The sequence below is a fragment of the Phragmites australis genome, chromosome 5 (assembly GCF_958298935.1).
Source record: "Phragmites australis chromosome 5, lpPhrAust1.1, whole genome shotgun sequence".
NCBI lineage: Eukaryota > Viridiplantae > Streptophyta > Magnoliopsida > Poales > Poaceae > Phragmites > Phragmites australis.
In genome coordinates this window covers 29,473,192-29,538,572 of record NC_084925.1, presented here as the reverse complement: position 1 = coordinate 29,538,572, position 65,381 = coordinate 29,473,192, and the positions used below count along the sequence as shown (strand labels likewise).

The 65,381-nt window shown below is 43.3% G+C and overlaps 5 protein-coding genes, 1 non-coding gene and 1 pseudogene across 8 annotated transcripts in view; 5 read left to right on the top strand and 2 right to left on the bottom strand.

Annotated features, from left to right (window-relative positions):
* Positions 1-7,959: 7,959 nt before the first annotated feature.
* On the bottom strand, positions 7,960-10,091 carry LOC133917561 (7-deoxyloganetin glucosyltransferase-like; annotated as a pseudogene).
* A 4,708-nt stretch (positions 10,092-14,799) lies between these two features.
* On the top strand, positions 14,800-16,657 carry LOC133917935 (transcription termination factor MTEF1, chloroplastic-like). The gene has a single exon (XM_062361747.1). The coding sequence runs from the start codon at positions 14,800-14,802 to the stop codon at positions 15,715-15,717; it is 918 nt and encodes a 305-aa protein (XP_062217731.1). The 3' UTR covers positions 15,718-16,657.
* On the bottom strand, positions 16,547-20,768 carry LOC133919150 (beta-1,3-galactosyltransferase GALT1-like). Of its 3 annotated transcripts, XM_062363436.1 has the most exons (8): positions 20,133-20,768; positions 18,954-19,828; positions 18,666-18,880; positions 18,311-18,589; positions 18,083-18,211; positions 17,819-17,998; positions 17,444-17,551; positions 16,547-17,138 (listed from the first exon to the last, which is right to left on the bottom strand). In XM_062363436.1, exons 2-8 carry the CDS (start codon positions 19,693-19,695, stop codon positions 16,926-16,928), a joined length of 1,866 nt encoding a protein of 621 aa, XP_062219420.1. In that variant the 5' UTR covers positions 19,696-19,828; positions 20,133-20,768; the 3' UTR covers positions 16,547-16,925. The 3 variants fall into 3 exon arrangements, with proteins under 3 accessions (XP_062219420.1, XP_062219419.1, XP_062219421.1); XM_062363435.1 differs by having other exon boundaries at positions 18,954-20,768; XM_062363437.1 differs by having other exon boundaries at positions 16,913-17,138; positions 17,431-17,551; positions 18,954-20,768.
* An 8,587-nt stretch (positions 20,769-29,355) lies between these two features.
* On the top strand, positions 29,356-32,823 carry LOC133919149 (uncharacterized). The gene is made up of 8 exons (XM_062363434.1): positions 29,356-29,495; positions 29,754-29,971; positions 30,617-30,688; positions 31,036-31,100; positions 31,256-31,415; positions 31,731-31,811; positions 31,897-31,986; positions 32,425-32,823. The coding sequence occupies exons 2-8, from the start codon at positions 29,786-29,788 to the stop codon at positions 32,545-32,547; spliced, it is 777 nt and encodes a 258-aa protein (XP_062219418.1). The 5' UTR covers positions 29,356-29,495; positions 29,754-29,785; the 3' UTR covers positions 32,548-32,823.
* A 375-nt stretch (positions 32,824-33,198) lies between these two features.
* TRNAL-CAG (transfer RNA leucine (anticodon CAG)) lies at positions 33,199-33,279 on the top strand. The gene has a single exon. It is a non-coding gene; the product is annotated as a tRNA-Leu (tRNA).
* A 6,281-nt stretch (positions 33,280-39,560) lies between these two features.
* LOC133917934 (uncharacterized) lies at positions 39,561-41,183 on the top strand. Its single transcript, XM_062361746.1, has 4 exons — positions 39,561-39,600; positions 39,683-39,765; positions 40,563-40,626; positions 40,678-41,183. Exons 1-4 carry the CDS (start codon positions 39,561-39,563, stop codon positions 41,181-41,183), a joined length of 693 nt encoding a protein of 230 aa, XP_062217730.1.
* Positions 41,184-63,275: 22,092 nt separating this feature from the next.
* LOC133919148 (NAP1-related protein 2-like) overlaps positions 63,276-65,381 on the top strand; it is a 4,274-nt gene continuing 2,168 nt past the window's right edge. The window contains exons 1-5 of the mRNA XM_062363432.1: positions 63,276-63,554; positions 64,606-64,728; positions 64,830-64,880; positions 65,045-65,113; positions 65,193-65,306. Coding sequence (XP_062219416.1) covers positions 63,423-63,554; positions 64,606-64,728; positions 64,830-64,880; positions 65,045-65,113; positions 65,193-65,306 — 489 coding nt within the window. The 5' untranslated portion in view covers positions 63,276-63,422. The remainder of the gene's footprint in view (positions 63,555-64,605; positions 64,729-64,829; positions 64,881-65,044; positions 65,114-65,192; positions 65,307-65,381) is intronic.

Below are 65,381 nucleotides of genomic sequence, written 5' to 3'. Positions count from 1 at the left end.
CTGCTCAGTGAGTGAAGATGTTTTGAAGACTATCAAGACGAGGTTGTGACGTTCTAGGCGCATGACTCCTGGTCAGTTGCCTGCGGTGTTGTTGGGCACCAGTGCTTCTGTTCCGCTGCAGATATTTTCATATAAGACAATATATATCAATTGTTGTAAGAGTTTAACGTTTATTCTATAAAAGTATTACTTTTGTTACTTCACCTGTGAAGGGAAGCAGGTGAATTAGATTAAATTCGTAGCATGGTAGGATGCCATGTACACTTACCACACATCGGTACCAAGAAACCGTGGCAAGCGGGAATGGTTTCTGGCATGCTATTTTACCGCAGTCGCACCGTGGCATGTGTGCCTCATGCACTTCTATCTGTAGCTCCATCTCCCTCTTCTTCTGCTATGGATCTTCATTTCTTTTTCCTTCTTCGTCCTCATGCTTAAGTCTATCAAGGATGTCACATCATAGCTCGGAAGGGCCCATCTTACCCTTACCCTTGTTGGATCCGGACCCAAACCTGGAAGCATGAATGGGATTGTGGTGGAGATGAAGTAATCGGTCTGTATGCACTGAAACTTATTTGTCCTTGGGGTTACCCTTATATAGAGTAGGTGATGGTATGTGTTAGAGATCTCAGGGAATCCAGCCATGTGTTCGAATTGAGTCACGCACGCGCTTATGATAAGTCATGGGCATGCCGTTTCCGAGTGGTAGTGCACGGACTGAGTGATTGGTCATTACGCATGCCATTAAAGCCATGATTCACGTATACGCCATCGTTCTATTTTTACCCTTTATTTCTATATTCAAACACGCTCTGAGAGTGAAGAAGACAACTCAGTGTGGATCTTCTTTTCCTTCACCTTATCAGTGTGGATCACTTATCAATGTGTGTGGTGCTTTTGTGTTATCAAAAATGTCCTCGATGACCTTTGTGTAGAACACATGACATATGGAAATGTATGAATGAAATACGCAAAATTTGGTTTATGATAGTTCAAAGTATGCTATGAGTCCCTTCATGATGTTTTTGTAAACAATACATTTTCCAGTTCCCTATTGCGACAGTCAAAGCACACACTTTGAATTTTTGGATACAATATTCAAGTAGCTTTCTAAAGATGTTTGCGGTGTTCCTTGACTGTGGATCAATTTCGAGTAAAACAACACATCTGATCAGATGCAGGTGAGGCTATAAAGACTCCTATATGAAACCATATATGCTTTGTTAAATATTATATGAACACAAAAAAATGTTCAGTGCTACCCATAATAGGCCGATGCAGTCTAGCGAATAGTCTTTTCAGTGCTCCCTTAATAGGCCGATGCAACCCAGCGAATAGACTTTTCAGTGCTATCCCTAATAGGCTGCTGCAGTCTAGCCAATAGGCTTTTCAGTGCTCCCCTAATAGACCATGTAGTCTAGCGAATAGACTTTTCAGTGCTACCTCTAATAGGCTGATGCAGTCTGATCAATAGGCTTTTCAGGGTTGCCACATCTATCCACTACCACCGGGACTTCTTGTATATAAACAAAACCCAATCAATTCTCTACTTACACATCTCTTGACCTTGAATTGAATCGAGACAATGACGTATCCTCATCCTCTCGATAGTCCAAATGATCCACCGCCTCCACATCCCCATTTAGACGGCTATGGTAGAGATTTCTACAGAAATCACAATGATCTTCCTTCCTCATTTTGGCCACCATATCGATATAGAGATGATGTTGTAGTCCAAGTTTATGAGTATTTCGGTGATGCAGGCCATTGATTCTTCCGCTGTCCATATTTTAGAGTAGGAACAGAAAATACTCACTTTCTTTCCAATTTTGTCAACACCATTTACTTATCTCATTTATCACTTTTTCCATATGGATGATTGTGGTTTCCAGTACTGGATTGACACGCAGATAGAACCACACATTTAAGAATACATTCGTCACATCCACATCGTTATCGAGGAACTACAGGAACAACTGCGCTGAGAGAGCCACCAGCATCAGAAGATGCTATATCCCGTCTTGCATAGCAGGTCAGAGGAATAACTAGGAGTAATATGGATGTCTTCTAGCGGTTGGTCAAGGATTTGGTTTCGTATTTGACTTGTACTTTGTTTTCATTCCCTAAATGTGTGAATCCCAATATGTAACACTTCCCATATGTACCAAAGGAAAACCAATATAACACGTTAATATAAGATAATAACCATCACATTAATTACACACGAAGTTCACAATAGTTCATAACACCAATAATAACATAAGATCATGAAACTAAACATAACCTAGTATCCTATAGGTTAGGTCCCCTCTTGGGGATGACCCCCCTAGTCGCATCGTCCCTCGGGACCCTGTGCCTCTGCGCTCTAACCTGGTCAGTTGAGTATTTCAGCGGGTTCGGTGGCACGATCGTCCACATAGGTCATGCAATGGGTGGTGGAGTGCCATAACTATCTCAGGAGGGTTGTGTCCCCATCAATGGTGCGCTAGGTAGCTACGATGCATCGAGCTCATCACTCTCTGAAGATGAAATCGTACCCAAGGACCTGAGAACCCTCCTTGCTGAGTAACTCTAGGTAGCTACCCTACACCTCTAAATCCAGTAGATCGTCAATCTCTGCACATGGAACAATGAAGATAACAGGTTATCACTAATAAAGTGTTACTTACATAACAATTGATTATGCATGAAGGTAGTATCATAACAATTCATTAGTTATTTTTTGTAGCAACAAGTGTACTAAATGCAAGTGTAGTAAATGAGAAGTTATGTATTATTGTACGTACCTCAAGCGAACACGCCTGGTCCCTGTGTGTCAGATACGTGTCGTGAACATTGGGGGTGTGCCACAAAAGCTCGGTCAGTGTGTACGTGATTCGGGTGCGCGTCCTAGCCATGAACCAAGACAAGTACTCTAGGTACCCCTTCTCAGAGTGTGACTGATCCTCATCGACGATGTTCTCGACAGTATGGTCCTATTTGTCAACCCACGTTTGCACACGAGTCGCAAACATGCTTGTGCTATGAGCCCTCCTGCGCGTCAACCTAAAAAAACATAAACAAATGAGTTAACGTGTTGCACTGTGTACAATAAAAAGATGAGTATATTGTTACACACTTGTGTATGTTGGTAGGCACCGTACGTGTCAACGAGAGAGGAAACAATTGGAACTTCCCGAACTACCGCATCACATGATGCGGTGAGAACTCCTCGACATAGATATCGTAAACAAGGGCGCACCACGTGAGCTAGTACTCCCGGTCCCGTAAGCATAGCACCGAATGTCCAAGAGGCACGCGACGTCCTCCTCTGTGTACGACCTCCAACGGATGTTGTTCACCGTCAGCTCATCGAACTAGTGAAAGAAGTCCGAGTACGCGTGGTGTGTCTGCACATTGGACCAAGATGGTTGTGCAACCAAACTAAGTTAGAAAAACAAAGTAATAAAGTAATTAACAAATACGTGCAAAGTTTAGAGGTCTTACCCTTCGTCTGCACCACAACGATCCCATCATAGAGCTGTCGACGCCGTCTGCAGGTAACTCATACGCACTATGATCCACAACGGGCCTACCGATGGTGATGCGTTCGTAGGACCACATTTGAAGCAACATGTGACACTCAGTGAGAATGGTGTTGTCGTCTATCTTTGTGCATGTGTGACACATGTCACGGTACGTCATAGCTAGCATAGCAGAAGCCCGGCTCTTTAGCATAGAGGATCATGCTCCTTGAGACCGTGTTGACGTGGGTCTCGGTGAACATGACCCACTCGAACAACCACAGGAGGTACACCTCCAAGTGGCAAGACACGTCCTCATCACCTGCCAGTGGGTGGATGTTGTCCGCATGTCAAAAAAGGAACAATTATAAATATCTTCATCCATTAGTAACGTACAAGAGATGACAAAATAGTACAAGGTTTACGTACCACAAACTGAATGAGAAAGGCCTTCATCGGTTCGTGCTTCACGGTCCCAGAAAAAGCCCTGAATGAGGCTAGATCGTCCCTCCATTGAACGACAGAGAAGCATCTGAGCAACTCATCATGCCACGCAACGTCCACGTCCCTAGCCTGAAAAGTAGCACCCACGCAAGGCAGACCCATTAGGAGTGAGACGTCCTTGAGTGTGGGCATCATCTCGCTGCACGGGAGGTGAAATGTGTGCGTCTCGGGATGCCGTCTGTCGACAAGGGTCGTGAGCAGGGCCCTGTCGTAGCTGAACCACGTGGTCGCCACCGAGCCCCCAACCAACGTGTTCAACTCGACCAACCAACACAGTGGAAGTAGCCTAGCAGCAACATCATGCAAACATAATAAAGTTAGTGACAAATATGGAAAACAAGCTGTATACAACACTACATTGAAAATGGACCGAGATCCAGCACTCGTTAATCCTCATGAGCTCATCCGACACACGGGGCGTAGTACAGATAGCTCCTCAGCCTGCATCGTGATGCGGTACGAATGGTGCATAACATCGAGCTGAGGGTCAAGCAGCTGCAGTTGCGCTATACATACATGTTCAGAAGTTATTATACTTTTATAAGCAAAACAAACATAGAGTAAGAAGTAAGTGTCCAATATATAACATAACATAATTGATTGTTCAAAGCGTACACAAATATGTTAACGAAAACCAACATAACATGTCACAACCTTAAATATACTGGAAATCTCAGTACTACAATAGTAAACTACAATGTTGTGCACATGAATATCCATCACAACATGAATTACAACATATAACTCGATGAAGCAGACAATCGATGACAAGAAGGGTGTCTCCCATCTACACCTGAGTCGGAAGGACATGCTTCCATGGGGTTAACTTTTGGGACACCAACGGTGCATTTCTTGTAAGTGTGCCCGGTTCTGTTGCACTTGTTGCACCATTTTATGCAATGCCAGACTTCTGGTTCGTCCATGTCATTGCAGAGCATCGTAGCTCGGTGTCTTCCCTTCTTTTGTTTCATCTTATCGGGATCATACATGAAAACACAGTCGAGCCTAGGTTCCTTCATGAAAGATCCATAAATCCCGAAACCATATACCTCATAGTTCCAGGTGTTGAATAGAGCTTCCTTCTTGAAGTAGTCAGAGACATATCTCTGAGTCCGCATCCTCATCACAATACACGCGGCAATCACATGAGAGCATGGCTTGTGCAATAGCATCGGCTTGCAACAGGTGCAAATGCACATGTCATCGAAGATCTTGCACTCTTGGATAACTCTTTCACACTTGCCCCCTTTCCTTTGTCCGTGTATAGAATTTCGTATCTGTGCTATGCAGTTCCCATGATCTTCATTCGGTGTATCTTTGCCTTCGCTATCTTGTCTTCCATGTAGTTAATCATCTCCGTCCTATAAATCAGATGAGCATCATTCAGCACTGGGTGTGTTATTGCATAGTGTTCCCTAAAATACTTCCGTGTCCCTTGAAGTATGAACTCTATAATTCTCACCAGCGGTAAACCCCTCACACATTTCATCACTCAGTTATAAACCTCTACCAAATTTGTAGTCATAATGCCATACCTAGCCTCGTTTGTGTCATAGACCAGAGCCCACTTCTTTTTCGGCCCCTTCTTAATCCACTCACTAAACGACCTAGTAGATGACTTGGTCCTCCGCGTTATGCCAGCTTCATTATCTATTTGCAGGGACTCAAGAGGAATTGGTTCGTCCTTCGGTCCCATCACGAGCCTCCCTGCACGCTTATGTGTTTGTGTAAGGATCGGTGATGTTCTAAGGGGGGGGGGGCTGAATTATAACACTTAAAACTATTTGACTCCAAAGACTTCACAAGATAAACCTATATCAATTTCTATCTAAATATACTTTAAATTTATCTAGTGTGTCTACTCTACTGTTCAGAAGGTTTGCAACCTACTCTAGGAAGGAAAATTGCAATGATGTAAATGCAGAAATGTAAATAAGGTAGAGATAGCAAACTCAGCACAAAGGGGGGTTGTCCGAACCAAAGCTGAGTTGTTCTGCCACTTCAACGTTGTCGCTCCGCTGGCCGCCGTCTATGAGCGCTGTGAGCACCCAGAATCCCTAGCACCCCCTCCTAGTAGCATGTAGGCATCCCCGTAGTTCTTCCTCACGTGTAGTCGTGCGTTTTAACCTTCTGCCACAGTGTTGTGCTCATCGTTGGCGTGTTTGTGCTCTATGTGTGAGGTCGACCATCATGCTGTGATGCTTTGGGGCCTTAGGCCCCATATCCATGCAGGTTGTCACCTCCTACTGCACTGGAGGTGCTGTTCGATTTTGCTCACGCCTTTGCCCCCTCTCAAGCTACCGTCTGGTATTGCTCCCACCGTTGGCCGCCGTCGATGAGCCCCGAGCTAAATTCCCCATCGCGTGTAGATTCCCGTTGTGGACTTCCCGTCATGAAACCTTAGCCGGAGCACATCGCCGATGAGCATTCTGGCACAATTCCGCCATAATTCCTCACCGCCAGCCGATTTTCCCCCTCTCCTCCGCCGCTCGCACCACGCCATCACCCTCGCACGCTCATGTGGACTGGCCATAGACCGTGGCTCGGCCTGGCCGAGTGGGCCATGACTCAGCCCACGCGCCACTGGCCAGGCAGGCCAGCCCAACCGCCCGCTGGCCACACCCCAATGGGCTAGCCTAGCTCTGTAGCCCACTAGCCTCCAGCCCAAATCTGGGTGGGCATGCACTGTACGGCACAATACTGTGTAGCCCAAGCCCATCTTGGCCCATCTAGGACCGGACCTGGCCCAATCTGAGCCTATTTTGACATAGCTAGTACCGTTCATGTGGGTTCCACCAAGTCACTATTCATATGGGCATAGTCTGCTGTTCAGTGGGTCGCACCCATAGGCCCCAATTGTGAATAGTGCAATTTTATAATTTCCTGATTTAATTTTAGATTAAATCTTTCAGGAGTCGTAACTTCTCTGTTCTGGCTCCGATTCTGGCGATTCTTTCACCGCAATTCATCTAAATTCGAGATCTATCTATCTATCTATCATAGTGTGATATCAATTAGGGATCATTTAGCTTTCCATTTGGTGTTACTTAATTCTTCTGTAGTATAGCCCGTTAATGATCGCAGTCATAATTGCAGAACTGCTAGAATTCTGCGAGTGCTGCGCGGGAAGCGTCAAGTGCGAGGAAAATCCTGACTACAACCAAGCCCTTGAAGAAGACCTCAGATCAGGCAAGTCCTATGTCCTTGATCATATTCAATCTTTGTTTTCAAATAATCTACATGAACAACTTAAAACTGGACTTATATCGCATGTGCTATGTATTGTGCTTTTATAAACTGCTTGTAGTAGTTAATCATATCAACACTTGCCATGCCATAAATGTTATCATCCAAAATACATGTCACCCTAGAATTACTTGTTATTATATATATTAATGACTGACAACGCCTTGATATCTGTCATACTTAGGATTGAATACGTCTCCTCGGAGACGTCGCTTTTAAAACACCTCTCATCGAGAACAAGATTTACCGTTATCAATGATAACTCATATACTATGAATCCTTGATGGTTGTGAATTCCGTGATGGATGTAAAATCCTTGATGTCGTGTGGGATATGGTTGGTGATGTGTAAAAATGGGCAAAAACTGTTTGGCGAGGGCAGGTGGAGTAGTACTCTGGATGAGGATGCTCCTGGGAGTTTAAGTCACCTCTATGGTGTTCATTGCCAGTAGATACCTACCCTAGTCATTTAAGGACCGAATTATTGCGTCATCGTGCTTAGCCACCCCGTGCAACCATACGTCCTGAATGGGCATAACTTGACTTCACCTTCACCAGACTGAGTTGGGCATCATACTAGGAGGCTGAGAATAGCGAGCAGTCAAGTGGCCATATGTCCCTCTTTTTTAAGATTGCTAGTACCGGCCTAGTATTAAAAAGGATCTTGTCCTTCAGTACATGGACTCTGACGCTTGAGGTTAAATCTCGTAGAAAAGCTTGGCATGAAAAGTGATTATAATGTCTCGGTGTGATTCGCTCCTCTGCTTGCAACAGTTGGAGGCTGAGCAAGAATCGGAAATTCGACAAGGCTAAAGTGAGGTGCTACAAGTGCAAAGATTATTGGCACTACCAGTGGGAATACGAGAAGTCGAAGAAATAGGAGAAGGCGTTGCTCATGGCTGCAAAGAAGGATGACCACCCAGCGCTGCTCTAATGTGAAGAAAACAAGATTAAGGGGGAGTGTTGAAAATTAATCTTATTTTGTTGTCTTTAGGTAAGTTAAGTATTTAGTATAGGCAAATCAGATGCATGCACATAGAAAGTTATGATAGTTTTAGTTGGTCAGTTATCGTATACATACTCGTATGGAAGGTCTACGAGTCCGTGGAATACAAGGCAGCCGATCAAGTTCGAGTTGTATGTTTGCATGTGTCCAAGTCGTAGAGTTCGAGTCGGAGTTTGTATGCTTGTATAGCAAAGTACACGTGTAGGTGTACGGAGTCCAGATATAAGTCGGTTAGCTTGTATGTTTGGTGGGTTGAGTACTCAGGGCCTATATAAGCAAGGGCATGTAATAGGAGTTTAGATGCATCGAGGAGAAAAACTCAAAGTAGTTGGTTAGATACTTGGAGAGCTCGGATCTACTCAGGGCGCCGAATCTTGGAAAACTCAAAGTACTTGGTTAGGTACTCGGAGAGCTCGGATCTACGATCGGGTCGAGAAAAGCTTGAAATACTCGGTTAAATACTTAGCGAGCTCGGATCTCGAATCTAGACTTCGGAAGAAATAGAAGAAAAGAAAAGGCTAAGCTGTTGTGGCCTCGGAAATTTGTGTGTTCTTGTGTTCTCTTGTCGTGTTCCAACGAATCGTTGAGTTTCGGTTGACAGTTCGTCCGTCTTGCTTCTCATCGGGTTGTTCGTGTGGTCGTGGCGTTCACTTGGTCGGACAGCGTAGTTGTGCACGTGCTGATCACTCGCGTAGTCAAGCGTGGACTGGTCGGACGCGTGCTCACTAGTCATACCACTGCTGCTCGTGGGAGCTGGTCTTGAGACTACTGCTCGGAGCAGCTGGTCCTGAATGGTCCTGGTGGTCGGGAAAACCCAACAGACGGTTATGCTCCCGTAGTTCACGCATACCACGGACCTTGGCTCCTTGCCGTCGAGCCATTCGAGGCAGGCGCGGTCTTCTTTCCAGAGGTTGGAGCCCAGCGCGTCGAGCGGGCCACCCGCGGGGACGAGTTGCTCGAGCTCGTCGAAGGTGTTGTTGCCTTGTTGGTGATGGTGGCCGCATCCGCCAAGCCTTCCATCACGTGAAGCGTGTAGTTGAGCATGGGGTCGTCGCGGTCCGTGGTGCGGAGGAGGCTGGGGAAGTCCCTAAGACGCATGTGTTTGCTCATCCCGCGAGCCCAGCCCACCGGCGTGTCCAGGAACCCGTTCGTCGGCTGCTCTGCGTCTGATCATGCCCACACCACAGATTCGTGATGAAATGCTCACACCACATCATGCAACTCTCGTTGAAGAGGCGAACGACCGAGACGACTGACCTTTGAGGGGGATCAGGCCCTTCTCGACAAAGAGGCGGTAGTGGTGGTAGCCTAGGAAGCCGCACGCGCTGGCCGTCCACAGCAGCGCGCACGGCACGCCGAGATCCGCCGCGGCGTCGATGCTGAAGGTGAGGTCGGCGTCCGCCACCACGCACGTCACCGGCGGGACACCGGCGGAGAGGTTGAGGTCCGCGAGGAGGGCCTTGAAGTGGGGGAGGCAGGTCGTCATGATGGAGGTGCAGATGGCCGCCGCGTCCTGCGTGGCGTCAGCGTCGCACGGTGGCAGGCCGTCGGGGATGGTGGCGAAGCGGAAGTCCGTGAGGCCCTTGACGGCGTCGGTGCCGCGGGAGCGGACGAGGCGGCGGTGTTGTACTCGGTGTTGACGAAGGTGACATGGAATCCCTTGCGGTGCAGGACCTTGGCCAGCTTCATCATCGGCGTGACGTGCCCCCCTGACCCGGGAACGGCATGCACACGGCGTGCGGCTTGTTCTCGCCGGCCGGAGTACCTGTGCCAGCCATGCGCGCGCACGTCTTAGCTGGGATTGAATTCCTGTAAGACGTGTGAACTATGGTCCGGCAGAGATTGAAGTGTTTCTTTGAGATAGCAAGCTGACGATGACTTGTAGAGCTACGTGGTACCACCGTACTAGATAGCATTCTTGTCTGATCATCGTTACAGGTAGCAAACTGCGACAGCATTTTTTTCCATGGGAGTATCTGCTTTTCACAGTCACAACCAAAGGCAAACGGAAGAGACTCTTCTCGACAAGCCTTCGAACAAAATGAAATATGCACTTAAAATTAAAATAAGTTCTTCAGATGCCAAGACATAAATCTTGAAGATACCCTGCACTCCTTTTCGGGTCAACGTGTTACTTTCCCACTGACTTACCTGGGGCTGCCGCTTCCTCTGGACGGGTAATCAGGAATTGCGTGGTGGCAAATGTAAAATCAACTGGTCTGGGTTATGTCAGCCGATCAGGCACGCGGGGCTCAGCATTCCGGATTTGGAGTGTTTTTGGCCGTGCCATACGTTTCAGATGGTTGTGGTTCTCCTGGACACAGCCGGACCGAGCTTGGGTGGGTGTGGAGCTGCAATCTAAACTACTAGGTGTGTTAAATCTCACACCAAAATATTTAAACCATACGAATCAAAACTAAAAATACTAATAGAGGAAGCATTACATTCTTCCTCCCTCATTTTAGGACTGACGCCCATAGCAACCTACCATGTATACTGCAGGCGAATACATGATCTCCACTCGGTGCCACAGCTATGTCATATCCTCTACTAACTAACATGCATGCACTCGTACAATAAGGGGTGGCTCTGATACTATTTGTAATATTCTGCTTTTAAAATTTGCTTATAGCATCTCTTATATTTTTATTTCGTGTAAACTGAAGATACTATTTTTAGAGCTGAAGATTTATAAGTTAACCTTAAATTAAAATAGTACTGAATCCACCGTATCGGAACACTTAAATTATATAGAGATTAAAATTAAAAATATTAATAGACCGGAGTATTACATGATCCATCCCTAACAAGCCTTATTCTGCTTCTTTTCAAACACAGCAGAAGAAAGAACCGCTGCGTCGCTGATGCTCTGCGCGCGGACCGATGGTTTCGGGATATTGCTCACAACCTTACGGCCGATCTCCTGGCGGATTTTTTTCAAACTCTGGGAGCTCATCCAGGCGGAAAATTACGACTCGGAACTGCAAGCGGACGACGAGATCACCTGGACCATATCAACTACGGTCTAGGGTGACGAATGCCTACTTCTGCTAGATGTGCGAACGTAACCTGGAGACAAGTCGCCACCTCCATGTTGAATGCCCAGCATCACGATCCATCTAGACGTGGATCGGCACCTGGTCGGGTCGCTCCAGCTTTGGACCGACGAGCATGGGGTGCAAGATTGGTACTACTCGTTGGCCTTCCTCCACACGGACTCTTGCGATGCACCCTGGAGTCTCTGGAAAGAGCGAATAGATAGTTTTCCGTCGTACTTTCAAATCTTTGGAGCAAATTGTGTCGGAAATTTAAGATAGGCACGCAGCTGGATCCTGGCCGTACAAAGAACCTCGCTGTGTTGGTTCCCCTTGGTATTGTTTGTTTCTGCTTATCACCAGTTTCTATTTCTCAGATAACTTGATAAGTTGAAATAAACATTAAATTTATTGTTAGCTTATGATTTTTCTAATATAATAGTTTTTATTAAAATAAACTAAAACCTAATAAGTCGGCTGAGATCAACTTTTCTAAAAAGTTAGTATACTGATAGCCTAAAAATAAGCTCAAAAGCTAACTGTTTTTCTCAAAAGTTATAAATAGCTTTAATAATTTTTTAGAAAAAACTCATAAATTTCAGCTATGCCAAATAGGACCATTGTATCCCATAAGTAGTTGCCTTAGTTTTTTCATTTCGTTTTTCTACTCTTGTCGATCTACTCTTTGTGAGTAATCACGTCAGTCTTTCGGCCCCTCAATGGTCTTTTTTCAGTTAGTGCCCTTTTATCGTTTTTTTGCGCCACTGGTGCATTTTTTGGGGAAAACTAACAGTAGTTCTGCTCCAATTCAATTTGGAGGTATAGTCAAAAGAAACAAATTTACAAGAAGTGCCATCCGAAACGGAGCCAAGAAAAGCAATCAGAGCAAGAAAAATTACAAACTAACGTACGTCCCCATAGCCAATGCTAGACGCCTCTGCTTGATGTCATCGACAATCAAAGTTGCAACTTCTCCCGGATGTTTTACGTTGTTTGAAAGATACGTCGATTTTGCTCTTTTCAGATGTTCCACCAATGTAAATCATAGCACCATTGAGCTCTCTTCTTGCAGCTTTAGGTGTGGCCTTGGCAATCTCCAACCATCAGTCTTGAAGCGAGGGAAAGAGAAGAGGCGTGATGTGAGCCGGCAGGTGAAGTCTGAGATCAGCGAGCACCGAAGTTTGAACATGAACGGCAAAGGGGCACTCAAGGCAAGTGTGAGTGACCGTTTTCGGGAGAGTTGGGCACAAAGGGCACTGCGGCTGTTTTGGGCAACCACGACAGGCGAGATTATCAGCTGTAAGGATATTGTTTTGAATGAGAGTGCATGCAAAGAATTTGTATCTGTGTTTCGGACTGTGCCTTCCAATTAGGTTTGGATTAAAAGGAACAGTGGAGCCCTTGAATTGAGTCAGTTACGCTGATTTAGCAGAATAAGTGATGTTTTCAGTCCATTGCCAGATGATAGAGTCGGGAGTTTCCGGGTTGAGCTGAACATGCTAGAGTTGTGACTAGAGATCAATAAACTCAGCAATGTGTGTGGAGGTCGTGATCTTTTGCCGAAGGATTCGGATCCACCTTCCGTTTGATAGTTCAGAGCAAACAGAATAATTTCTCCTTCTAACAAGATGAAACAACGAGGGTACAATGGATTTAGGTGTTGTAAGCTCTCTTTCTTCTTCTTAATATAAAGCCAATATGACCGAAGTCGATAATTGGTAAAGTAGATTATGTAAAGACTTATTTAAAGTACACATATTTAGTCATCAATTGTGCATATAGAAAGAAGTACATAAGATTCTATATAAATTCAGACAGGATAATTGCCCTATATCATGTTTCGCATGGATTAATCTCAAAAAGAGTTAATTACAATAGAGATACGATCAGATCTAATTCTAAGAATCTCAACAAGTTCTCTTATATTCTAAATTCTAAAACCCCTGTCGAATGAATCTAATAGTAGCATGGCTCAGAATATTGCAACCGGCTATTCAGAACGCCACAACTCTGGTTAATGATTTTACACTAAGCAGGACAAAACCGTAACTGAGTTAATACGTAGGTATGATTTTTCCGTAGTGGGATAAAACTGAGCTACTTTTGGACCTAGACGTTAAAAATGCTATTTGAGGAATAACTCCAATGTAACCTGAAGTTTTGTAAATTTAGCATGAACATCTGAAGTTCACCTTATTTGTGCAGCTTTATCTATGCCTGTTATTTTTATATTTGCCCCTATAATCTATGCTAATTACATAGCTTAATATGGTAATATGTGCACAAAGCTTCGTAACAGCAGGCCCAAATGGGCGATCATAATAGGGTGCGAAGCGAGAATAGAAGCATAAACGAGTATATATAGTGGGGTTTGGGCAGAACTTGTTCGCTATGCCAAGTATTACTCAACATTAAACTATGCAAGCATACGTCAGTACAAGTGTGTATAAAACTATAAATGTGTGCTTGGTTTGCTACCACAGTTTATCAAATTTTGTCACAATTTCTGTAACAACTGTTTAGCTTGTGTTACAATTCTGATGTGCCATTATCATACCTCACTTGTCATAGACTCATGCTTTAGTCAAATCTTATCTAAAGGACGGCTAATAAATTATTGGCTACACCTTAGAAAAAACTTGACAAAATGTGTGGCATAGTATGATAAAAAACAAAACATGTTCTAACACCTATGGGTTACCCTACTCATTTTCTTTGCTTTGCTACCTCGTTTTTCATGCTTGCAACATTTAGTTGAATGTGTTTTCCCCATGTGACCCTTTTTCAGATTGAATTGAACAATTGGCAAAAAAAAAAAACATTTTGTCGGATTTGCTTTGTTTGCAGGGAGAGCTGCTGATCGCGCAAAGAACTAAGAAGGCGAGAACTATGACCAAAGCATTATGCGGAAGACAGTGGACCAGAGACATTGTCGGAGCGGTGTTAGTACAAGCCCTCATGGAGTATGTGCATCTGTTATCGGCGCTGGTCGGCCCATGGTCGATACTCGGCCACATCGGCGTACATCATGCTCCACCATGGCTCTATGCGGTTTCATGGGGCCAAGCTGCTAGATTGGTGGGCACTTCCTGCCGCGGGACAAACGGAAGGGTTTCGACTGGCAAATCTAGGAGCAGCGCAACACAAGTGTCTTCAACAATTGTGCGGCGCAGGTGCATCAAGTCTTAGGAAGCCGACTCTACGGTTGTGTCGTTTCATTGTGGATACAACCTTGAGCTCATTAGCGCGAGTGTCATGACACCATGCGTTATTGTAAAAATCGCAAATTTCTTACGGGCCTCTACGACCTCCAAAACCTCTCAGTGCACGAGATCAGCACCGTCCATCGCACGAACAGACGGCTCTCGATGCATACAGTGTTTGGTAAATTCTATAAGATCTATTTATAAAAGACGCCTATAAAATCCTAATTCAGTTACATGTCTGCTGATTGAATTAAAAATAAAAGAAAAAAACATATCATCACCGAAACTAAGATCTTTCATATGCTCCGATCATTTAGACTTACCTCCCGCAGCACGCAGCACGGCATAACACACCGCAGCCCCCCGTCACCCTTCTTCGCCCAAACCCCCACCTCCGCCACGCCATGCTCGCCCACACGCCCCTCTCCCCCCATCGCCGCCGGCGGCGGCGGCGGCGTGGAGTTCCGCCGCAAGCTCCACTTCCTCTCTGCCGAGCTCCACCTCGACCCGTTCCCACTCCTCGCCATCCACCCCGCGCTCCGCTCGGCGCCGTTGCTGCTCCTCCGCAACTCCCTACGCCTCCTCACCTCCCACGGCCTCTCCGCGCGCGACGACGCCCGCGTCTTCTCCGTCTTCCCTTCCTTGCTCACCTCCCCACCCGGCGAGCCCCTCCGCTTCCTCTCCGCCGATGCGCCACTCCCGCCGCCGCTCCTCTGCGCCGCGGTGGTCCAGTCCCCGCGCCTCCTCGCCGCATCCGTCCCCGATACCCTCAGCCCCGCGCTCCGCTTCCTCCGCCGCCGCGTCTCCCTCCGCCGGGAGCCCCTCCCGCTCGCCGCCGCCCTGCTCCTGGCGTTCTCCGTCGAGCGCACCCTCCTCCCCAAGCTCCTCTTCCTCCGTGGCGCGACGGGCCTTCCCGACCCCGCCGTCTGCGCGGTCCTCAGGCGCGCGCCCGCCATCCTCTCCTACGGGATCGAGACCAACCTCACGCCGAAGCTCCAGTTCCTCTCCGAACGCATGGGGAGGGACCCCGCTGCTGAGCTAGCCGAGTTCCCGCACTACTTCGCATTCAGCTTGGAGGGGAGGATCAGGCCGAGGCACGAGGCGTTGAGGGAGAGGGGCGTCGAGATGTCGCTTAAGGACATGCTCACAAGCAACGATGACGAGTTCAGGGAGCGGCTGCTCGACGCGACACTGTCGCCCACCAAGGCGAGGTTGTGAGCTTGCATCCAGAAGCACTGTATGCATGATAACTGCATCTGGTTATGAAGTGGCAGTGCTTTGAGAGCGGTTTCGACTTAACCAGATTACCCTCCAACATGACCCATGGCATAGGCAACAATTTGCAATATAAATTTAGTTTCACATGTCATTTCAATTTCAGCCTTGATGGTAAGGCTGAGATGTATGAAGTTCACAAGGAGAGAGGCATGGAGATGTTGCCTTACGGAATTGCTCAATGGATTATCCTTCTTATATCGTATCATATAATCAGCAGTGGTGAACGAAAAGTAATGCTTCTGTTAAGGTCATGCTGTCATTGAACTCGGGGGCTATGTTTTCATTCATAGCCGTGGAGAAAGGACGGGCCTGCGGCATGAGTTGCTGGACGACACCGAAGTTTGGCATCAATGGGGACCATGAACCTCCTAAAAATAGGTGTGCAGTAACTTGTAATCAGCTAAAATAGTTTAGTAATAGAATTTTGCTTTGCTCCTTTCTCAGTGCAAATGCTTTAGGGAGAGTCATGGAGTTAACAATGAACATAGAGGAACTTGATATCTTGCTGTTTGTGATAATGATAAAGGATTCCATGGGATATCATGAATGCACTTGTTGTTTGATTTACTTTTAGCATTATATAATTGGAAAATCTGAAATATGGAACACCTGATTATGGTTGTTAAACAAGCTGCTCTTTTCTGAGCTAGCAACATTTGGATGACAGAAATGCTATCCATGCTCAGTCATGGCTAAGATTCTCAGTTGTTAGGGTTGATGTTTACTTTGTCTCTGATTTGTTAGAGGACTGCCACGCTGAAGATTATCATTGTAATTTGGTTGTAACATGTACCCTCAGACTGCCTTTAGTTCATACACCTTGACTGTTGATATCCCAATGAAGTTAGAAGCAACAAAATATAACAATCATTTTCGTCCACTTTGTTAGCAATTCCAAGAAAGCTGCTCTGGAATTGTGGACAAGCTGAGATGAAGTGACCAACTGTATTCTTGTAAATTCATTCATAATTGCAATGGTGTTGGGCACTAGAAAATGAGAAATCTGTTAACCTTCTTTGTCCATAGTGTGTCACAATTCTGGCCGGTATGACCCCCTCTCCCCCCTCTTTTTGCATGCACTTTACAAATTAGTTACTGGCCTGATGAGCAAAAAAGGCCATGCTCGAAGTACCAAAGTTCCTTGTCAATTAGTTAGTATTGCAGCATGCTGCTTGATTTGTCCTTAGGAGCTTCTCCCACATGCATAACATTTGCCTTGGTTCTTGGTAGTGAGCAACAACATACCCATCCTTGCAGCCGTCAGTGTCAATTCTCTCATCTGTTTCATACTTGATTGGCAATCCACCCTTCTTCATAGCATTGACCCATATGCCCATTGCTACGTCTTCTAATTTGAACATCTGCAAAATATCATTTGGGTGTAGGTAGCAGAGCACGTCAGATAACAAGAAGCTAGACATTAAGTAGGGTTGAAATCGTTAAATCATGTGCTATAAGCTTGCTGGACTGCAAGCTTGACCAAATTGGCATTTGCTGCGATTTTTGAGCAGAACATTGAGTGAAACACCAAACTGAAATGTGGACAGCTTGTCTGCACTTATCTAGGCTAGTCTTTTGTTTAGCATGAATGTCATAGCTTGTAAATTTGCTAGTTTTTCATGTCGTATGTATAAAACACAGATTATTTTGCACCTGAATAGAATACCTTCAAATGACTTGTTTTATACCAAGTGTTGATTGCCTTTGCAATGTCTTGTGAGACCACATATCCTGGTCCATGAGCCCATGGTGGGTATTTCTCTTCAGGCCATTCCTGCAGAACACATCAGAATTGTTAGCATTTACATATTTTGCTGCTGATGTAGAATATAATTCGGGTGTGCCCCACTTGTGTTTCTGTTAGAACAGCAATATGTTGCAGATTAACCTGCATAAATGTCCTTGGGCAAATAGATTATTTCACAAACTCTGGAATTCAGATCGAAAAGGATTGAAATAAATTTTTTCTTTTACTTTTTCTGGAGGGAATTTGGATTTTTGGACTTTGATGGTAGTAGACCCTTTTATGTGAAGACATTACCTCTCGGCTTATGTACCATTTGCTTTCATGATTTCTGTGTGGACCTGAGTCAGAATTTATGCGACCATAAAGCAGCCCATGGCTGACATTAAGCTGTTTTACTGAGGATTGGATCTCATCTACACGGACAAAGGCATCATCGTCTGTTTTCATCAGATACTTGGCCGATACAGCACTGGTCTGGTAAAATAAATTACAGTCAAGCACAGTGAAATAGAAGAAACAGAAAATGGAGAAGCATAATTTAGTGGTGGTAGTGTTTACCCCGTAGATGCATATTGCTAGTGTCTTCCATGTTATCAGGCTGTAGTAATCAATAAAAGGCAACACCTGGATGTCACCATATGTGTGGGCCTCATTCCAGAGTTCCTTGTTTACCATGAGGTTTGTATGCTTTTAAACAGAAAAGACACCAAAATTTTGTGTCAAAAAGTCTGGTAGACAACTAGTGTCAGTTGACTATATATAACTTATTCTCTTTAGTTTTTTTACCAGGCCAACGAAAAACCGCACTGCTACTACTCCTTGGCGCACCGCATCATATTGCATCCATGTCCTTCGAATTGCCATCCTACGTTTGAAGTTGTTTGCTGTTGAAAAGATGCCAATCAGAATGTCGACATCTTTGCCGTCTGGAATTGGTGATGACTTCAGCATTTCAATACTAGAGTTCTCCAAGTCTTCTGACGTGGGCAAGCCACTGGCAATCACACTTACTAGCTTGATATCACCGGAAATTCTTACTTCATTAACAAACCAAGGTTCCAAACCCTAATAACAGAAGCAGCACTGGTAAGGATTGTAGCTATATCAGATTTATCCTGTAATCTATATGATAGAAGGTTACCATTCTATATGCAAACGAGGTAATATGTTTTCCATCAACTGTCATATGGATCCCCTCTAATCCTACACGCAGCGTTGCAATAGCAAGGTATCCCTGCTTAAATGGAAAATATGTGCTTGATTCACCACTTCTCTTGGTTGCTGGGTAGAGTTTTGAGTTCATTATGTTCTTTTCTTCTCTACCCACCATTGCATTACATCTCTCCAAATTGTCCACTGTGGTAGATATCATATAAATAGTGTGCGGGGCACAATTGTAACTTATTCAAAAGAGAATAGTTTGAAATACCTTCAGTCACGTTGTTAGAGTTAGTGCAGGGACAACGATCCTCCAATCCCCAGCCATTGCTTGCAGTGAAGGTACCCTGCACTATGACGGGATCTTGAGTAATTTTGTCGCCAGTTAGACGGACATTGTAGTGCAGTACAATGGGCTTTTCAGATTCCCCTGCGAGTGTTGTCCCGACAAGATCAATCCAAAAGTTACCAGAGAGACTTCCAGGAGTGCCTATAAGAGTTATTGAAGAACCTACAACCAGCCCACAAGGTATGTCAATGGTAACAGCATCAATCTCTGACTTGGAAGCGTTCATTCTGCGAATTGAATATGGACAGAGCCTCTCTTTTTCTCTCTGCGGAGAGCTTGCATGCTGAACTGATGTTGTCAAGTTTTCCCATGCTGTTCTTGCATCACTGATCGCCTCGATCGCATGAGGAAGGCCATTGGAGATGTTGGCTAAGTGCTTCAGCTGATTCCATGTATCTAGCCACTGAAATCCTTCAAGAGACGAGTTTCTGGAATCCGAGCTGTTTGAAAATGAAGCATCTGCTGCTGCTGCTGTTGCTACTACCACTTCTGGAGTCTTTTCTTGTGCGTCCATTGGGCTGTGGAACCATTCAAGGGGATTGGCATCTAGGATTTCATACCGAGATATCCCTGAAGCTGGGCTGTTCACTATCAGATGTCGCACAATCAGCAGAGAGAAGAGGGCGATCAGGACCGTGCCGGCGGGCTTCTTTGTCATCCACATCTTTGATCGCCTTTACGCTGGTGCCGTGGACATCACGAATTCACAGTATACCCGGCCTCATTGGAATATTAGCAGCCTTCTAGTCTTTATCGGTTTATCCTCCCTTCTGGTCAAGGCCCAGAATGGATAGCACCTGTCAGTGCAATAGATGTTACTCCCATGTACTCCAATTTAAGCACTTCTGCTAGAAATAGAATAGAATTGAAGTACTACTAGAAGTTGGTGACATTTCGGAGCACACCAAGAACAGCAAATACAAACTCATTGAAGGTTTTTTTATTCAGTTGAAATCTGAGCACATAGACTGGGGACAGTTATTGACTGAATGTGAAAGGAAGTTGCCGGCCCTCTCTGCATGACCATTTCAAATCCAATGGCCTGTGCCCAATATTCTCAAGTGGTAAGTTTGTAGCTATCAAAAGATACGAGAATACAACCAGGGAATGCCAAGGGTGGCGCCGTGCCGGACCAGGCGCCCGCAGTCAAAGTCCTGCAATTATCGCTGGTTCTTGCAGTCTTCGGACGTGTAGGCGGCGATTCTGACTTCTTTTTTTCCAGAAAATAATATACAAGATGATGTGATGATCTTTGTGATTGGTTCTTCGAGAACATGGCTTTCTGCTTTCTTGAGCAAAGTTGTGAACCCGAGCCCTCCAATATTTGTTTCCAGCAAATCTAGCTAAACTGAAAATGGTTACTTAAAAAATACTGAAAAAGGACGAGATAAAACCTCGCCAAATGTCACCACCAAACTTCGATCACTCTAGTAAACATAATTCATTGAGGTAACTGCCATGCATGCTGTATCAAGCAACTGCTTCATTTTCTTATTGGAAAGAAAAAAGCAACTGCTTCTGCTTGATCAAGCCACTAATCAACTTGGGCAAATTCGAGAGAGAGAGAGATGCTATGCATGGGATGCTATCGTAGCTTGTGCCTGGATCTTCAACAATGGAGATGCGATGGTAATCGCAGAAGAAGGGAGGAGAAGGAGAAAACGAGGAGGGCGCATAGCATATGCCTCCGGCCGAGGAGCAACGGACGAGAGAAACGAGAGGACAAGTGGTGCAACCGGCCGGGCACTGGAGGGCTTTTATACGACCGGGCTTGGAAGTTGTAGAAATTTTTTTCTTTGTTCTCTCTTCTCAACAATTAAACAAAAGAAAGCAACACACCCTGGTGACTGGACATCGTGCATGCCCACGACGAATAGGCCTAGACTTGGCCAGATACGGTAGCTAGTAGCACAAGCCTGATCAATTGCTTAATTGTAGATGTTGGATTCTACTCCTATCGTCTAGTCGTTACGGCTCCTCGTCCAACAATTACCGCAACAGGTGAACAGGATCACCACGCATGGAAACTGATTCGCAGAATTGATCAGCCGCAGATCTGATAGATATTTGTTAGCCAAGAAATCCCTATAATCTAGCTCTGAAATATCGCCTAATCGCTGTATATGTAGAGCCGAGAGCATCAATGCATTACTACAAAAGCTATTTTTCGAGATAATTATTGTTTATTTCTACATGCGATTCATAGGACAAACTGCTTGAGTACTTGCTGTGGGCCTCGTGAGTTTGTGGACCATCTGTGAAAATAGCTATGTTTACACAGGCGGTTCACATAAGAAACCGTATGTGAAAATATTCGTTTTCACAAACGGTTACTTATGTGAATCGTTTGTAGAAGTAGAGCTATTTTCACATACGGTTCACATAAGAAATTGTATATGAAAATGAGTTTTCACAGGCAGTTCACATTAGGAACCGCCTGTGAAAATATCCATAAATAGTGCCTGCTCGTGGGGAGTTCGATTCTGTTGTTCGAACAGTGCAGCTCAAGTGGTGGACGCAAATTTTAAAAAATAAAGGGGGAAGGTTTTGTTTTTGAATTTCTTAGAGGAGACATCTAAGGTAAAAGTATCTCATTCTTGGTAGCATCTTTTTAAGTATAGATTTAGATTTGTAGCTTATTTAGGGTTTGAAAATGTTATAGAGTGCTCATGGTTTTAGCTATTTAGATTCTTAAATTAGCTAAAATTTGTGGAAATATTGATTTTATTGTGTAGGTTCACATGATTCTAATATTATATTTCAAAATTGTAGCTTCAATTTGATGTTTTTTAAGCTTCTAGGAGGTTTCATCATGAATGAAGATTTTTTTTATCTAGATCTAGATGTAGAGGGAGAGAAGGTAATGAATCCATATTGTTTTGAGCTATAAATTTACACCAATGTAGTTTCAATTACGTAGACATATTATAATCATAACATGTTCAATTTTTTCTATATTTTTTTAAAAAATCTTTTTTTAAATTGATCTTATTATTAATTAATTAATGTATCTAATTCTATAGTTGAAGTTAAAGATGGACAAAGTATGGATGTACGATGCGCCAAGACATAGAGAAATCTATATCAAAGGACTTTCTGTTTTTATTGAAGCCGCCGAGAAGGACGCTTTCACTAAGAAGACAAAGGAAATATATTGTTCATGTTCTAACTACAAGAACCAAAAATTATGGATCAAATCAAGCATAATCAAATCACACTTGATCTTGAGAGGTTTTGTTGAGCATTACACATGCTAGTACAATCACGACGAACAACGTACAAGCGAACCAAACGACGACATCGCTGCTGATCAAGTGGATGGTGATGATGAGGGAGTCGAAAACGACACTGATGTTATGGTGAATGATGATACCAATTTTGATCTGGAGGAAATATTGCGCCATGCAGAACGCATGTTTTAAGGGACACGAGAGGTTTAGATAAGGCGTTACAGAAAGCATCGAAGGAACTTTTGTATGAGAAATTAAATGGTTGTGATAAGGAGTTTACGGTGTTGCATTCGGTGCTTGAACTTCTAAGGTTGAAAGCCAGCAATGAATGGTCCAACAAGAATTACTCGGATCTGTTGAGCCTCTTGGCAAACATGCTTCCGAAACCTAACTCCTTGCCTACCACCACTTATTAGGTGAAGAAACTTATATGTCTATTGTCATTCAATATGAAAAAATATACATGTATCTGAACCACTATATATTTTATCGTAAAAAGTACGAAGCCTTAGATACAGAGCCAAAGCCCCCTTGTCCAAGTTCGTGATCTTCAGAGAAGTTGCCGGTAGCCTCCACTATTTGAGGGAAATGGAACAGTGTGAACTCTGAATCCGTCTCTTGAATCCTCCAAAGCATTGGTACGTCTTCATCTCTGGCCAAATTAGCCATGGGCTGTTCTTGCAATTTCATCTTACCTAAATCAGGGAAATAGGCTATTCAAAAGTTTAATTATCTAATAATATCTTGCTATAATAATAACTCTGTTTGCCATAACCAATGTGAAGCAGACTTCCTTAATGTTTTCTCAGAACTTACAATTTGTCAGTAGTACGAAACAGGGTTAACCTTACTGACCGGAGCTCGGTTACCGAGCTCCGGCGGTAACCAAAAATTCGAGGTTACCTCGGTAACCGGTCAAAATTCAAAAAAAAAATCGAACAAAATTCATTTGGCAAAATTTGAAATTTGGAAAAAAAATCGCGATTTTAGCCGTTCGGTAACCGGTCGGTTTGGACCGGTTACCGAGCAGTTTTTGCGATTTATCGAACGGTTTACTCTAATTTTTCGCATTATCGGTAACCGCTCGATTTTCTCGGTAACCGCTCGGCTTTCTCGATTTATCGAGCGGTTTTCTCGATTTTCAGTGAAGTTCAAAAAAAAAAAATTATCTCAATCTTGTAAAATCAATAACTAATTCATCTGAGCTTCAAATCAAGTGAAACAAATTTTTTTAGTTTCCTTGTGACATGATCTACATGATAAAAGTATTTATACTCATAAAAAGTTCAAAATTTTCTGTGAGAAATTGTATTTGTTAAACCAAGTTAAATGCATAGTTTACTCTTTGCTAATCCAAAAATCATGAAACTAATTTTGTTAGTATTCTTACATGATCCTATATCTTTTAAAAATACATGAACTCATGAATTAGTTATTGTAACATGCATGATTGTGTAAATGTGTTGCGACTAGATTAATTCATAACTGAACCATCACACCTCAAAAATTAGTGAAACCACTTTCATTAGCTTATTTATACTATGATTTACGTAGGAAAAATAATAGTATATATGAAAAAGTTAATTATAGTGCTGTTTCTTAACATATTCACTTTATGCTTGTGAAGTTTGTAAAAATCATAGAGAAATTAATAAAACTCTAAATAAAGTGAAATCAATTTTAAAGATTCTCTTAAAATAAGTTTTACACAAAAAAATATGTGTTTGCATGTTACACTTTTCCTTAACATGAGTTAATAACTGAGCCGCACGCTTCAATTGTTTCATTTTTTTCAAACTTTCTCCCTATAGAATATGATGCAAACGACATTATTTTTTAAACTTTTTTTTCACAGAAGGTCTTAGAATTGTATCTAGTTTTTTTAAAAAGATTTTTTTGATTTTTTTGATTTTTTGAATTCAAATTCGGTTACCGTTCGTTTTCTGAAATCAGACCAGACCGACCAGACCGAGAAGGTCGGTAACCGTGATTTTTGTACGGTTACCGTCGCATTTGTAAACCGTGGTACCAAACAATGGAAGACTGGAACTGGTATACCATCTGTACCTTGAATGTGAACATTCATCTATCATTAATGGAGAAATAATACATCAACGTACCTTTTCTCAGCCTTCTCACCCATCCAAAGCAAAATACGCATAAGAAAATTGCCACGAGGAACAGCTATGGATAGAATCCACAGCTTCCTCTTTTTTCCTACACATGACAGACACACCAGCTCATACATCAAAATATGTGATAATTTCGTTTAAAAAAATAATATTTGACAACTAATTAGAGGGCAATGAATATTGCACTATTACATATATGTTTATATGTTTAATATGCCACTAAATTTTCCTTGACATGTGGGCCGAGATGCACATGCTCCTCTCACGATGAATGTCATGCAAGAAATGAAGTAGTTATTCAGTGGCATATAAAGATTTCTTCTCTAGAATATTTTGAAACTTCAACATGCCTTGTAGTTTCCTTCCAAATCTATGGCCTTAATTCTAGTTATATAAACAACTTTGTGGGTATATTTTTAAGAACTTCTATAAACTCCCAAACATAGTTTGGATTATTATATTACGAGTAAATTTGTTCTCAAGGTCTGCTACACCACAACATAGTGTTGACGGCAATTGTTCTGCTAGGAGAACCCTGCAAGGCTAACGATCTACCAAAGAAAGACCCTGACGGCAATTTTATGAATATATTAATAATCAAAGATACGCATTAAAGAGCGTGTCTTATAAAAAAATGACATGCACTTGTACGCATTAAATAGTATTGTAAACCGTTTCATTTATCTCAGGCCACTTTTCTTTAATAGAAGCACTGGAGAGCTGTACAAAATCAAAAAAAAAAACAGTTCAAGTAGGATATACTAATATCACTAAGTAAATATGTATAATCAAGGGGGGGCCTTCGATACAATATTTACCAAAAATATCCTCAGCGGTATATTTTCTTATATAAGTCATATTCAGCATGCTTTTCAATTCATCTTAACAAGTTTATAACATATAGCTTTTCTGTGCAGCATAACTAAGACATTAGAAAGGTATCAACATTGCTGCTTCAACGCTCAATTAAGTACCATCGATCCATGTAGTTATCTGCAGAAATGAACCATTACATATTTATTATTTTTTTCTATACAACAATAATCTAGTGGTCGATTAAGTACTAGGGCAGAAGAGAACAATAATCCTTAAGAAATTAGAAGCAAGCAGGATGCGGATAGGAGCCCAAGCCCCTGAAGAAAAGCAGAAGCACAAAGGATACTTACAATAGAGGCATCTCCAGCATAGAGAATGCTCGCAATAGAGACCTCCCTACACAAGATGGGGCGGATGCAAGTAGGAGGTCGAATAGGAGCTCAAGCCCTCGCCAGCCATCCTCCTCCGACAGCAGCGAAAGCTCGGGCTCATATCACAGCCAGCCCTATTCCGTGCTATCGGGAGAGCCGATGTCGGGAAAGTGACAATGAGTACGATCCCGCCGATGAGGTATTTAGTTGAGTCAATGCATTTTATACTTCTTAAATGGAGAAATATTTTTTATTTATGTCAACTCTCCTTTTTTTTCTCTCTAGAGGGTGAGGGTGCAAAGATCGTTTGCGCCTGTGACTCCGGCATCTTCGCCTCCAGCATCTGTGCCTTCGGATCCTTCACCTGAGCATCGGAGAGTCCCTATCATATTTACTCCATATGAAAAGACTCTAACATCTCCGGTGAAGAGGTGGCTTCTGTCCTCCAAAGCAAAGGCATCATCCGCTCCAGAATCTTCAGCAAAGGGCAATCTCGGGAAAGAGACCGGCAAAATATTAAGTACCCGTCAGTTGGATTTCTTGTATACACTGGATGTTCCTGATCAATATGAGAATGGCAAGCCATTTATGCCATTGTTTCAACTTCAAGAAGATCCATGGGAGATGAGGAGATTCTACGAATGATACACGAGGGCAGGTCACGTGGGGTTCTCCATAATCACTGCTTTTGTTCCCGCTAACATTTTTCTAAGCGGAGACTCCTATGTCATGCTGGATTTTAAGGACATGCACGCTTTGTTCCGTCACGAGAAACTATACATCAATCTCATAAGCGTGTGGTGCATGTAAGTGTATACAATCATCCTTATGTTCATATATCTACCAATATATGCTATGGAAGCTAATGACTAGTGACTTATTCTGTAGAATGCAATTTAATGATGCAGAAAAGTTGAATGTACTGGTCGAATTCATTGATTCGCAACGAAGTTTCTAGCCTAACTTGGTCGTGAAGTTGAGAACAGATGACCTCCGGATTAAGGGGAAGAGTAACAAGGAGAAAACAAGGGACATAAGAGAAATGACCAAATCATGCAAGCTTGATATGTCAAGCTACGTAGGAAAGGCTATGCTAAAAATGCAAGATAAGGACTATATTATGGCTTCCTACAACTTTAAGTAAGTGTTATATGTCCATAACCTAACACAAGTATTCAATTTAATTGGTCGATCAAGAACCTAACATAAAGATTCATATAACGATCACTATTCAATTTAATTGGTCGATCAAAAACCTAACATAAAGATTCATATAACGATCACTTTATTTGTATAATGCTGATGCCAAAGTCGAGCAGACTCTTAGTCCTTGACTCAGCCAATCTCCTCCAAAAATCGTACCAAGATCTCATCGATGTTACACAAAGGTAAAGAAAATCACCATATATAAAATTCTTATAAATCATTTATGAATTGATAATTACTTATTGATATTCGAATAGGTCCTACAAGTGGTACGTAACGAAAGGTGGGATACACGATGCGGCCAAACCGGATGTGATGGCACTTCGTACATATTTTTCGGTAATTGCACACCCATAATGCTTGTATCTTACTATTCATGACAAAGAGTTCTATTGAACTAATGAATATGTTGTATTTTTATTTGAAGTGCCACAAGTACGGTTTCGACACCGTTCTTTATGGATATTATGTTTGCCAATTTTTTTAGGTAAACGGCGGGTACACAACGAACCCCGAGGACGTAAGTCATCATTGCGCTTGCACATTCTTATTTGGTTCTGTTTCCGTTGTCAGTAGTGTTTTAGCTCTTTAAGTTGTGTTTTCATTTCAGGCACAGATGATTGAGCTTACCCACACCTCTCTCAAAGACAAAGATATCCAAAACGTCCAACGTGATATATGGCGGTTCATCATGCACGAGTCATCTATAAGAGTGGCAGATTCTTCGATCTCGGAAGCAAATTGGCTAGTCATCCGAGGCTTTGTGAGTGGGAGATGAAAGAATACTTGTGTTAAATATTTAGCTTATTATGTAAAAATATTGTACTTGTGAATAAGTTTGTATTTGTGTTAATATTACTTGTGTTGATTCAAATACTGTTGGAATCTGTGATGTTGGAATCTGTCTTGAAAATGTGTTGAAATCTGGAGAGAATAAAATATATGCTCATATTATTTTTTGAATGAAATACATACCACAAGCGGGTACTTATGTCACTCGCTTGTAGAAATCTACCTATCTATAAGCGGTTGCAAAAGAGACCGCATGTGGAAATCTATTATCACAGCCAGTCACTTTTGCGCATGTGTAAATCATTTATTTCTACAGACATTCGATCGCAAGCGGGTTGGCTAAACGTCTATGCAAATGGGTTATGACCCGCCTCTAAAAATAGTTTTTTATCAGCGATGTAAAGTGTGCAGACATTACACCAAAATATTCCTCCTTTCGGTAGCCTTATTCATGCAGTATGAAAAGGGAAAACTGGGAGAACAAGCCATAGCTAGTTTGGCAAAGTCACCAGTGAGCGACCGAGTTTGCTCACGGGGTTTAACCCCTAATTACTCTTAGGATGGATCCCATACTAAGGTATGCATATGTGTACGTTAAGTAGGATATACATACTCGCACACTAAATTTAACGTGTGTTTAGAATGTGCACACGTGGATGTGAGTGTCGTGTGTGGATCGTGTGCGTCCTCGGTTACATCCAAATAAAAAAAAAAGAAACTTGAATATCTGCCATCTGCGGCCGTTTGCAATTTGGAAAGCGTCCATCCAGTTTGAGCAAACTCGTTCCTTGCCACTGCAAAGAAGGGAACCCGCGCCGGGTTTAACGGGTTTTGGCCGCGTTGGAAATGTCTTGCTCTTGCCGAGCTGTGCCTACGGAATGCGGGTGGCAGGCGTGACGATGGAACGCCAGCCCCCGGGGGCACGGCCGAGTCGTTCGGGCTTCAGCGACGGCGCTGTCTGTCTCGTCTTGTGCCGCCGAGAGCGGGACGCTGCCTCGGGCTCGTATTGGCTGGAGCCCAGCGACGTGGCTAAGGGCCGTTAGTAGCGTGGATTAGGCTGGTGATCAAGGAAGGCCATGCAGAATGAAAAATCCAAGCACCGAACTGGTCTGCCTATCGTATGATTATTGGCCCCTTCAACAAACCTTCAGGCTACTAGGTCGCATACGACGCTTTCGCATCACTTTCTTCTGTAAGATAAATTCTAATGCAGAAAATGAACTAAGAAAAAGTCTATGGACTTATATGGATCTTGATTTTCTTCTGTGAGATAAATTCTAGTGCAGAAAGCAAACTACAAGAAGTTGATCATCTTATAACTATAAGAGTTAATAAAATTTATTTTATCAAAAAAACAAGAGGTTAGCCATGAGGACGCATGCCATTCGGCTCGTGCCATCTTTACCATGACAAATGAATGACCTATCAGCTGCAGAAAAGGCACGATAATCGTTGGATCCACTGTGCGCAAATGCCCACGAATAAATCAACATGCAGACACAGCGCTAACAGCACCTTTTGATCCAAAAAAAAGGTTAACAGCCTTGACATCCCCGGACGGGGGACATTTGCAGGGGACAGGCAGCAATAACCTCCTGGAATCTATAAATGGATTCTGGATAATGTGTGCCCGTTTTAACACATATAGCAACGACTCACACCTGTGCAACTGCTGTGTGGGCCCGACTTTTGTGGGAGCCACGAGTCAGTTATGTACCTGGCCTTCCGTTTGGTACGCTCGGACGATACCGCAAGAGGAGTCGACGTCCAGCGGCGAGCTACCTGCCCCGTCACGGCGAGCCGTCACGCGGCGAACGATAAAAAACACCGCGGGGCCTCCACACGAGACGAACGCGAAGAAAAGCTTTTGGAGATATTTCGAAAGAGGAGTGCCTGCCTGACAGCTTGTTCGTGGAGGTAAAAGCACCTGCCTTTCCTCCCCATTTCCTCTCTAATCGCCGGTAGTCGGTGCGAGCCTTGCATTTCGTGGGATTTCTCGAGGCAAGAGCTTCGATTTGGCATAAGAATCGCCCAAATCCGCTGGGATTTGACCTCGGTTCAGCCCCCGCCCCGTATTTCTAGGGTTTTAGCCCTCGGATTTTTCCCCTTCAAGCCGTTTGATTTGCGGTGACTTCGGCCCTCTTTTGGTGATTCTGAGGGTACGTTGGATCGCAGGGCGCGAGGTCCTTTGGTGGTGATTTGCGCGCATGGGGGATCATGTCGCGGTGGATGTTGGGGAGCTCGTCGCGTCCCTAGCCGACGAGGCGGCGGGGTTGGTGCCCGGCAAGGAGGAAGCGGAGCCGCTGATTGGGATGGTGGAGTGTCGCATTTGCCAGGAGGAGGACCTGGCCAAGAACCTCGAGAGCCCCTGCGCTTGCCGCGGCAGCCTCAAGGTGCGTGCTCCCTTTCTTCTCTCCAAACAGGAAATTCTGGTTCCATTCCATGTTGCTTATGCAGTTTCCATGTTGCTTATGCAAGCGTCGGGAAACCAAAATACCGCATGGGACTTAATCATGAACATTTTTTTGGGACGATTAGCATAGCATTTCGACCCCATGATGATTGGTGCCTCATGTGCTATGAATAAGTTGTTACTTTAGATGATTTGACCTTTTAGATACATCCATGTATTTTAGGTGGCTCTTTATTGTATGTGATATATAATCTTGTTTGGTGCTGCGGCTCTTGATATTTCCATGAAAAACTGAAAAAGTAGTTCCATAAAGTGTGCTAGTATGAGTGGATAAGAGCATGCTTCGTTCAAACATTGTTGTTGCTTAAAGAGTTGGGCATCTTTTTTCCTTGCCGTTAGCTGCTCTCGGCAAGCTTAACAAAGAAGTCATAAGGGCTTGGTATCTTGTGCAGGTTGCCTTCAACTGAAGGCACTTAAAAAATCATTTTCATGTTTGCAAGTGGTCTAACTGCTTACCACCTTAGCACTTTATTTGTCCAAACTAAATCGTGTTTACTCCATATTGCGTTGTTTACATATGTATTTGTGCTTGCTAAATTTTGTTCTATTGCATTTCTTTGCACAGTACACTCACAGAGAATGTGTGCAACGTTGGTGCAATGAGAAAGGAGACATAACCTGTGAAATCTGCCATGAGGTAAGCAGTTGGCCTTTTTGCAGCTCTGTCTCCACATGTAGCATATTGACACTAATGCATGTCCTGTTTTTATGTTTCCAGCTGTTGTTTAGACATATAACTTTATCAGGAAGTACTAGGACCTAAGATAAGTAAAAGTGGATCATATGTCTGTCTGCATGGTAACTCAAGCTAAACTTTTTTTGAATGAAAGTAATTTGGATAATGACAATTCCATGATTTATTAATTCTTTTGGATCAAGTTGTCACCTTTCACCTTTGTGAGAAGTATTTATGTTTCCTTGCTGATTTAACTGTAAACTTTGCTGCTGTAATCAGATTATGATTTTTTATTCTCTGTTGTTCAGTTGTACAAGCCTGGTTACACTGCCCCACCCCAGGTACATCACGACGAAACTACCATAGAGATAAGGTTTGTTATCTTCATTCATGAAGCTAATCTTTTTTGTTTCTATCCTGGTGTGTATGTGAATGATATTTCTGTGTGGTTAGCAAAAAAGTTTTGTTATTTCTACAGCATAAAGTTCTTTTTTATTTCTCATGCATGCAATTCTTCATTTCCTCTAGTGGTGGAGATTGGACCATCTCTGGCAATCATTTGGATTTACATGACCCTAGAATCTTGGCGATGGCTGCTGCTCAACACCGTTTAGTTGAAGATGAGTATGATGAATATACTGCTACAAACAATAACACTGCTGCCTTTTGCCGTTCCATATTTCTGATTGTAAGCCTTGTGGTTACTTTTTTAAAAAAATGCACTCTTTTAACTTCTATAATTTTGAATTCATAAGATCCATAGAAAGATCAAATACCTCTTCTATTCAATTGAGTCCCTGCACCTGAGCCTTTCTGTTCTCCTCAAGCAACTATTAATGCTCATGCTGCTTATTTCTTGCTGAAAGTTATATACATCTTAGCTCTTTTTGTTTCTTTAAATTCTTACTATAAGTCAAGTAGATTTTACTTTCCTTTTGAAATTTTTCCCTTTTTACCATGTAATATTAAGTGATAGCCATGTGTTCTCTCTATGTCTGTTCAGTTAATGGCTCTTCTGCTCCTGAGGCATACACTGACCATTACTAATAGTGACGATGAAGATGACGCATCTGCTATTTTCTCGGTTGGTGAATGTACTGTTATACATCTCCTATATATCTTTGTTTTCTCTGTCACTGTAAATTTAACTGATTGTTGATCTTTGGCAGCTATTTCTTTTGAGGGCAGCTGGGTTTCTGCTGCCGTGCTACATCATGGCCTGGGCTATTAGTATCATGCAGCGTCAAAGACAAAGACAGGTTGTTGACTAATGGAAGTGTTTTTGCATTTTCTTGTATATCTTCTGAGGAAAAAAATTCCACAAAATTGTTCATACCTAGCATGACACCAGACAATATATCTACAGATTTAAGTAACCTAAGATTCAAATTGTGCACGTATTCATATTTGGAAAATCACGTAGCGCAAGTCACTACAGATTTATCTTTTCTGGCCAGACATGAGGTTGCTTTGTCAGAAAATTTAGATAATTCCTTGTCTGATTTGGTTTTCAGTAGTTCAATACCTATCAATTGCGCAGGTTGGACTACACTGAGTTTTTAATCTAATTGTCAAAAAACAATCAAGAACAAACATTTGTTTCATGTTTATGTAACTATGCTTTATCACAGGGTTTATCTTCTCCATTCGATTAATCCTCTTATTAACTGTTTAAATTGTTCACTAAAATATGTCAGGAAGAAGCAATGCTATTACCAACAGAAGTGGCGATCATTCTGCACCGGAATGGAAGAACAACACAATTTGCGGTAGCGCCACCGGAACCTCCTACCTCACCTCATCCCGAACCAAACCAATAGAAAACATCAGCAACAGGCCCCTCCCGTCTGTGCTTACCAGATGCATTGAGCCTTCAGCATCTGTGGTTAAGGTCTCCGAGTACATTGTGCAAGCCTGTTGCCTCGGCCACTTTGAATGGCCATGCTGCAGCAAAAATGCTGTGCCCTTCTTTGAATTGTATAAACTTTGAGTCTGGGATTCAATGTTTCTTTGGCTGGCTCTCAGCATCTTCTGTACATAAAGACATTTCTTTTAATAAACGAATATAAGTTAAATGAACAGAAAGTTTGAGTTGCTCCGATTGTTTCGACTTGGGTTCATACTGTCTTCCAAATAGCTTCCCTCGTAACAAATTACGATGCTACAGTTGCGCTGTGATTTTTGCATGAGGGCCTATTGACTAGTACATCTGTATATGGTTCTACTACGCATGCTTCCATGGAGTTGCTTAAGGTATTCTGGCCTTCTGGGGCCTCACGTGATCCCATGTCCAAGTATATTCTACCATCGAGCAAGCTTAGATGAAGCCTGTAACTCTTCTTTGTTTAAAGTTCAATCACATTTTTTGAAGCGGATATCAGCAAGACTGCAACGGCTGAAAATCCTTGGCATTCATCGATCCCGCTTTATTCTAGAGTAGAATAATATGTATACATGAATTACGTAAGCATGTCAAGATGGCCGAGTTGGTCTAAGGCGCCAGTTTCAGGTACTGGTCCGAAAGGGCATGGGTTCGAATCCCATTCTTGACAACACATTGATTTTTAAACATAATGAGCTCTGGTGGAATAGCATAGACCCAAAGTAATCCAGAAAATTGAATTTAAACATGTGATTTCCAATATATAGGTTGGAGCATATGCTATCTGAGATTCTAGGTAAAAGAGATGCACTGTCGAGGCTTCGTTTTTTAGACTTTTCTATTTGTTCTAAACTCATTCGTTCGATACTCATTTGCTTCTAGTTCGACTTTATGTAGTCAAAGCCGAGCTTTTTCGAGTTGTTCAAGGGTCCCTCTACGTAATTCTTCCGAGTTTCAAATAGTACTTAAGATCCTATATTTTAGATTATCTAATAAATCTTTTAATAAAAGTAGATTATCTTGCTATTAAGTTTACAACTTTTATGATCTCTTCCCGAACCAAATATGAATCTTTCGATTCATTTGGCTCTCATGCTCTTTTTTTTTTCTTTTTTGCTATGTATTATGGCTATTTCTATTTTTTTTTTTATGTAATGAGCCTATCCTCTATCCTCTCCGAGCTTTTTCGAGTTGTTCAAGGGTCCTTCTACATAATTCTTTCAAGTTTCAAATAGTACTTAAGATCCTCTGTTTCGATTATCTAATATATCTTTTAATGAAAATAGATTATCTTGCTATTAAATTTACAACTTTTATGATCTTTTCCCGAACCAAACATGAATCTTTCGATTCATATGGCTCTCACGCTCCTTTTTTTTCTTTTTTGCTATGTATTATGGCTATTTCCATATTTTTTTATGTAATGAGCCTATCCTCTATCCTCTCTTTTCTGTTTGTATTTCAGGCTGCACCGACACTTGGTCGTCCAACGTACTCCAAGACAGCCTCTATCTTCTTCTAGTCTTCAGTGTATTGCTGAGAAATTCCATAAGCTAGTTCTCATGTGCTATGATTTGCTACTGCTGTTGCGAGAAGTAACGTGGTTAAGGAGAACTATTAGACTTCGTCTCTAGACAAACCTCCGCCGCCTAGCTCCTCCTCTCTTCGCTTCCCGCCCGGCCACCATCGTTCGGTGGTGCGGTTCGATGCTTCCTAGCTGGATCCACTTGCCCTGGCCAGATCTAGTCCCCTGCCTAGCGGTCGGGTGGAAGCGGATCCGTGCCTCAAGCTTCTGGGTAGCGAGTCGGCCAGTGCTCCTCCTCCGAATCATGTGCTGGTGCTCGGGTCGCGAGCGACCGTGACGCTAGCGCTCTCTCTCCCTTCCCTTGCCTTGGCTGTCTGCCAGTCGACTGGCATGTTGGCGGCGGTGCTCGGGTCGTGGTGAACTGTGATGCGATAAGGGATGGGAGACCCATCTCCGGTCGGCCGAATCCAGTGTCCAGGGCCGGATCTGCTACCGGCAGCGACAGATCTGCCCTTTGGGGTCCGACGGTGTCGTGGCAGTGCTGCCCGTGCGTACTTCCCGTTGGGCGTCGCATGTGGCGGCGGCTTACCATGTGGGTGTGGTTCTGGCAGCTTTTGGTGCCGTCTTCTTATCGTCGTCTGCTCAAGCGATGACGTCGTGCCTCCTGCGCTCTTTGCGGGGGACAACCATTGTTGAAGACGATGTTGGTGCTACCCTGGCGATCATGTTGTGTGTTGATACGGGCCGGGGCTTCGCCCTTGGTCGTCATTTGCTGGTGGATGCTTTGTGCTCTTCTGCAGGTGTATGGTCTGGTCGATCCGTCAAGCCTTTGGCTTCATGGGGTTGCGCCGTGGTAGGGGGAGCTATGGGCGAAAGCCCGGACAGGCTCCATGCCATTGTTGACGACGGTGGTGCCTGCATGAGTCATTACCTCCCTAAAGGCGCCGTGATAAAGCTTCCCCTAGGATCTCTCCGGATGAAAACCATGTTCGGCTTCCTGGACGAGCGACAGCGGTTCCTTTGCCGTTACCTTCCTGAAGGTGTCATTTTTGAGAATCCCTCTTGTTTCTCAGTGTTACATTTGGCAGCACTCCTGGAGGGCACACCATCCTGCGTTGTTGTTCTTGTTCTCCTGGTCGGTGGGGCTCCCCATCATCTTTCAGCGTTTCGTTGAAGTGACTTTGCTCCGATGTCCCATGACCTATCTTTGAGCTTGCGGTTTGGCACGAGAGCCACCGACCGAGTCGGGTAGTTAGGTGTGGGAGCAGGGCTCTGCATGTGGAGTTGTCGGGCTATCCTGGTCGAGGTGCTAGCAGGGCATAGTTGCTTGCGGTGTAGCGTTGCTTGGTGTAGTTAGTGTCTGTTGTGTGGTTATCATGATGTAGCTGTTTTTTGTACCTTTGTCGTCTGGTTGCCTGGGGGTTTGGGGTTTCTTTCTTACTCCTTTGACTTACGCGTGAGCTGAGCTTCACAGGTTGTAATGTTGTGGTTGTTAAGTTTTTTGGACCTAATTTTTCTTATATATTGGATCACTCTTTCTTCTTAATACAATGACGCGCAGCTCTTCTGCGTATTCAAGAAAAAAAGAAGTATCGTGGTTTTGTTGTATGGATTCTCGTCTGCTTGCTTGGAGGTTGCCGAATCACAGAACTTGGTATTGACGAAATGTCGAGTAGGTGGTGGTGGTGGTAATCGATAGAGATGTGGTGGTGGTGACCCTAGATCTGAAACCAATTGTAACAAATCCGATTAAGATCGGGAGGATAATCGACGGAGAAAGAGAAAGAGAAAGAAAGTTATAGTGAGAAGGAAGAAGATGCCCACGAGAACCTCACGTTCTTGGTTTAGAGCTCACTTCATTGGTAAAAATCTCAGAAATCTTGAGTATGGTTCCCAGCTTATATTTACATCGTCGGAGAAATCTGAGTCTAGTAAGTTGTGTAGTTTCTTGTTGATTTACGAACAAGATTGACAAATTCAGGTTCTAGGCAATGTGTTTTACTCTAAGAACAGTTCAAGAAGAGGTGTATCAGAATTCAGAACGGGTATGAAATTGTGAACGGATCAAATGAAGGGTGTCGATTGTAACTAAAATGCTACTAGAAGGGAGAGACGTTCCTCCCAACAATTTTGAAGGAGTCAAACCCAGGATTGTAGCTATGAACCTCAAACACCATAGAGAACAACTCGTAGTTTGCACCTTTCCTTCTCCGGTGTAAGTAACCATCATCCTGATGACAGCAAAGCCAACTTACCCATTGGAATCTGAGTTGTAGCAGTGGAATGTCAGTAGAATAACAGTTAATAAATATGTTTACCCATTGGAATCTGAGTCGTGATAAACCCCACCCCTGATGAAAATTTACACGGTGAAATCAGGACAAAAAGATAAATCTATGATGAACTAAGGAGCGTCCACTCGGTAGCTGAATGAAATCTGTCGCACATCCTTCGGTAAGAGGAGCATTCTGCTCCAGCTTCTTTTACTCTGCATAATTGCCTCAGTCTGCCACAACCACGCACGCTTTCTCTTGGCATCTCTGCACAAGTATCTCCATTACTGAATCCTTCGAATTCTTGACGTTACACCGAACAGCTGAAGACCCAGAAAAACACTGAACGAAACCAGACACCAAAAGATCATCGGAACTTAACATTTGTTGTGAATTGGATCGGATCCTCTTCTGACCCGGTGCTTGCTCATCCTCTCGGGATTGAACACGGCCGACGGGGAAGAGCCAGCCGCCGCCGTGCGCTTCTTCGCCGGCGTGCCAAAACTCGCGGCCGCATTGCCCTCTTCGAGCCCTCGTGGCTGCTCTGCCGGTGAGACGTCTAGACTGCTCCTTGGCGCCAGAATGCAGGGGCTTCGAATGGCGAGAACCACTTCTGATGCAGAGGCCAGAAGAACAAGGGCAACAATAATGGCCAGTCGATGGCAATGAGAATCCATTATCATTTCTCTCTCTTATAACGCCTAATCTAATAGCATAATGTAGTAGTTTGTGTCTATATGGAGGTGTACCTATCTGACGTGAGACGAAAATGCAGAGTGGAGGCTCAGGAGCATGTTGGCACTATGTCCTGTTGCTTATGTCTGCGGATATAGGGCCTCTTGGGTATGATCTTGGTCCAAAAGCATAAAGCAAAGCGTTTGATACCGAGATATCACTTTATTCCATCATGGCAATATGCAATCTAATCTTGTAGCTGCCATTGTGGTAAATCAACAAGCAATTACGCTACAAATAGAGTTTGGAATGGCTCTCTTCAGATTGAAGGCTGTTCATGAAGATTCAGCTGGAAAAATATATTAATGAAGCCTGCCTTGGGATGCCAAAAATAAAATATATTTTTGTTGGGGTTGGAGAGGAAACCCCCAAGACCAAGTTACTGATATAGGCCTATTTGGCACAGCTATGTTCTAGTTTTTTTAGTTTCACTCTGAAAATCTATGATGGAGCAAGATCTACAGTGGAGCTGGAGCTGTCATTGGTGGTGTTTGGCTAGTAGTTTAGTTCCAGCTATAGGAATGAGGGTTTTTTTGGTTGAATTGTCAGTGCTACCATTGGTCTTGTTATTGTAATGTACACCGTTTGCAAGTGTGTGGTCGTATTCTTGGGATTAATCAAATGACTACAAATATGTTCAATGTAGAATATTATCATTTTCTCTGAGATTACTACAATGATTAATCCCAAGAATTATTTGGGTCCTCTCCGCGTCACCTGGTGACGCATCCGTCTTCGCCCGCCCGTCCGAGCATCGTCTCGATTCGGACTGGTGGCTCACCTCCGCCTCTTGGCCTCATCGCACCGGTCGCCACGCGCCGAGCACGCCCCGATCTGAACCACGACTCCCCTGGCTAGATCCCGCTCCTCCTCCACGTCAGGGTCATTTGTTGGCCCGTCGTGTGCTGCTCCATGCCATGGCGTGGTGTTTCTCCTGCTACTTGTGTTCCTCACGGCGCGGATTCCTTGACAGATTTGGATCATCGTCGGAGCTCTCCCTCGACTCATGGCCAGATCTACTGCTTCGTCCACTTCAGGCCGCCCTCGTCAGCTACTAGCTCGCGCTGCTTCGCCCTGGTAATCGTCGTCGGTGCCGTAACTACTCCACCAAGATTGGCCCTCTTTCGCTGCAAGAGGGGCAAGGTGGACGAGAGGAGACGAGAGATCAAGAGGGACGAGGGGAGCGGAGGGGTATGTGGGTGTGTAACCAGTGGCATTGACGGGTAATAACCTCACAACTCCAAGCACATTGAAACATAGGATCCGCGGAGTACCTTAATCGCTGCTCCACCAATCCATGCCATCATAGTTCATTTTCTTCCTCAGCTCCAGGCTGCTATGCTCTGTTGGTTTGTGGAGTTGGAGACGTTTGACATAGCTCCACACTAATTCTTAGTGAAGTTTAAAGTTGAAGCTGTACCAAACAAATCTATAGTATAATATAATATTTTATGATTCACCTACAGATATCAGCTTCTTGTGATGTGTATGCTTCGGAGGCAGCACGCTTTTCCATGCAAAACCACACAAGAGAACACATCTTGTGCTTTATAAGTACAAGTAGTAGTTTCTCCTTCCGGAGCTGTCGTTGCTTTATGCTCTTTTATTCTTTCAATCATTCTTGGCTTGTTCTTGCCTGTCTATCTTTTGCTGTGGATTTAGTGGTCCCAAGGCAGCCCCGTTCAACGCTCCAAAGAGCAGCCACAACCAAAAAGGCTAATGCTAATGCAAGCAACATTCCTTCATCTTTCAGTCTGTTCAAAACTTGGATCATCTCTTCGTTTATTTAACTCGAAGCATACTCGAAACTCGAAAGTGCCCAATGTAGAAAATAAGAATAATTTTATAAACAGTGTTAAAGAATATGGTAGCGCAATCTTGATGACGGATGAGTAATGTGTACGTAAAGAAATTTCTTTTCCCTGCAAAATAAAGAGATTTGAAAGTTTAAGGCTACTCTCAATACTCCGACTTAGCTTATGTCTTAGATATTACTCCCTCCGTTTTTATTCAGTAGGCGCACACAAGGAGATGGGAAGATTGACAATGTTGCCCTTGCTTAGCATTAACTAGCATGCGCTGCCGTTCCCTCGTTTGTTGTAGTTACGTAGTCACTTAAATGTCGCACGCATGCATGCATGCATCTGCATGGTTGTGCACAAATTGCTCTGCTCGTTCAAAGTGCATGCACGACCAAAGCTGAGAACCACGCATAAAAAATTGGAGTAGCCGCCTAATGCAAACCCAAATGGAGAATTAGAGTGCCGACTAATCCAATGAAAATTTGGTGTGCTGCCTAATCCATGTTCAACTGAAAAATTGAAGTGAACCGCCAAAAATTGCCTACAAGTACTACTGTGAGCCGAGTGAGTGAGTGAGTGAGACCGTAGGCCAGTAGAAGCTCTAAACAAAGAAACGATGGCGTCTCCGGTGCCGGACCTCAACGAACCATTACCAAGTGAGCTTCAACTCTTGCTGGTTTGTTCTTCTTTATTGAGTATGAGTAACTACGTTTCATATTTGTACAATATCGTGTGCAGATCTTCTGGACCTAAATAAGCCCATAAAAGAATTCGATTCCGACGAGCTTAATCAAACTAATGATCTTGCCATGGTTATCCAGGTAAGCTTCAACTTTTATTGTTTTGATATTCTTTGTTTAGTATGGGTAGTTACATTTCATAGCCGTATAATATCGTGCATAGATCTTCTGAACCTAAATGAGCTTACAGCTGAACTCTATTCTGATTATTAGCCTAATCAAACAAATGGTAATCAAACAAGCGCTTGAGTACTTGGACAAGCAATTGAATTTGTTTTCTTTCCCATATTTTCATATAGATGTAGATGGAAATGGTCACGCACAACCAGCACTTGGTCACAGAAGGAGCTGGTTAAGCGATGAGGCACGAAAAGCCATCTACTCCATGCTTATAGAGAGAATTTCTCCTGGTATAATGAAGAATGGAGTGATGAAATCTGTAGCTACAGATACATGTGTTCCATTGAGAGTTGTTCAACGTATTTGGACTTCAGGGAAGCAAGGTGGAGGGATTCACACTGTTTGTAACAAGAAGACAGGAAATTGTGGCTGCAAGAGAATTCAAATTGACCCTCAAGACATACTGATGTGCCTCTCCATGATCGTACAACTCTCCGTGATTTAGCCCGTTCCTTGTATGTCGCCCCGAGCACATTGTGTGCCCGTGTTAAGGAAGGAGAAATAAAGTGTCATACTAATGATATCAAGTTTTTTTTACCGAAGGAAAAAAAAAAGCTCACTTGCGCTTTTGCCTCAACATGCTTGAAAACAACATCATACCTCATGATCCGGTATTTAAAGGGATGTTCGACATCGTTTATATTGATGAGAAGTGGTTCTACATGACAAAGAAATGACATAACTTTTATTTGGCGCAGGGCGAAGAAAGGCCATTGCGAGTAGTAAAATACAAGAGTTACATTGAGAAGGTGATGGTTCTTGGTGCGCAAGCATGACCAAGGTATGGTAACCATGGTAATGTGATATTCTCAGGCAAAATTGGTATATCCCCTTTCACTTATAGAGAACCAGCTCAGAGGAGCAGTGTTAACAGACCTTTGGGTACAATGATCACAAAGGCAATGACGTCAATCAGCAGGAGACTATCAGGTCGTTTCTCATTGACAAGGTTGCCTGTCATCAGAGAAAAATGGCCAAGGGAAGACTCTGGGTGCCCTATTTTCATTCAGCAAGATAATGCAAGAAATCACATTGATCCCAATGATGAAGAATTCTGTCGAGCATCTAAACAAGATGGATTTGACATTCGGTTGTATTGCCAGCCTCCAAACTCTCCAAATCTGAATGTCTTAGACTTTGTCCATGCAGTGGAGGAAGCATATGATGACTTCTCAGTAGCTAGTTCCAACCATGTGTTTCTCTCGCAACAAGCTTGCATGAGAGAAATTATAAAGGCAAAAGGCAGCCAGGACTACGATACTCCTCATATAGGCAAGGCTGCATCGGGGAAGAATGGCGATCTTCTTGAACTAGACTGAAATGTGATGCTTAGATTGTACAAGAAGCTCTCGACTTCTTGAACTAGTGCTTTTTTTGAACTAGTAGTGCTTTTGATGTTTTTATAAGATCTCTAAACTATGTAAGCGTGACTAAGTCATTTCTGAGTAATGTTTCATACATGTCGCTACCTCTAGTCATTTCTAAATAACAGCACGAGTCATGTTCATGCATGTTGCAAGTTCCATTAGCAATATAAGAACGTAGGATTAGAAAAGAAACAACGACTTAGAGGCTAGAGCATAGCAAAAGATATAGGCCATATGCTCATTTAGATCCAGAAGATCTGTGCACGATATTATACGACTATGAAACGTAACTACCCATACTAAACAAAGAAGATCAAAACAACAAAAGTTGAAGCTTAGGTAGATAACCATTGTTGCCATCAAGATCATCAGTTTGATAAGCTCATCGGCATCGAGTTCTTCTATGGGCTCATTTCGGTCTAGAAGATCTGTACACAATATTGTACAAATATGAAACGTAATTACTCATACTCAATAAAGAAGAACAAACCAACAAAAGTTGAAGCTCACCTGGTAATGGTTCGTTGAGGTCTAGCACCGGAGATGCCATTGTTTCTTTGTTTAGAGCTTCTACTGGCCTACGGCCTCACTTACTCACTCGGCTCACAGTAGTACTTGTAGGCAATTTTTAGCGGTTCACTTCAATTTTTCATTTGAACATGGATTAGACGGCACACCAAATTTTCGTGGGATTAGGCGACACTCTAATTCTCCATTTGGGTTTGCATTAGGCGGGCACTCCAATTTTTTTTATGCGCGGTTCTCAGCTTTGGTTGTGCATGCACTTTGAATGAGCAGAGCAATTGGTGCGCAGCCATGCAGATGAATGCATGCATGCACGCGGCATTTAAGTGACTACGTAACTACAGCGAAACGAGGGGACGACAGTGCATGCTAGTTAATGCTAAGCAAGGGCAACATTATCAATCTTCCTATCTCCTTGGTCTTTGAGCTGAAAAAATGTGCGCCTACTAAATAAAAACGGAGGAAGTGGTATTTTTTTAATGATGTGGTAAAGAATTAAAGGAAAGAGAGATCAAGCTAGTGTCTTTCTAAAGACATAAGCTAGATACAATATCCAACACAAGAAACGAACTAAGAAATACATTGTGTGCTCAATGTCTATGTTCATGTGTTCCATGAAACAAGCAAACTAATAGAAAACAATGGAACATCAAATGTAGGCTCATATTTTAAGATGTGAAAGAAACTATACACTGGGGAAAAAATGATTTCTACACTAATGTCCATGTGAGGTGGACAAGATAGACATTGCTCTAAGAGACAAGCCAAGTTGCATTCGCATTGAGAGTGACCTTACAGGTAAACGAAATTGCATTCACATTTATGTCCTTGATCCATCCATGAAACCAATGTAACAATGTTCAATGTGATGAATGACCAATCTCATCCCTCAACATTGCGATTTGGGCCAAATGAGGAACTAAGCTCGCATGGCGAACCAAATGCGAAGAGAACCTTTACAGTACACCATGATACTAGATGGAGAAGAGTATCATTGTTGTAATCCAACCGTCCATTTTAGTATGTATTATTGTAATTATCTTGGTACCCTTAGGGGTAATTACGTCATTGACTGACCAGACTTCGGACCTTCGCCACCCATCATCGACCAGCCGACGGAGAGTGAAAACCCTAATAAATGAAATGAACAGAATAAGTGAAAGCTTATCCGAAGAATAAATTAACATTTTGACCTTCCCTAATTAAACATATAATTTACAAGTTTATCATGGTTTTTTTTTTCCAATCCTACCCTTATAATACCCATGATACTCTTTAATGATACTTATGATACTGGTGGGCGATAGAGTATCATTGGGCTAATCTAAACCACCTAATAAAGAAAATGGACGGCATGCACTCATTTAGGTGTACTGTAAAAGTCTTCAATGCGAATGGTTGGGTTTTGCTCCTCCAACATGTGCATCCCACCGATCAGAAGCACGCGGTTAACGAGACAAGCCTTAGAGATGGTGCAAATGGAATATTTGTGCAAAATAGCTGGCTCAAAGTGATGCTACTTCTTAAACCTAGTTCAAACGGACCAACTGACGTAAAAAAATCTGGTCCAAAGTGAAATTTGCTAAAATTAAGATCACACATATTTTGGAAACATCATGTATGAAAATTCAAATTGAAATTTGAAACATGGTAATTCTGAGTTTGCAGTAAAAAAATTAAATAGAAATTCTAAAGTTGAATTGAATTTTAAAAAATGAATTATGAATTTTTTGTTTTTGTTTTTTTAACATTCTTTTTGAGAGGATTTTTTATATAGTGTACTTTTTTAAATACATAAATATGTATACTACCCACGCACACCACATACACACATAAGCATGCACGTCTACACAAACACTAGAAGTGAATAAAAAGTTCGAAGCCTCATTATGCCTCTGGTGCATGAGAACACACAGTACCACTGAATATATACGCGTATGTACCCAGTGGCGGATCCAGGAATTTCAAGGAGCCTGAGCTGAGCGCAGGCCGTGCCCATACGGGCTAGACTTTACCCAAAATTTGATCAGCCCAAGTTACGAATTTCTTCGTAGCCTATATAGATATACAGAGGTGGGCTGGGACGGAGCCCGGGCGGATGCCCAGGGTCGCCGGGCCCTGGATCCGCCACTGTATGTACCTACCTAGCATAACTCGAGCTCAACCCAGATACGAATGAGCACCTGTGTCGAATGGAGTTCGGTCTCATCACTCACCTGACGAGTTACCAAACGAGCTAAGGCTAGTTCTCTTATACTCATATATTGTACCTGACCAACCGAACCAAACGTTTATACCTCACCCAACCCAACCAGACACACCCAACCGAGCCAAGCCCAAAGCTAGCAAACCCATGTATGACACGTCCTCAATCAAGCATGATTCGGTTGGGCCCAGTTAGGTACGCAGTACGCTGGCAGCCTGCCACCCAACCAAACATGTTCTTCAGTACTTGGAAAGCAAAGGGGCATAGTGCATGGAGCAGCTAGATCGCCTTGCTGGTAGCTGCACATTGTAAGAAAATCGTACACCTTTTCATAATGGCATATAGCAAAGGCAGGCAGTTTTGGGTGATCAAGGATAAAATGCAGTTACAGCAACCATGGAACAACATCTCGACTTAGAAGTAAGGTACCGATTGTGTAGACTATTTTTTGCGTAATATATATTAGGTGTAAAATTTGGCCAAGTAAGGTTAGAATATGGTATATTGAAAAAAGATTAAAATAATACAGTTCTATTGTGCTAAGAAGCAACAAAGGTGTTCCACATTCGTCTTTTCCATTCCCACATAACACGCTCCTTGTTCTTCCACACGCAACACTTTTTAATCATCCATGTGGCCTATTCTACTATGATATCCTACTATTACCATTGATGTCTATCTAGGGTAGTACTTTATGAAGAAACAGTATCACCGTTGCCGGAGCAACATGATAGCTCACATGAGGTGATTTGATCGACACTACTAACTCCCATCGCTGGCAAGGGGAGCTTGCCAAACATTAGTTTCCCCAACTATCTATCTATATATGTATACTCTTATAAAGTAGTTAAGTTGTTGCTGATCCGAACGATCTTCATCATACATTTACACGATCAAATGGTCCACAATCAAAGTTGGCCCTCAATCTCTACCTCTCTCCTATAATATGGAGAGTAACAATCAATTAGCCAATTAATAATCAACCTACTCCCCACGCATTGTCCTTGATCGCCTTCCTTGATTGCAGTGTGCTCTCTTTCTTTTCGTCACTCTATTTCCAAATCTTAAATCAAGATAAATGATCATCACATAATGAAAGGCCAAGGCTAATCAATGGTGTGTCTTTTTCTTTCTCTCTTTGAACACTATGACAAGATCTCCAATGATTGTGCTCATTTTCCTTCTCTTAGTCAATTTTCAAAATTCGACTACAATCTCCAGTCCATACTGCCACATACACGGATCGACATGCAACAACCTCAAGTCCAGTCATGCATCGATCATCTCCACGAATGGGCATCGGCTACCTCAGTTCATCGGCTCTCACCCATCTCATCAATGCTGGCCACCTCTGTTGATCGATGACGGCCTTCTCCTCAACACCATCCATCTCCACGTTACACAGCCACCTAGATTCAATCATCGTGTATGCAAATCCCTCTTTTGCTATACTATATTTTTTTTTACTTATTCGAATTGCTATATCCTCGATTGATTCTATGTGTGTAAAATATGTGTGCAGTAGTAGAGAGAAAATAGTAGCCATGTGAAAGCCTCACAAACTCTAGTGGAAAGTTTAAAAAAATCCTGATTTCCCCAACATTAGTTTTCTTTTTTTTTTTCTTCTAGACCTAGTTGATAGTTCCAGACTGAAGGTTTCCCAACCCAAATCAAAAGTCAGTTTTTCTCGCTACTGATTACTTAGGGAAGCAAGTGTTTGTCACTACATCACATATAAGCCATGTTTTGATGGATAGTTATTATGAAATGAACTGGTAGAAGAGTTGCATATTATATTAATAAGAAGAAAAGCTTGATAGACTTGCTCGATTAATTAAGGAAAAATTGAGCAAAAACTAAAAACGCAACGGACAAATTACCTAACTAAACTAGGCATAGAGCACCGCAAAAACAACTTAGATACCTGACCAACTACCTAACTAAACTAGGCCTAAGCTGGTCCACAACGCCATAGAATAGATGGAAGCCGAATCAAAGCCAACAACTACTCGAAAACTCGGGGAAGGTTACTCCCATACGATGCCTCCAAGGAGGGCATGACGCTAAAGACGTCCTCGTCACCCATTCCAAAACACTAGAAATGGGTTTTCATCCAGAGAACCTCCCGGAGTAGGCCGGTAACATCACAACACCGCCTCCAAAGAGGGAATGTCCCCAAAGGATGTCGCCAGCATTGGTATTGACAGGTCACCAAATAGGCTTTTCGTCTAGTGTTACCGCACCTACCAAGGTTGAATGGTGTCATAACGCAAACATTGCCAGGAAGCCACAAGAGACACACCGCACATGCCACCTGCCCCTCAAGCACTTGTTGTCCAAAGGAGTCGTCACCAAGCCGTAGAGCTCCCCGCATGACATATCTGGAGGAAAGACATGGTGACCACCATGATGGTCACTATTCATGTAGGCACCCTGGAGGTATATAGACATCACTGCTCCATCAGCACCAACGGTCCAACCTTCACTACAACTTGTTAAAAGAGAGCAGACCTCGTGCGTGGTGGAGGGCGCGGCCGACACAACCTCCTCGTAGTCTAGGTGCGACCGAATAAGGTGCCACGACAATGGCCTGAAGGCCGATCGAGGTACGGATCCTCCTTGGCGTGCACCTTGGGGGTCACGCAGGCAGGCCACCATGACGAGCTTGACAACGGACCAAAACGCAGGCGTGAAGTGCATCTAGGCCCCTATGTTGGTTTTGGATAACTGATGACAAACGATTAAGAAACTAATGAATTTATTGAGGTTATGAACAAGTTTTAGTCCTATTGAAAAAGTTAAATGACGTTGGCGTCCCTCAAAAAGAAAAGGGAAGCAATATGTAGTCACTCAATAGATTTAATTTAATTTTATTTTTGAATTTGAGTATAGGTGTGCCGTTCTATCAAGAGGGATACGTTTATATTGACTTGAAAATGTTTCGGTGCTCAAATGACTTTTTTAGACAAAAAATGGGAGTCACAAATCACCCCACGAACACTAGGTAGTTCTTAGTCTTTGTCTTAACCTAGAGTCTCTGAGTTGACCCAGATACTCCGGGTTGGCCGGAGTCTCCGAGTTTTAGCTCCAACAGGGGGTGTTCAGTTTGGTGTTGGAGTCCAACCCGGAGTCTCCGGGTTGGCCTAGATACTCCAGATGGCCAGAGTCTCCGGATGTTGCTCCAGTAGAGGTGCTCGACTTGAGTCAAAGTGTTTCACCCGGAGTCTCCGGGTTGACCCGGACACTCCGGGTTCTGTTGTCTATCTAGACCCTCTGAGTTAGGTTTCAGATAGGGTTCTCGGATGAGCATTTTAGTATCAACCTGGAGTCTCTGGGTTGACCCGGATACTTCGGGTCAGTACAAAAAGTACTACTATAGCTAGTTTTTAGGGGATGGGTTTAAATACCCACTCACCTCCTCCTTCATTTACTGTTTAACTAACTCGAGACAAAAGCATTCAAAGCCTCTTTAGAGCCCTCCCACTCCTCTAGTGCATTAAATTTTGCAAGGATTTGAGAGTTGGGTTGGGAAAGTGAGATCGAGTGCTTGTGAGCAAAAATCCATCTTTGAGCATTTGAGTTCATCATTAAACCGTCGATTCGTGTTCTTTACTCTTGGAGCTCTGAGCTCCTAGACAGCTAGGCGTTACCCGGAGAGCAAGCTTGTGGAGTGCCCAGAAAGTTTGTGAAGGTCATCCTTGCCTCCGCAAGGAAAGAGGAAAGTTGAGTAAGGCCCAAGCTTGATCTTCGTGGTTACTCGGTAAGGATAAGGGTTGAGAGAGACCCGACTCGTTGTAATCACTTTAACGGAGACGTAGGATCATTGGATCCGAACTTTGGGAAATAAATTCATGTCTCCTTTGCTTTTATATGTTGTTATTTTAGTTGATATTGGGCGATTTGCCCCTATCGGTGTATCAGGAACCGGGGGTCCCTGAGGTCCGAGGCCAGGCCAGCCGTCTGCCACGTGTCACCATCCCGCGAGGTCCCTCCCGCGGGATGGGGAAAATCTAAGTTCCGGAAGAAGGTGCTCGGGGCCACAGCCTCTGGTCCTCGAGCACCCCAGTTCCCCGATGACCCGCAGAGTCCAAGTACCGGGAAGAAAGTGCTCGGGGAGGTGCCTGATCACCCCCGAGCACCCTAGTCCCCCGACGATCAGAAGAGCTAAGTTCCGGGAGAGAGTGCTCGGGGGGCTGCGCGTGGCAGCCCCCGAGCACTCGGTTCCCCGAAGGTTCGTGCGAGAGTGCTCGGGGAGGTAAACAGTGCCTCCGAGCGCCCGGTACCCCGAGGGCAAGGGTAGGCATTCTCGGGAGAGGGTGCTCGGGGAGGTGAACAGTACCCCTGAGCACTCGGTGCCCCGACGACCCAGAAGGGCCCCCGAGGGGTCCGCCGATGAGGTGTCAACCACTCAGAGGTCTGAGGCCGCATTTAATGGGCGTGCACGGCCTGACATCCCCAACTGCTCCCACCGCAGTGTCAGTCCCTGCCATGCTTTGGCAAAGAGGCGTGGGTTCATTAATTGCACGGGTCCCGTCCCGTATCATCCGGTGTGTCTCGGGATAACATCGCCAGGATCAAGGCGTTCCGCCTGCCGCCTTGCCGTGGCAGAGGAACAAGACAGGGCGGGCACGCCGGGTGCCTCTGTGGCTTCCCGGTGGACCCTCTCAACGGCGCCCGTCGCCAGGGCGTCCACAATGACGAGTGACCGAACGCACGCCATGTTTTTCCACCGCCCCAGTCATTTCACCCAGAGGAAATGATGACGCCTTTTTCAGTCATGGCGTCTTGGAACTTGTACCCCTTCCTTCCCGTTCGGGGTATGTCGTGGCCGGCGAGTGCATAAAAGAGTCGGCACACCGGAGGAACAAAAGACACACCCAGACGAAGAAGACGAACCCCACAACGAACCAAGCCAACAGACGAAGACATTGCAAGCAAGCCTGAGCAAAGCTCCTGCCGAAGAACAAGGAGCCTCAAGCTCTTAGTTAGACATTATATTCTTGTAACCAGATACATCCTCAGGGGACCTCCCTCAGAACAGTTACTGCATCCATACAGGAGTAGGGTATTGCGCCCCCGTGCGGCCCGAACCTGTCTAAACTCCGGTGCATTTATTTCTCTTTGCACTAGGTCAATCATCCCTCCACCACCGGCCGTCGCATTTACGTTCACTTCCATTTATTTCTCCGATGAACTTATTCAGGATCATCCCCCCGGCCGAATCTCTAAAAAGGGGTCTCTCGGGATCCCTGCGATAGGAGTTGATCCTCTGACAGCCCCCATCTACGTGATTGTGTGTTTCTAGCTATAGGTGAATTGTCAAAAGTCTTACATACAATCTTAGGAACCTATGGTAACACTTAGAATCAATTAGAATTGCTTAGGAGTTTATAGCTTTCGATTTCCTGTTTCTACCCGAACTATCCAGGTTGTGCCCGGAACCTCCGGACCCCAGAGTTTCCGGTTTGACTCGAAATATCCGGACTGTTTAATCCGATGTAAAGTTTTAATTTTCAAGAAACACCTATTCACCCCTCATCTAGGCGACATCACGTACATTCAATTGGTGTCAGAGCCTAACCTCCTATAAGGCTTCATCGCTCGGAGGATTTGAAGATGTCGACGTTCGGGGAGAAGAGTCCTAAAAGCCCGAGGTGTCCTAAGGATGATCATTCAAAATTGGGAGACAGTAGAAATAAGGGAGTTGCAATTGAATTCAAGTATACTAAATTGAATGTTTCTAATTCTTATATATCCGTGCCATCCGGGTGTGCACCCTACTTTGATGGTACACATTATGCTGCTTAAAGGCATAAAATGAAATTGCATTTAATCTCTCTTCATCCGAGCATTTGGAATATTGTGTGTACAAGCTTTGAGCTATCGGATGAAGACAAAGAGCTCACTCCCGAGCAAGAGCAAAATTTACACCGTAATGCATAAGTCGCAAGTGTATTGCTTGGCGCCTTGAGCCCCGAGGAGTTCAACAAGGTGAATGGGCTTGAGGAGGCCAATGTGATATGGGATACACTCCAAGTCGCACATGAAGGTACCACAAGTGTAAGAGAATCTAAGATAGAGCTGCTTGAAGGAAAATTAGGAAGGTTGTTATGGAAGATAATGAAACCTTTCAAGCAATGTATGATTGTATGATGATGTTAGTAAACAAAATTAGAGGGCTTGGAAGTGAAGAGCTAGATGATTATAAAGTGGTGAGAAGATTGCTAAGAGCTTTTGCACGGAGAAACCCCACCTTGGTGACTCTCATTCGAGAAAGAAGAGACTACAAGAGGCTCACACCAAGTGATATGCTTGGTAGAATTTTGCTCATGAGCTCATAGAGGAGGAAGCAAATGAAGTCAAGAATCTTGTCAAGCGAAGCTCAACCTTCAAGAACAAATAAATAGCATTCAAGGCAAGTAAAAGCAAGCAAGTTGAAGAATCAAGCTCAAGTGAAGATGAGAGCTCGGACGATGAAGAAATAGCCTTCTTTGTAAGAAAGTTCAACAAATTTATAAAGAAGAGTAGCTATAGCAAGTACAAAAGATACATACCCAAGAGAGCATGCTATGAGTGCGACGAAGTTGGGCACTTCATCGCTTAACAAGTAAAGCAAGGACAAGGAAGAAAAGAAGAACTAGCCTTTCAAGAAGGACAAATACAAGACTCACAAGAAAAAATATTCAGGTCAAGCTCATATTGGCGAGGAGTGGGACTCCAACTTCGACTCTAACTCCGATGATGAAGGGATCACCACCATTGCCATCCACTCCTCTATACCGAAAAAATCACTCTTTGGCGAGATAAGCGATGACGATGACACTCCTAAGTGTCTCATGGCAAAATGGGGCAAGGTAAATCACAATCCAAGATTATAGATAGCGATAGCGATAGTGATAATGGTTGTGAATCTTTGCTTAAATGTCTTAGTAAAAATATCATGTCTAAGATAAAAGAGCTAATGGAAACAATAGAGAGTCAAGATGAGATTCTTGATAAGCAAGAGGACTTGTTCATTCTTGAAAAGAAGAGAAATCTTGAGCTCGTGGAGCTCCTTGCTAAAGAGAAGGAGAAAGTTGAGAAATTGATCAAAGATCTCAATTTGGCCCAATTGCTAGTCTCGAGGATAGCAATGTTACACTTCAAGTGAATTTCAAATATTTGGATGAATCTCATAAAGCTCTTGAAGTGTAATTTGATGTCCTTAAGAATATAACTCCTACTTCTAATGATGCAACCTCACTCTCTAGCGCTTCCACTAGTAATGATTATTCTCATTGTTATAATATTGATATAAATACTTGTGCCACTAATGTTCAATCTTTGAAAGTATTACAAAAGGAAAATGAGAGGCTAAATACCTTTGTTAAATATGGATGTATCAAGACATACAGATCTAAGGATGCACTATACAAGACTATTGAGGACAAAGACAATAAGCAAAAGAGATGTATTTGCTTTGATATGCATATAAGCAAGCCAAGTGAGCGTGTGGTAATAATGACAAGGAGTGCCTAAAGTTTGTCAAGGAGAATGAAAAACCACATGCTCACGCAACACAAGCCAAGCAACCCAAGGGCCATACACCTTAATCTATGTTTTATGTTTCTTAAGTTTTGAAGAGAAACCATCGTGTTAAAGTGGTTGCTATATATAGTAGTACCCGCACAAAGGACCAAGTTGTGAAAAGGAATATATGGGTACCAAAAGTGCTTGTGACTAATATGAAAGGACCCAAACAAATTTGGGTACTTAGAACAAAAGCTTAACTTGTTTTGTAGGCATATTCCTCCAGTGGATTAAATTGGGTACTTGATAGTAGATGCACCAATCATATGACCGGAGAGAAGAGCATGTTCTCATCATTTAAAGAAAATAGAGTACAACATGAAAAGATTGTCTTTGGAGATGATGGAAAAGGAGAGGTAATTGACTTAGGTAAAATTGCTAATTTCAATGATCATTCTATCTCAAATGTCTTGTTAGTTAAATCTCTTAGTTACGGTTTGTTATCCGTATCACAACTTTGTTAAATAGGTTATAATTGTCTCTTTACTAATGACGGTGTGACCGTCTTTAGAAGGGAAGACTCCGCAATAACTTTCACCAGTCAGTTGAAGGGTAAACTTTATCTCATTGATTTTTCAATGAATGAAGCGAGGCCTAAAACTTGTTTGATTGCTAAGTCTAGCATAGGTTGACTATGGTACCGCTGACTAGCCCATGTTGGTATGATGAATTTATCTAAACTTCTAAAGGGGAACACATTCTAGGACTAACAAATGTTTCTTTTGAGAAAGATAGAATTTGTAGTGCATGTCAAGCGGGCAAGCAAGTTGGAGTTCCTCACCCACCAAGAATGTGATGACGACCACAAAACCATTGAAACTTTTTCACATGGATTTATTTGAACTAATCACCTATATAAGCATTGGTGGTAACAAATATGGTTTGGTTATGTTGATGATTATTCTCGTTTCACTTGGGTATTCTTTTTTCATGATAAGAGTGAAACACAAGCCATATTCAAGAAATTTGTGAGAAGAGATCAAAATGAATTTGATGTGAAGATCAAGAGGGTGAGAAGTAACAACGGAAGCGAATTCAAGAATACACAAGTTGAAGAATTCCTTGATGAAGAAGGGATCAAACATGAATTCTCGACACCCTACTCACCTCAACAAAATGGAGTTGTCGAGAGAAAGAATAGGACTCTCATAGAGTCAGCAAGGACCATGCTTGATGAGTATAGGGTCTCGGATCAATTTTAGATAGAGGCCATCAACACTGCATGCCATGTAATCAACCGGTTATATCTCCACATAATCTTGAAGAAGACTGCTTATGAGCTTCTACAGGTAACAAGCATAATATTTTATACTTTATAGTCTTTGGTAGTAAATATTTTATTCTAAACAAGAAGGTAAAAAGTTCTAAGTTTACTCTTAAAGTTGGTGAATGTTTCTTGCTTGGTTATGAATCAAATGTCTGCGTCTATCATGTTTACAACAAAACCACTGGTTGTGTTGAAATTATGCGTGACATGACATTTGATGAATCTAACGACTCCCAAGTGGAGCAAGTTGATCCTAATATTTTAGGTGATGAAGAAATTCTAAACAAGGCAATCAAGAATTTAGCAATAGGTGAAACCAAGCATCAAGAGTCCCAAGAGCAAGAAGTAGCCAATAATAATCAAGTTCATCCATCCTCATAAACTCAAGTGAAGCCATCAACATCAACTCAAGATCAAGATCGAAATCAAGCTCATGATGACTTCAATAAATTTTTTGATGATGATGAAGTGGAAGATATTCAACCACAATACTAAGTGTCACATCCAATAGTTTATCAAAACATCCTAAGAGATCACCCGGTTGATAATATACTTGATGATATATAAAAGAGGGTAACAATTCGTTCTAGAATTACAAATTTTTTTATGAATATTACTCTTTTGTTTCCTCTTTGGAACATTTGAAGGTACAAGATGCACTTGGAGATCTAGATTGGGTAATGGCCATGCAAAAAGAGCTCAACAATTTTAAGAGAAATGAAGTTTGGTTATTGGTGGAAAGACACAATCAAATGTAATTGGCACAAAATGGGTCTTCCAAAATAAGATGAGAACAGGATCATGATAAGAAACAAATAGAGGTTGGTTGCTCAAGGCTTTACACAAATAGAAGGTTTAGATTTTGGTGAGACTTATGCTCCCGTAGCTAGGCTTGAGTCAATTAGCATATTAGTTGCCTATGCTACTCACCATGATTTAAAATTATATCAAATGGACGTGAAGAGCACTTTTCTTAATGGACCAATATTTGAATTGGTATTTGTGGAGTAACCATCCGGATTCGAAGATCCCAAGTATCTTTATCATCTGTATAAATTCCATAAGACGCTCTATGGGCTTAAGCAAGCACCTAGAGCATGATATGAATGTCGTAGGAATTTTTTTTTGTTAAAAAGGGGTTTGAGATCGGCAAATCCGATACTACTTTTTTTACTAAGAAAGTTGATAATGATTTATTTGTTTGTCAAATATATGTCAATAATATTATATTTGTTTCCACTAATCAACTCTTTTGTGAAGATTTAGTAGGATTATGACTAAAAGTTTTGAGATGTCAATGATGTGAGAGTTGAAGTTCTTTTTAGGATTTTAAATCAAACAACTCAAGGAAGGTACATTCATATGTCAAACCAAGTATATCAAGGATATCCTCAAGAAGTTTGACATGGATAATTCTAAACCCATCAAGACTCTCATACAAGTAAATAGACATCTCAATCTTAATGAAGACGGAAATGCTGTGGATCAAAAGGTATATCGCTCCATGATTGGTTCTTTACTTTACTTTTATGCATCTAGGCCTGATATTATGCTTACTGTGTGCATGTGTATAAGATTTCAAGCCGCTCTAAAAGAGTGTCATTTAGTGGCTTTTAAGAGAATTTTTAGATATTTAGTTCATACTTCTTACCTTGGCTTATGGTATCCTAATGGTTCATCCTTTGACCTTATCGGCTATTCGGACTCCAATTATGCTGGTTGCCAAGTGGATGAAAAGGTACACCTGAGATTTGCCAATCCTTGGGTAGATCCTTGGTGTCTTGATCCTCAAAGAAACAAAAATTTGTAGCCCTATCCACCGCCGAAACTGAGTATGTTGTTGCAGACGCTTGTTATGCTCGACTACTTTGGATGAGACAAATCTTGAGAGACTATGACTACAACATGACCAAAATTCCACTTTTGTGTGACAATGAGAGTGCCATCAAAATAGCCAACAATCCTGTGCAATACTCAAGAACCAAATATATAGACATCCGACATAATTTCTTGAGAGACCACTCAACCAAAGAGGATATCTATATTCGCCATGTGAGAACCGAAAAAACAATTAGCCGATATCATGACAAAGCCACTAGACGAGCAAATATTTTACGAGTTGAGAAGTGAGCTAAATATCCTAGATTCTCGTAATATGGCTTGATATATTGCATACAATTGATTATTTTAGTGCTGTAGGTTTGAAAGCTAGAAGTTTGCAAAATTTGTTTTTTGGTGCTATTTTAAAAAAGATTTGATTCTTTGATTTTATGATCATATTTTGCTACTTGTGATCATTGTTATATATTTTTGTTTGTTGAATGATCACAAGTGGTAACAATATCTTAATATGTCTAACTATTCAATCTCTCAAAGATATGCATCGAATCTTAACTCCAAATTCCTATTCTGTCAACTCCAGAACCCGGATAGTCCAGACTAGCCCAGAGTATCCGAATTCTAGAAGTCCTCAGCATCCCAGCCATCTCTATCAAGTTGACAGAACCCGGATACTCCGGTTTCACTCGGATACTCAGGTTTCACTCGGATACTCCGGATTCTGTTACTCAACCCGGAGGTCTTGGCCTTCCCTCCGGGTGACCCCTCTCGAGGTGCTTTTATTTCCCTGCCCAGAGACTCCGGGTAACTCAGTCTTTAACCCTAACATGAGGAGTTACCCTTTGACTCTATTTATTTCACCTCCTCTCTCTCTTCCTCCCACCGTGGTGACCTCCCCTCTGGTGATTCCAAGGTTCCACCATGGGATTTCCATGTTTTTCATCAAGTAACCTCATCTCTTGGTCGGATTCTCCGGCCCTCCCTCCAAATCGACTTCGGGTGCTTTGTTTGACCTAAAGGTATATCTCAAGACCAATTCACCCAATCTCTCAATACCATGCTTTAGAGTCAAATCCCTTTGGTGAAGATGGTCCTTATCCTTCGTAGTATCACATATCTTAAGAGCATGCAATTTCCTTGGTTTAATCTCTCAAACTCTAAGCTTTTGCCCCGGGGTCGAGCAGCCCAGAGTCTCCGGGTTGACCCGTATACTCCGAGTTGTCCAATCTTTGTTCAATCTATTCTTTGTTCCTCAATCCAATTCTTGCGCAATCTCTCTTGTGTCTCAAGCATGTTATACACGTCTATCTCAGGGAAGATCAAGATGAACTATGATAAGTTTAATTCTCAAACCTATCAAAGGAGAACAAAAGCTAGATTTGATCCGCAACCTCAAAGTGATGTTCCTCCGCAGCCGACTGAGTCTGGTGGATATGGTAGTGGCAACGACAGTGGTAGCGGATAAGGTCGCATCCTCAAGGCAATTCGGAAGGTGCCGACCTTATTAGCTGGTATCCGTATTGGTGAGGCGGGCCAAACCGCCAATGTATCTCGTAGTGGTGCTTTGCCACCAAGGGGAGGAAAGTGTGCTATAGGAATAAGCAAAGGGAAAGGAAAGGCTGTGGCATCAGGATCAAGAGATCATGGTGAAGAAAGTGATGAGCAGCAAGAGAAAAGGACAAGTGTGCAACCTTTAAAGCTTCACCCCGACTGTCGGTGACACAGGAACCAGGGGTCCCCGAGTCCCGAGGCCAGAACAGCAGAGTGCCACGTGGCGCCCTCCCTCAAGGGTTATCTCCCCGAGGTCCGAGGAAACCAAGTTTTGGGAGAGGGTGCTTGGGGCCATGAACAGTGGTCCTCGAGTACCTGAGTTCCCCGATGACCCAAGAAGACTAAGTAACAGGAAGAGAGTGCTCGGGGCTGCGAACAATGTCCCTCGAGCACCTAAGTCCCCCGACGATAAGAAAAGTCAGTTCTGGGAGAGAGTGCTCAGAGCTGTGAATGGTAGCCCCCGAGCACTTGGTTCCCCGAGGACCCGAACAGCCAATTCGGGGAGAGAGTGCTCGGGGCCGTGAACAGTGACCCCCGAGCACTCGGTTCCCCGAGGACCAAGAGAGGGCATGTTCGAGAGAGAGTGCTCGGTGCTGCAAACAGTAGCCCCGAGCACTCGGTTCCCCGAGGACCTGAAAAGTCCTTCGCCAGTGGTCCCCACAAGGGCTCAGCGATAAGGTGTCAACTGGTGAGAGGCCTGATGCCGCATTTAAAAGGGCGCGTGGCCTGTCACTTCCAACCACTCCCCCACACCTGCTGTCAGTCCCTACCACGGCCTGGCAGGGAGGCGTGGGGACATTTAATGCACGGGTCCCATCGCGCGTCCTCCGGCGCGCCTCGGGATAACGTCGCAGAGCTCGAGGCACCCCGCCTGCCGCCCTGCTGTGTCAGACCTGCTCTGACTGGGCGGGCACGCTGGGCTGCTCGGTGGCTGCCGGTGGGCCCTCCCCGCGGTGCCCGTTGAAAAGTGGCATGATGACGAACAAGACCGGACGGGGCACATTTTCAACCTTCCACGTCACCTCGCGCAGCAGCCCATGATGGTTGCTTTTCATTTATGGCGCCTTAGAACTCACGCTATCCTTTCTGGGCACGCTACCGCCCTAGCGGGTATATAAGCGGGTCAGGCTCCCTGGAGAAAGACAGTGGAGATCAAGACAACAGAGGACGAACCAGAAGACAAGTCTCGAAGAACAAGGAGCACGAAGCTCTAGACTTAGACAAATATTCTTGTAACACAACAGATACTCAGAGAGACATTTTCAGAGCATTTATACCATACACACAAGAGTAGGGTGTTACGCTCAGTGCGGTCCGAACCTGTCTAAAAATCCCTTGAGCATTTACTCCTTCATGCATCCGATCATTCCATCTCCACCTGCATCTCATTTACTCCTATTTATTTCACCTACGAAGCTGATTCAGAATCATCCCCCCGGTCGAATCTCAAAGGGGGTCCCTCTGGATCCCCGCTTGAAGAGTTCACCCTCCGACACCGACCCTATAGGACAACCACTTTATCTCAGATGCCTAGGAGGATGGTGGGTTACATGAAAAGGGCCATCAGGGTCAAGGAAGAAAGAGATGAATATCCCTTTGATTATGAGAAGAGTATGATGGATCATCGTTTTTTGAATGACTTTTAAGCAGATTTCTATGAAAACGTGATTCTCAAGAAGAAGAAACCAGTCACCCCAATGCAATGGATTGACTAGGACTACATGGCAAGTAAGGATGATCCTACCTTCAATGAGGTCACAACAGCTTGTGAGGACAAAAGGATCAAAATAATCATGGGTTTGAAGTATGAGTAGAGTGTTGAGGTAATAACCCAATTTTATGCCATACTCCACTATGATCATAAGGAGAACCAAACAATACATTGGATGATAGAAGAAGAAAGATATCAGATCAAGTATATAAACTTTGGTCGCTTGTTTGGATTTGATGTCCGTGACACTAGCAAGACCAAAATCCATGTTGAGCAGCAACTCTCATATGAAGAAATGGATTATGTATGAAAATCAAGGACAAGTGACTTATGGCACAACCAAAGGCATGAGGCCATTCTACAAATGCCTCAATTTCTTGTTCTGTGCTACTCTCACTCCTAAAAGTGGCGATGCCACTACTATTTAAGGGATAACAAGAAATCTGCCTGCTAGGATGTCCAATGAGAGTGATCCCTTTAGTGTGGCAGATTTTATTTGGAAAGAGATTCATGCTACATCACTCACACTTAGAAGTTATGCCTATGCCCCCTACATCATGTACATGATCGAGAAAGTCACAAAGAAGAACTTCTTCAAAGAAGTGAAGTATGAGCCTTATAGAGTGAGATTGGTTGGCTCAAAATCATCTTCATCTTTGCCACCTTCTCCTCCAAGATCAACTCCTAGTGTAGCATAAAGGGTAGCACCGAGGCGTGCATCTTCCTCTCATAACTCATCATCCTTTATCAAGAGTACTCTCAAAGCAATTTTCAATGTTTGCACTTATAATGCTGTGAAGATAAAGGAACACAAAGAAAAGACTAATTTGAGGTTAAGGAAGATTGAGGAGAGGCAAAAAGCTATTTATGATAATTTAAGGATTAAGCCTCCTTGCTCTCTGATTGCCTTTGAAGAATAAGTAAGTGAGCCTGAAGCTTTTGACAACCCATGGGCTTGATATAATGAGGCCCAAGCTGCTGCAGGGGGTGCTGAAACCTCTTATGCTCAAGAAGAGGAAGAAGACTTGATTGGCACCGAAGAAAGCTCTTCGGAAGATGATGATGTCAACGGATATGGGGATGGAGATGAGGACTATGAAGAGTACAACGAGTAGATCTCTATCTTTGCTTCTATTTCCTTTTTAGTGCTTGATGTCAAAGGGGGAGAGAAATCCTGTGTCAGCTGTCTATTCTGTTCTACCCCAACCCGGAGTATCCGAGTTGACCCGGAGTCTCCATGTTGGGCAATGTCGTGTCTCATTTATCTGTTCAAACTCTTTATCGCTTCTGTTGGATATGTAAGACTATTGTAATATATGTGATGAATCATGTGGTGTGTTTGTTGTTGAACTTTAATTTGTAAGAACTTAAGTATGTTAGTGTGATGCTATGAGATGTTTGTTATAATATTTGTTTGTCTGTTTCTTTTATTATGTGATATACCATGCCATACACATCACGTATTATCACTTTCACTCACACTCTTTGCACCCCATAGATGCTAAGATATAAAGGAAGCTCTCGCAAAACTTCTTTTAAATATCTGCATTTGATCTCAAATTTAAATTTATCAGGGGGAGCTCACATAATCTTAGAATTTAAAATCTTTATTTCAAATATCTTTTTTAAGTTTTAATCGTGTTGTCATCAATCACCAAAAAGAGGGAGATTGAAAGTGCATCTAGGCCCCATATGTAGATTTTGGATAATTGATGACAAACGATTAATAGACTAATGAGTTTATTTAGGTTATGAACATGTTTTAGTCCTATTGAAATAGTTAAATGATGTTGGCATCCCTTAAAAAGAAAATAAAAGCAACACGTAGTCACTCAATAGATTTTGTTTTATTTTATTTTTGAATTTGAGTATAAGTGTACCGTTCTATCAAGAGGGATGCGTTTAGATTGACTTGAAGATATCTCAGTATTCAAACGACTTTTTTTAACCAAAGATGGGAGTTACAATCACCCCACGAACACCGGATAGTTCTTAGTCTTTGTTTGAACTCGGAGTCTCCGGGTTGACCCAGATACTCCGGGTTGACTGGAGTCTCCGAGTTTAGCTCTGACAGGGGGTGTTCGGTTTGGTGTTGGATCCCAACCTAGAGTCTCTGGGTTGGCTCAGATACTCTAGGTGGCTGAAGTCTCCGGATGTTGCTCCGGTAGAGGTGCTCGGCTTGAGTCAAAGTGTTTCACCCGGAGTCTCCGGGTTCTATTGTCTATCCGTACCCTTCGGATTGGGTTCCGGACAGGGCTCTCGATTGAGCGTTTTAGTACCAACCCGGAGTCTTCGGGTTGATCCGGATACTCCGGGTCAATACAAAAAGTACTGCAACAGCTAGTTTTTGGGGCATAGGTTTAAATACCCCCTCATCCCTCCATTTACTGCTGAACTAACTCGAGATAAAAGCATTCAAAGCCTCTTTAGAGCCATCCCACTCCTCTAGTGCATTAAATCTTGCAAGGATTTGAGAGTTGGGTTGGGAAAGTGAGATCAAGTACTTGTGAGCATAGATCCATCTTTGAGCCTTTGAGTTCGTTATCAAGCCATCGATTCGTGTTCTTTACTCTTGTAGCTCTGAGCTTCTAGACGGCTACCTGGAGAGCACTCAAACTTGTGAAGTGCCTCGGGAAGTTTGTGAAGATCATCATCGCCTCCGCAAGGAAAGAGGAAAGTTGAGTAAGCCCCGAGCTTCATCTTCGTGGTCGCTTGGTAAGGATAAGGGTTGAGAGAGACCGAGCTCTTTGTGAACACCTCAATGGAGACGTAGGATCATTGGATCCGAACTTTGAGAAAAAAATTTGTGTCTCCTTTGCTTTCGTTGTTATTTTAGTTGATTTTGGGCGATTTGCCCTGATCTACGTGATTATTTGTTTCTAGCTACAGATGAACTGTCAAAAGGCTTACATACAACCTTAGGAACCTGCGGTAATACTTGCAATCAATTAGAATTACTTAGGAGTTCATAACTTTAATTTTCTGTTTTTACCCGGACTATCTGGGTTGTGCTCAGAACATTTGGACCTCGGAATATCTGGTTTGACCTAGAATATCTGGACTGTTTAATCCGTTGCAAAGTTTTAATTTTCAGGAAACGCCTATTCACCACCCTCTAGGCGACATCATGTACATTCAAGGCGGCGTCCTATGCCCGAGCTCGAATGCGATGTAGCAGCACCAGTAGCCACCCTATCTTCCTGGACTCCCGCAACCACGTAACAGATGTTCCATTCCTTGAAGAGCACCCGAGTGGCATCGACGTCGTCCACGTGGACCGCCTCCATGCCGCAAGGGAGCATGTCGTGGAGGTGGAGGTTCACCTCCCTCAAATCCCCATCGCACTGAAGCCTGCTCTGCACCGACACACCACCCACAGGAGGCCATCTCGATCTTCTTCAACAAAGACTTCCGCGCACGGATCCATGCCGTAGCTACCCAAATCCATCCAGCCTGAGCTGCTCTCGGCCGCCACCGACCAAATTTACGATCGCTGCACCAAAAGTTTCAGCAAGACCACCTGAAAAATGAAGGGGATAAGAACATAGAGAAGGGAGAGGGAAAAAGGGAGGATGGGGAACAACGGCCGGTGAGGTTTGGCCGGCGGGGAGGTTTGGCGGTGGGGTATTTCGTTCCTTATGTCACCCCACAAGGAGGCGCTGAGGGGGTGAAGTGACAAAGTAAGCTGGCATACTATAAATTTTAGGTTGGATGTTCTTTGCATGGATAGTGACCTGATCAAGAAGATTAGTTGTTTCTCCCTTTCAATTCTATGTAGTCCTAATCACCTTAGATCCAAACAAAAGTGTTAAACATGTAAGTTGAAAAACTAAATCGAGTGTCCAATTGGCCAGTTCCTACACCGGTACATAGGGTGCAAATGGATCAGATATTTCCCGACCGCCCGAATGGGTTCAGATAGCATTTTGGAGCAAAAAATCGGATATCCAAGATTTTTTTTCAGATATCAGAGTCTAAGCCAGATAGTTATATCGGATATCAGATTCAGATGTAGAAAGATAGGTATTCGTTGGATATCAGATATCCGAAAATAAAATTAGATATAACCGAAGACTATCCGGATTATTCGAGCCTGCCTTCCAAAGCTTGTAACTTTTTCATACGAAGTCGGATGATGATGATTATTATATGAAAATTGTAGATGTTGATGAGATCTACAACTCTAAAATTCAGACTTTTTTCATTTGAAGTTGTTAATGTGTCCAAATAATTTAAAGAAACTTCATTGAGCATATTTGGCATGGGTAACTTCTCCGGTTTCACTCGAACCTGACTCCAATATTGCTAATTTACATATTGAACCGCTAATATAGTTGAGTTTTGGACATATAGAATGGTCAAATGATCATAACATATGCGATATATAGTTGTTACTTTACTTAATATCTAAAGAAGTATTCGTGTTCAACATTGTCTATATCCGACTCATCACATATCTGATTCGTATCAATCCGTATTTGTGACCAAGAATATCCGTATCTGTATCCGGTATCACTCGTGTCTAACTTCAACTCGGAAAAAAGATATGAGATAGGATATAGGACGCCCGTATAAAAGCTGTTGCACCCCTACCGGCATATAAGTAGGGATGCCAATCAGATACGATGGGTACAGATAGTGCTTACCCATACCTCTACCCATTAGTTTTTAACCCACCCGTGGATATACTCATGAACGCCTACCCGTGAAGAGTCGACCCCATACCCGTTACATGCGGGTATACCCATTTACCTATGGGGTAGCGCGGCGACGTGGCGTGACATGACGGTATGGTGGTGGCGGCGGCGAGACAGGGCGGTGGGGTGGCCCGGGGCAAGGTGAGGTGACACAATGGGGTGATGCAGGGAGGCACGAGGTAGCAACGGCGAGACGGGGCGGGCCGGGGCGATGCGATGCGGGACGGCGACAACGGCGTTATGGGGTGACGGCGGCAATGTGGGTGGACCGAGGCGAGGTATTTATACGATGTAGAATGTTGAGGTTTAGAGGTGAGATATTTATATGACAAGTATACGAGTTTCGCGAATATGGATATACTTTACCCATACCTGTTTGCCTGTTAAATAGTATTTTTTATCCACAAACATATCTCTAAATACCATTTGCTATCTATATCTTACCCTATTCAAATATTTACCTACACATTCCTATCCCTAAATGGCCACGCACCTAAGGCCGAACTCACCAATACAGGCACGCCCGCACCGCACGGCACCCGATCCTTAGGGTTAGGGTTTTACTAAACCCCCTGCGTATAGACCACTCGTACTGAATCGACGGCCTTTAACACCCCAAACCGACTCAAAAACGGGAGCGAGCGCGGATCTCAGCGCCACCCTCTATAATAGAGCTCGCGCGGCTCCGCCGCGTTCTCCCCAGCTCCGCCTCCCTTCCCCTTCTTCCCAAGCCCGCACCCTCCCCGCTCGCTCGCTCGCGCAGGCGCACCGAGAGAAAGGCTAAAATCCTAGCGCGAGGGGGCGAGCGAAGCCGGCGGGGTTCGCGATGACGGCGCCGGCGGACAAGGGGAAGAAGGCCAAGATCGACGCGGAGGGCGGCGAGGAGAACGAGCAGATCGACGGCGCCCTCGTTCTCTCCATCGAGAAGCTCCAGGAGATCCAGGACGAGCTCGAGAAGGTGAGCCACAAACCTATTTTTCTTCTTCTTCCTCTCTCTCTCTCTCTCTCTCTCTCGGCTATTTTGGGATGTTCTTAGTGCGTTGTGGTGGGATTAGGGTGGTCGGTCCGCTGGATTTGGCAGTGGGGTTTGGGGTGGAGAGTGGGTCTGTATCGAATTTGGATGAAATTGAGCGGGGAGCAGCGGTTGTGGTATGCTTGAATTATCCGGCCACTGAGCAGTGAGGGCTACCTGGTGGCGTAGAACATAGGGGCTGTCCGAGAGGTTCGGTTTTGGCGGATTTTGTTTGGATGTTGCACCGATTGGACTATTGGAGGATGAAATTCTAGTGGTAGTTTCCAGTCGGGAGGCTTGTGCCATAGAGTGGTACGTGAGTTAGCTCTTTTTTTTTTGTTGATATGAGTGAGTTAGCTTGTTGTGGTTTAGGGTAGTAACTATTATGACATTGCAAAAAATTTGTCAACGTTCCAAAAGGCGGCTAGTTTGGTCACAACATTTAGGTGATCTCAATGTCGATGCCGTGTAACAATTTTCGTGCGAGGCAGGCAACATGTCCCTGTGAGAGTGCTTTAAAAAGCGTCTAGGCGGCGATTGGGTGGTCTATGCATCTGTCTAGGCGCTCTGGGCGGCAAATAGGCACCAGACAGGAAGGCGATGCCTTGTGCCTTGGCGCCACCTAGGTGGGCTTAGATATTTTTGAAACAGTGGCATAGTTATGTAAATTTTTTCTGTTCAAACGGTGTTAAAAGTGGTAAGTGTGTCATGCTAACTTTCAATTCAATGCAAGCGTTAGTACCTTCATTATCAAAATTAAACAACGCAAAACATGCAATATATCCTTATTCTGTTTCTTATATGTTGATTGCCATGCTCCATGCGGCTCCACATGACCTGCCATGGCCTACAAATCAGTCAACTTAATAAGAAACGGAATTTTTCAGACAATTCAAATAGATTAGTGGTTCCGAGGCTACACTATCTGTGATTGAAGTTTCAGAATAGAAAAAAAAAATACTGTTGTGCTTATGTTACTTTTACTCATTGTTGACAGGTGAATGAGGAAGCAAGTGACAAGGTTATGGAGGTGGAGCAGAAATACAGTGAGATCCGCAGACCTGTCTATCTGCGGAGGGGTGACATTATCAAATCAATTCCAGACTTCTGGTTGACCGCGGTTTGTGGACTACTATATGTTATAAAATTGTGTTTTTATTGGAAGTGTTTATGGACATGCGTGATTCTAATCTATTGTGTTATGTGCTGTTTACCCTACAGTTTCTGAGTCATCCTCTACTCAGCGAGCTTTTGACTGAAGAGGATCAGAAGGTATCTTTGTACCTTATGCTTACAATTGATTTCACTAGTCCTTGACTGTTTTTATGAATGTTTCCTTGGAAAACGAAAGATTTTTTTTTAATATTAAATCTGTTTTTTGGTACTTCTTGATGGATCTATGTTATAGTGAATTCTCTTATGTTCTCTTGTTGTAGATATTCAAGTACTTGGACTCTGTTGATGTGGATGATTCTGATGTCAAGTCAGGCTACTCTATTTATCTTGTAAGTACAATTTCCTGCAGCTAATTATTGTTTCCTCATTGCTTCACTTGTATTTACTTGTTTCATTTTGAACTGGCAGAACTTCTCTGAGAACCCGTACTTTGAAGACACAAAGCTTACGAAGACCTATTCCTTTGCTGATGATGGAACAACCACAATAAAAGCTTCTTCTATTAAGTGGAAAGAAGGAATGGTACTGTCATCTTCTAAAACTACACTTAACGTTTAAGATGGAGAAAGTCTAATGCCTTTTTGATAATACATTAAG

Bases quoted from the DNA above. Each gene is read 5' to 3' on its own strand.
- LOC133917935 (XM_062361747.1), top strand. From the start codon at position 14,800: ATGCTCCGATCATTTAGACTTACCTCCCGCAGCACGCAGCACGGCATA.
- LOC133919150 (XM_062363435.1), bottom strand. From the start codon at position 19,695: ATGTGGATGACAAAGAAGCCCGCCGGCACGGTCCTGATCGCCCTCTTC. The intron at 18,881-18,953 runs GTATTTCAAACT...TATCTACCACAG, and splicing joins CTCTAACAACGTGACTGAAG to TGGACAATTTGGAGAGATGT. The intron at 18,212-18,310 runs GTAAAAAAACTA...TCTGTTTAAAAG, and splicing joins TGCGGTTTTTCGTTGGCCTG to CATACAAACCTCATGGTAAA.
- LOC133919149 (XM_062363434.1), top strand. From the start codon at position 29,786: ATGGGGGATCATGTCGCGGTGGATGTTGGGGAGCTCGTCGCGTCCCTA. The intron at 30,689-31,035 runs GTAAGCAGTTGG...TCTGTTGTTCAG, and splicing joins CCTGTGAAATCTGCCATGAG to TTGTACAAGCCTGGTTACAC. The intron at 31,101-31,255 runs GTTTGTTATCTT...CATTTCCTCTAG, and splicing joins GAAACTACCATAGAGATAAG to TGGTGGAGATTGGACCATCT.
- LOC133917934 (XM_062361746.1), top strand. From the start codon at position 39,561: ATGGCGTCTCCGGTGCCGGACCTCAACGAACCATTACCAA. The intron at 39,601-39,682 runs GTGAGCTTCAAC...TATCGTGTGCAG, and splicing joins CCTCAACGAACCATTACCAA to ATCTTCTGGACCTAAATAAG. The intron at 39,766-40,562 runs GTAAGCTTCAAC...TATTTGGCGCAG, and splicing joins ATCTTGCCATGGTTATCCAG to GGCGAAGAAAGGCCATTGCG.